A 72,089-nucleotide genomic window follows, 5' to 3' on the forward strand; every position below is an offset into this window, starting at 1 on the left:
TAATAATTATATTTATGTGTGTGAGAGAGGAAGAGAATTTAAATTGCTATTTGTTGATATCTGATACTCAACGTCAACGCGTTAGATATTAGAGTTTGAAAACTTGAAAGAATGGTGTTGGATTTATTAATGAAATCCATCATTTTCTTTAATTATATATTCTTTGCATAAAGAATATAATGGATATATATATATATATATATATTTTTTTTTTTTTTTTTTTGTTCGTCCCTGAAGTATCCACTGCCAATAGTAGTGACTAATCTCCTCGTTATGTTTGAAGTACTTTAAAAGGTGGGATAACTGAAGATAGAATAATAACTTTTCTCATCGTTTACAATTATTAGAAGGGGATTATTAAATATTTTTTTGGACAAAAAATAGAGACCTAAACTTAATCCAAGTTAGTATCTATCTATCCATGTACTCTTGCAAAATTGTATGCATTGACTTAACTATTGGAGTCTTTTAATAAATACTGTATCTTTTAAGTTCGAGTCAACTAACTTTAAAGCTATTGAATGATCCTATGTCCATTAATGACCACCTTACTATGATTGTAATTGAAAACTCTTTTTGACAAAATGATTTTAATTAATTTTTATGCCATGTAGTACTATTCCTATTGTTTTAGCCTTTTAGGCTTTTTTTTTCCCCAAATACTTTTAATTATCATAACAAGTCTATTATTGTGGCGAGTCCAAGTCCACCCCAAATTGTCCACAAAGGCCACATAATCTTACAGTATTTATGTCAAATTTAGAATTGGAGTACGTGCTGCTCGTCCTTTTAAACGTAGAGTTCAAGCTCACTCTTGAATCAAAACCCGAGCAAGAATAATATATAACTTGTATGCTTTTATTCTATGTTTCAATGATAAAACGAGAAATATATGAATTATTTGAATGAGTAGAAATAATATAGAGAAATATATAAGTGAAGAAAAATCTCTACTTGTTTAGATAAATAAATAAATAATTGTGTAATTCTTTTTTCATATATAATACTAATAAATTTAAATTTAAAAAATAATTAAAGTTTTTACTATAATGTTTAACCTATGTATTATCCATTAAAGTTTCAATTCCCATCATGTTAAATAAACAGCAGACACATTGACAAAAAATAAAAATGAAAATGCAATAGAAGTGGAATTATATTATATATGATTAAAGAAAGAAAAACCTAATACTTAAAAAAAAAAAAAAGAATCGTTCACCTAAAAAAAAGAAAGAAAGAAAAACCTTGCCCCAAAAGCCTTGTCCTTGTCAATAGAAAAACAAGAACCATTCACTTAAAAAAAATAAAAATTATTGACAACATTTGAAAAATGTTATTTAATTATATATAAATATTGTTAATTTATTTTATAATATATTATTAAATATTGTATATAGTTCATGTTGTTAAAGATTTTTGCATAATTAGACAATATTTTTTTAAAATATTATCAAAGTGGTACTTTTGTATTAATAATATTATTAAATTTTAATTTTTATAAATTAATAATTAGTTTTAATATAGATGTCTATATCACTTATACTTTATTGCTCTCAATCTCTTACAAGTTTTTTAAGGTTGAAGATATTCTTAGTTAATCATCACTAAATTTATATAAAATATCAAAGTTCATTTATCTTAAATATTATCAAAGTGGTACTCGATGTGAGACTTTAATTATGGGAAACAATTGAAGATGAAAGAATAATACTCTTTATGACATTTTTTTTACTAGATATATATAAGACTTTGATTTCAGAAATAATTAGAAAGAATAATGTTGGGATAAAAAATGCTACTTACCTATAACAACATTTTTCAAAAATAAATGTTACAAAATAATCTATGACATTTTTTTTATTCAATATGAAAATTTGATTTTGAAAACAATTAGAAAGAATAATATTGATATAAAAATAACTAAATTATATTTTTTGGTTTTTTATTTTATTTTTTAGATTCATTTTAGTCCATCATCCATTAAAATGTTCATTTTGGTTATTTATCTTGTATATTTGGATTAATTTAGTCATTTTAAAATAATAATAGTTTTAAATTCAACTATATAAAAAAAAATTATAAAAATCAATTGAAGTTTGAACCCATAAGAATTATAATATAATGAAAATTCTATGAAAAATATGTCTAACAAACAACTAGAAAAATAATATAAAATCATAGTTTTTGAATTTTTAGTTTCTTTGTGGACTTATTTTCACTATGATTATTGTAAGACCCGCAGTGCACAATATGTTCTTCTTCTTCCCTTTTCCTCACTATTTTCATTTTCTCCTCACTTTCTATTCTCTTGTTCCAAATTACTAAGCTTCCTTGTTGTGTTGTTGTTGTTGCTGAAGATGTTGAGTAGAGGTGTGGGTTGCTAGTTGGAAGCATGGATCTTCCTCTTCTTCATCTTTCTCTTCCCCCGAAGCTCAGATTCTTCTTCTACGAGGTAAGGGATGCTAGTGAGTTTGCATGTGGTAATTTTGAGGATTGTTGAGTTGCATGTTGTGTTGCGTGCTGAAAATTGATGATTTCTTGTGCTAGATCTTCTTGTATTGGTATTTTTACATGAATTGGGTATGCTTGCATGTCTGGTTTTGGTGAAAATGGTGAAGAACCTAAGTGTTTCTGTCATTAACGGCTAAGCCCTTTGGGGGCCGCGTGCAAGGGGAGCATTCCCAGGAGGCAAAGGACTGAACCGTTGGGAACGATTGAGCACTTGGTGAAACGACTGAGCCCTTTGAAAGGGTTGAGCTTTTTGGGGGCCGCGTGCCAGGGGAGAATTCTTGGAGGCAAAGTGTTGAGCCCTTTGGAGGCGCTGAGCGCTTTTGTGCTTTCATTATTTGACTTTGGAGTCTTCAAGAAAGTTGTAGCCTTGGATCTTAGCTTTCCAATGGCGTTGGAATCAGCCAAAAATAAGGTCTAGAACTCCATATATGACTGTTTTAGTAAACAAGGGTCAAGCTGTCAGCATTAGTTATAGCTGTTGCGGTTTTTTTTATATATAATTTTTAGAAAAGTAGGTGACGGAATTAAGACTTGATGTCTTCATAAGAGTTGTAGGAAATCTTCTTATCTTTCATATGAGATAATTATGAGCATGTTAGGAGTAGTATAACTCCTGATACGCTGTTTTATGTGAAGGTTTCCATTTCACAAGGAGTGATTTGGTTAAGTTGATAGTTGTTTTGGGTGTTTAAATTATTTATGTTGTTATATTGAGTAATTTGGCATGATTTATGAGTTTTAAATATGTAATAGGAGATGTATTATGTGACAAAAATGTTGTGTATTGTTATATATGATAAAATGTTGAAAAATGATGAGTGTTGTAGTATGATGAAAAAACATAGTTGTGAGTTGAGAGTTGTATGTTGATCCCTAGTTGTGTAGTTGTGTATAGATGTTATATGAGTTGAATGAACTATTGTGTTGTTAAAATAATGTTGATGAGTTGCTGTGTTGATAAACTATGTTGTTAAAGTTGTGAGTTGACTATGTTGTTCAATTTGAAAGTTGATTGAGATGATGGGTTGAAAACTGTGTGATCGTGCTATGATGATGAGTTGTTGATCATTAGGACTAGAGGAGATGTTTTCGAAGTTACTCATCACATTGTGTGGATTGAGATAGTTATGGTGCTCTACGAGCCCAATTTGTTAAAAAAATCCTTCTTGGGAAGTTGTCCCTTGGAGTGGATGATGTGTTGTTCTCTTCTAGGACTTAGTTGATCCCGTGTGTGAGCAAGGTCGAGGCACACATGTATAAAGTGACCACGGTATAAGGGTCAAGTCGAGCTATACCGATTACAAGCAGCCAATTCGAGTAAAGTACGAAATCAGGAACTTAGTTTCTAACCGAGTATCGAAGGGTTGTAGTATTTGGAGGATAGTTAGTAGGCTAATCTCATAAGTGGCTTAGTTAAGTTAGCTAATGTCGTGGTGGGCTTAAACCCAGCTGCCTTATCCGGACATAGTACTATACTTTCTTATTTAAGTGGCAAAGTCTGAGAAATCATTATCGTGTTGTGGATTTTTATTCAAATTTGTTGTTTACCTAGCAAGCCCAAAAAGGTTGTGTTGTCGGTTTGGTAGGACCTAGCCACTTAGACTACTCAACTATGTTGTAGGAGATCTTCGAGTTGTAATGCGTGATGACACATAAGTTGTTAATGAGTTGATTTTTTGTTGATGTAAGTTGTATATATGTTGTTGTGTTGTGAAGCTGTGGTTGAGTTGTGTGTTGTTATGTGTTGTATGTTGAACCTGTTGAGGATGATGACAATGTTATCGTGTTGTAAGTTGCTTATATATATTTAATTCTTTTCACTAGCTTACCCTTGCATGTTTCCATGTGGTGTGAACTGTGATGATCATACTATGTATGAGAGTAGGACAAGGATAGGTTGTTGTGAGCTGTTTGGAGGCCACTTGGTGGTAGGAGTTGGAGTAGAAGATCTTTTTGTGTAGGCTACCTTGGAGTAGCATTTTGTTAGCATTGTATACATTGATTTGGCCTGTTGAGCGTTTATGGTTGGATAGATATACATATTTTCTTATATATATATATATGCTCTTGATATACTATTTGGTATCTAGCTATTTAAAGTGGTTTCAGTTGTTGTTCCGTAGTGTGACGATCTAAGCAGTTCTTTACATTTATAATACTTTTTTTATTTGAAATTTAATTATGTTCAACAATTTTCAAATAAATAAATCTAATGTGATTAATTTCAAGTCTTGAATTAGTCAAAAAATAATATAAAATCATATCTCAAAATTAAAAATAATCATTGTTTTAAAAGAATCAAATTAGTTCAAATTTAAGAAATAATAAATCATAATGAACATTTTAAAAGATAAATATTAAAATTAATCTAACAAATAAGATAAAAAAAATAAAAAAAATAATTTAATTTAAAAAATATTATTTTATCAATAATAACAATTTTTTAAAAAATATATAAAATAACTCATTTATTTGATCTATAGTAATATATTTTAATATATTATAAATAGATAAATATTGTTAAAATAGTAAAATGTAGTAATAATTTTATGATAGACCAATATTATATTATACTAGAATATTGAGGAACGAGCATAAATATAGACAATGACTAGATAGTTTGTATTATAATTTGCGAAAAATCCTTAGTACTAAGGACAACATTGGATTAGCATGTGGACACATGAGGTCTTCAAAGACAATATAAAAATGTTAAAGTTGTCTTCCAAGGTTAGGATATTATACTATAAAGTATAAACTCAAAGATCAAGTACTTCCATTTCTGGAAGATTGATCCCGTGTGGGCCAAATCAATAACGTTATTTTTAACTATATATCTTCACCCAAGACACTCTACCATAGACACAATGTAAACAACTCTCCATTATTTATTTTAATGTGTTTGGGGGAAAGAAAAACACTAATTTAAATGCTCAAAATAGAAGCATGTTTGTCCATTTTTTTTAATATTAATATAAAATATTTATTATTAAAAATAATAATTAATTTTTGTTGGAGATCGTAAAAATGCATAACATAAATATTAACCCTTGTTATTTGAGATTTTTCAAATCCAATAAAAAACTTTTAATACAAAAAAATTATTATATTTATCTAAGTCAATCATCTGATAAAGTTATCAATTATAATTCTACTTATAAAGTACATCAAAAGTTTACACACGTGTCTAAACATTTTACCAATAAAATTTTTATATGTTCTATAAATTTTTTTAATTATGCGAGTTTAATAATATTATTTAATAGCAAGGGATTCTTATAAATATTATTGACATGACCCTTTCAACCATCGTCGCAATTGTTGACCTCTGAACAACAATAAGTCAACAATTTAAATAAAAAATGTCATTTTGATAGCACCTTTAGTGGGGTCAAAACATGTTAATTACTTCCTTTTTCTTTTAATTTTTTTAAATATTATTTGAAAATTGCAGGGAAGAAGAGCACCGTTAATTAATCAACCCCTCTCTCTCCATGATTGTTTTTTGTTTTGTGTGATGTCATTTTTTTTTTTAAATTTTGCAACACATGAATTTACCATGCAAGTACTTGTATAATTATTTCTTTTCTCACTTAGTCACGTTCTTTATTCTATTTCCTTTATAAAGTAGACATAAGAATTTTGCCTAACAAACATTCTATCAAGTGATTGCACCTTCTCGTGTGTACTTTCTTTTTTAGATTAAATTTTATATAAAGCAAATTGCTTACATTCTCATGTATAATGATTGGGAATCAATTAAAGGAAGAAATGAGGACATAAAATGCTTAGCGAATAACCAAGAGGGACGTTAAAATAATATTTCTAGATTATCTTTAGATACAGATCAATAAAATATTTTAAAAATAAAATAAAATAATCCTTTTATAAACTAAAAATTAAATAATGCACAAATTAATATATAAAAGTTTTATTATATAATTTTCTAAAATTATAATTAGTTTATACATAAATTATTTTTAGTATTTTCTTAAAAAATTAATTTTAATTTATAAAAAGTTTATTTTTATCCAAATAAAATCTAGATTTGTATTTTTTGGATCACAAAAAGTTAAGAAAAAATATTAAAAAATAAAGATAATTAACTATATATAAATATTATAATGACTACATTGTCTCTTTATTTTTTTTTAATAATTTTTAATTTTAATTTTCTATTTTTAATCATGTAATTTTAATCTTATGATTTTATAAAACATGTAATTTTAGTTTTTTATCGAAAATTTATTCGTTAATCATTAAAATTGTAATATTATAATCTAATTATAAAAAAAGTGATATAAAAATTAATATTGAAAAATATTTAACTAAATACTTAAATTTTATTTTTAATTTATATTTTTATCTCATGATAAAACAAGATGAAAGTAAAATACTATGTCATTTATTTGATACCAAATTATGTTAAATAATATAATTTTTACAATCAATATATAAATATTTGACAAAATTTAAGATAGGATAAAATTATAAAATTAAAATTAGAGATTAATATAAAAATACAGAAAATTAATTTAATACAAATTATAATGTGTTAGAAATAATGAAATGGTAGCATATAATATATATTTTGATGACATTGGACAGTGAATGCTACGCAAAGTCAGCCATCTTTGTGAGTGAGAGAGTGCGAAACCCGTTTTAAGTCAGTTCGTCTGTCACAACTTGTTTGTCAGTTTCCTCTCTCTTACACGCGCTTTTATATATCTGCTCTCACTTCCTTTTTCTCTGCACCAAACCAGACCTCATTTTAATGATAAAAATAAAATCATCAATTTTATTTGAAGTATTATTGAGACAACATTAACAATATTTTTCTAATACTTTTTTTTTATATCTTTGTTATTTATTAAAATTTATTAAAAATTATAAATTTTGTATATTATTTATTAAAATATATATTTAAACACTCTCTGAACTTATATATAAATAAAAAAATGTTAAAAAAAATTTAGATTGAAATATGAGTAAATTTCAAGCCAATCTTATATAATGTTTATAATCTAAAAATACCTCTATGATAATAAATGTGAGTCTTATCTTTTATGAATGTGAGTAAGGATATTTTAAAAAAAGTAGTATATATTTTATGAGAAACTGTGAAAATTAAATGTATTTAATGAATTTTTTAATATGTATGAAATTAATTATGTTTGCTTATATATAATTTTAGAGGGAGTAATTCTTTTATGAAATTATAAATGTTATTCACACACTCCTTCCAATTTTGAATATAAGTAAAAAATAATATTTACATTAACTAAGAAAAATTGTTTACATTATTTAACTTTGCTAATTCGTTCTAAAAAATAACTTATTTTCTTATCTTAAACTATCCTTTATTGAAACTTGATATGAAATAAAAAAAAAAAAAGTTATTGAAAATATAATATCAATTAAATAAAAGAATATTTTAGAGAAGATGTAACGACCTGTTATGATCCTTATATTTAGTGGAATCACACTACTATAAGTAGAAAAAAAAGAAATATTAAATGTGACAACTCATACATACAGGATATATAAAATACAATAATAACTAAGTTTTCTAAATACAAATTATAACACTATATATATGTACAGTCATCCAAAATAATATTTCCTAGTGGCGGTCAAGCACAACAACAGTTATCCCAGTAGGTAACTCTAATACTAGGACAAAACTTCTCGTTTGGCAGGGACTTCAACTCCAAGCTAGCCCTGATCTACTCTCATACAAAGTATGATCATTGAAGTCCATCCACATGGAAACAAAAGGGTAAGCTAGAGTTCAATAAACCATACAAGTATAGAACAATAATCTATACTACACATTCATCCAATCATGTTCATAGAGCCACACCATACACTCTATCCAAATCTACTCATGCATAAAATGCAACACACCAATCATGAAGTTAAACACCATACACTTCATCACAACAACATTCATGCAATTAAGCAACACATGAAAGATATCAAATGCATATCTATCATCTAATGCGTCATCACGCATACACCTAGGAGATCTCCCTAACAGCAGAGCAGTATAAGTGACATCCCAATGCTACTGAAACCACCCCAACCGTTTTCACGCCCAATGCGCTCACTCGGTCACAACTAAACAGGATATAAATCCTCACTCGGGTTTACTCGGATGATGTCACTTACACAATTAGAAGTTCGGTTCCACCGTCAGGTATAGCACAGCTGGGTATAAACTTACCAGGACCTTGGCATGCATTACCAAGTCACTTGTGGGGTTTGCCCACCAACTATTCGCAAGGAACCACACACCTTCCCCAGTACTTGGTTAAGGGAATAACTCTCAACCTCACACTCCATTCCAACACTAGCTAAGGACTTAGAGGAGACTCACTCAAACCAGTGGCCTACTTGAGCACCACTCTCATAATCAGTGGCCTATCCAAGCACCACTCTCAAGAGACTCTATGTGAGCTCTTCTAGTTCGAAAATATTTCCCTCTCCTCAAGTCCTAGGCTAGACACATGCCATAAGGCTTCACATGCAATAATGCATCATACATCATACATGGTCAATCCACCATCATTATCAATAATCATACTCATGCCATAAGGCATCACATGCAATAATGCATTATACATCATACATGGTCAATCCACCATCATGATCAATATCATACTCATATGAACATATACACATGTCATGTCATATTCAAACATTCATACATATCATTACCAAGCATACATGTAACATATGAATCATTCACCACTATACATCATAATCATACATATATGAACCAACTATACATTATAGTATCAAACAACTTTTTAATCAACATGATAACAACTTAACACATCAAAACAACATGTATCTCCCTTCGACAACTGTCAAAGAAAACAACATCTAAAGATTTATACTCATCCAAATAAGCCCAAACCCATCTCAAAAGAAATATAAGGGGATTTCCTACAACTCTTATTAAGACACCAAGTCCTAATTCCATCATCTACTTTGTCAAAACTTACAAAAACTGCAACAACTATAACTAATGTTGACAACTTGGCCCCTGTTCACTAAAACAACCATATCTAAAGTTCTAAATCTCCTTTTTAGGTGATTCCAACGCCATTGGAATTCTAAGATCCAAGGCTACAACTTTCATGAAGACCATAAAGTCAAATTCTGAAAGCACACTCACGCCCGGCGCAACCAGCTCTTGCTCGGCGTGAATTCATCCAGAAATTACTTTTGATGAATACAAGCCCGATGCCAAATGATATGCGCCTGGCGTAAATTCATACAGTAGCCCCAAAACTTCAAAAATTTCATCCAAAACCTGAAAATTAGGAAATCTAGCCACATGCAATGCATAAAACATAGCTCATAAGCTTCATATAACTCAAAAACAACCTCAGATTCAACATGCACCCACCCAATGCATCAAAATCACCAAAAACTCCATTTTTCCCAAACCCCGAAAATGAGCAATTTCTCCGATCCAACCATGGATTCTCAACATTCATGCATCAATTGAGTTTCTAAACTCACATGCAACCAAACAACAAACATTCTAGCTTCTCTCACCTGAAAATTGGCTCAAAATGACCAAGAACTGAGAAGAAGTAGAATTCCCTTTCAAAGCTCAACCTGGAAACATCAATCCACCCAAAACAAGCTTCCTAGTCTGAATTTCAAGAAAAGACAAAAGACATTAGTGATCTAGAGGAGAAGAAGAATCATACAGATAAATTTGGGAGAGAAATGAGCTCACAAACCTATAGTCCTTCTCTCTAAAACCTCTCTCTAAGTTCCCTATTTTCTTCTCCTCAACTGCATGCATGTGGCTTATTTATAAAAGTCTGGAGTGGCCAGAACGGCCCATTTCAGATTTGGAACAGCCCGTTCTGCACTCATTCGTCATGTGTAAAATTCACATCCAGAACGGTCCGTTCTCAAACTAGAACGGTTCGTTTTGGGGTTGCATTTTAACTCATAATGGTCATGTTTGGAATATCCCGTTCCCAAAGTGGAACGACCCATTCTAGGTTTGAATTTTACTCATAACAGCTTGTGTTGGAATGACTCGTTTCAATCTAGAGTTTATAAGCAATTTTAGTAGTTTAGAACAGTCCGTTCCAGTTTGGAAACGCCCCGTTCCAGTCTACTAATTACGTTACAAGAGAAGGAGATTAATTAAAATTTACTTTTATTTAAAACTAACAAATAAAAATGTTTTTGTTTATAAAATGCTCTTTAACTTTTTGTAATACATTTTTATTATTAGATAAATATATATTATTAAAAATTATAAAATTATGATCAAAATTTATTAATAAAAAATGTCAATCAATAAATTTGTAATTTTTAATAAATATTAATTGATAATAGACTGTTAGAAATATATTACCTTGATTTCAATCCTATTCATATTTTACTATTTTATTTTTGTTCTAAAACTATTTATATTTTACCATTTTCTTTTTATTCTGATACTATATATCGATGTTTCTCAAATATTTAGTCTCTTTGATTATTAATTCTCACTTATATTTTTATTTAAAAAAACTAGTTTTAATATGTATGGGAAATATTAATTTACAACCTAAAAAGTACTATAGAATATAATACACTACATTTATATCATATACTCCTACTAAATAAGGATATTTATTAAATATGTATTTACCGAACTATGTTACACTTCAATACCTTTTAATTTATATACACCAACCTATCCTTAAATATTAATAATTTTGAAATGAAACAAATTAATGAGTTTATCAGTAACATTTTTCATTTAATTAATTCATTATTTATAATTAACTCATCTTACCAAAATAATTCAATAATTAATTTTAAGTTTTTTTTAATAAATATTTTCAATGATTTAGAGGCAAGTTGAATTTAGCACCTAAGTACTTGTCTAGGAATATTCGTCAAACTGCGCGTGGACAACCTCACTTAATAATCCTAGTGGTTCACCATATTTAACTCAAATCTATTCATTCTTTGATTATTATTATTTTTTATATGACTGATTGTATTATTTTAATACTTTTATAAAACTTGTATATAAGTGAGATATTGAAATTGACCTTTGAATTAAGATGATAATTTTAGTATAGCCTTGAAAAATATTAATTTCAATGTTCAAATTTTGATCATGTAGACAAAATTTACTAAATACTATATAGTTTACTGTTGTGGGTGTGTTTGATAGTGTGAAAAAAAAGAAAACAAAAGGAAATAAATTAATTAATAGTATATTAACATATATTTAACTTTTAAATATTTTTATAAAAAAATAATAAATCATGTATTAATTATTTTCTCTTAAAAAAAGTATTAAGAAAGGTAAAAAATTAATAATAAAAAATAACACAAAATACTACTCATTATTCAGTGTTATCCAATGGAACTGAAAAGAGAAAAGTGCTTTTCTGTTCAAGTTTTGTTTGTTTGTGAAATGCAGGGAGTACGGGACATAGCTAGCTAGCTCTACACCGTAGCATAATTCATCATCATTCATGATTCATCACTCGAACCAAACCCAACTAGGAGAGAGAGAAATCTGAGACCCTCACGCACCCCAAGAAAGAAAATATATGCAATCCGATAAGGACTTGTGCAGCTGACACACACCAAGAGAGAGAGACAGCACTGTTCATTGCTCATGTTTTGTTTTTCCTTTTTTTCCTCATTCTCAGTTAATGTTGTTGCTCTTCTCTCTTTGCACTCACTCTCTCTCTCTTCTATGCTCTTCTGTCACCCACCCCGCTTTAATTCCCCACAAAACCGTTGAACGTTTTTCAACTCTCACTACCTTCATAAGCTACCTCCATCACCAATTCACATACCCTTTTGTGTTTCCATTCTCTCTCCTCACATGTTAGTGTTTTTCTTTCTCTCTCCATGGCTTTTAGTAAAATTCATCATGCATTTGTAGCATTATCATTCTTTTATCTTTCCGGTGTGAAATCTGTTCTAGGCTTCACAAAGGTTGTCACTTTCTATGTGGCCTTTTTGAGCTGTTTTGTTCTGGGGTGACATTTTGTGATCTTCACTTGAATTTTAAACTGGATTTAATGTTTTTATGAAGAAGATTTTAAACAGTAGCTGTAGCTAAAATTTTGTTGTGCTTTTTTTTTTTTTTTTTTCATCTGTGTGTTCTTTCTATGGGGTCACAGTTGCAGTTGCAGTGCGGTCACCCTGTGACCAAATTGTTTTAAAACTTTAATTTTGACTAAAGGTGGATAAATAATAGTTAAAAGATTTAATTTTGAGTTTTTCCTGACTAGGTTTTGGAATCTAAGGGTGGGGTTATATACATGGTTTGGTTTATGGTTCGGGGGTTACCATGAAATTTGCTTAGTGTTTAAGGTTTTATCATGGGTTGGTGAGAGTGGACCTGATACAGTTCACCTGGTCTTTATCTTCAATGTGAAGCCTTTTTGTTGTTTCTATATAGTTTGGTAAGCTGTAAACTAGCTTCTCTTTTTGTCTTCTCTTTAATTGGTCTGCTACAATGTTTTCCTTGTTTGTGTGAACTACCTTCTACCTAGCCTTACCATTTCTTTTATTGATCTATGTTTCTACTTTTTGGTTGTCTTATGAATGTCTTGTACCTTTAATTGAAACTAGTGTCCCTTTCTCTTCTTTCATATGTATGTTATAATAGGATGTTAATACTTAGTAACTTCATCTGCAGGAACTGAAGCCTATGGTTTCTGATTTGAAAGACATATTGTTACTAATAGGATAATTTAAGCACTCTTTGACAAACTTATCACAATAACTGCACATTTGATCTCATAGTTTTCTAATTTGTGCATGCATTTTTTTTTCACACAAAATTTGTCATTATTAACTGTATATGGTAACAGCTAAGTGGTGTTGAATATTGGGATCAGCACGGGAAGGAACTTGAAGTAAATGCATGGATCGAGGGGACCAAATGACATTACCTGGTTCTGCATCATACTATATGCAGAGAGGAATACCTGGTGCTGGAACTCAGCCTGAACTTCACAATTCACCTAATATTCGTCCTTTGTCTAATCCCAATCTACCATTTCAATCGAGCATTGGGGGTGGTGGTACCATTGGATCCACATTGCCATTAGAGTCTTCAGGAATTTCATCTCCATGTGTCAATGTGAGTGCTCCTTCTGGGACTATGACTGGGGAAACTGTCAAAAGGAAGAGAGGAAGGCCTAGAAAATATGGGCCTGATGGTGCTGTGTCGTTGGCGTTGACTCCAACTCCAGCTAGTCATCCTGGAACCTTGTCACAAGGCCAGAAACGGGGCAGAGGCCGCCCGCCTGGCTCTGGAAAGAAACAACAGTTGGCTTCTCTTGGTAAATTCTCTTTCTCAGCTTTTATTTTGTTGTGTGTTTGACAGAAGTAAAGTAGTTATCATTTCAAGTTTAGATGTTGCTGGTTTTGTAAATCATTGTCCTAGTGATATTTGTTCATTCTAATATCAAAATAAACTCAATTAACAATGACTTTGGTGTTCAAAATAAACTTTTGATCTACTCAAGATGAACAGAAATCTGCTTATAATTAATTGGACTGCTATAATTTTAATAAATTTTTATAATCAGTATAGCATTATAACTTTCCCCAACTGCTGTAGAATTACTCTGTTCATTTCTAAGCAATTGTTAATTTGGGGATTTGCATTAAATTGTTTGTTCTTTAGAAAACTAAGAAAGCTATAATAATAATTATTATTTTTAATTCTATTATTGTCTTTTGGCACCTAAACTAAATTTAATGAGTATTGACGGGGTGAAAGGAATTTTTAGTCAATATGTCAATATATTTTCTTTAAATTAATTAGGGGTCTGGGTTGACCTGTGAGCTCACTCAATCCTAATCTTTAAAACTGGATTTGTGTTGGTATTTGGGGGTAAAATTGGGTAGAAATTCCCCTAACCTTATTTATTCACATTAGGTCTTGGTTTGATACATTTCAAATTTAATTGCAAACCTGGCCCTGCTTTTCCTCTCTCTCTTTTTAATTTAACTATTATTGTCTTTTTTTCTTTTTATGTATGTTAAAATTTAAATATTTATGTTATTTGATGATCCTACTCGATTGGCTTGGTTCAGTTTAGGATGAGAATATATAATTTTGTAAACCTGATTCATGTCTCCCCCCTTCAAGCAATGATATTTAATTTAATGACTTTCTTAATTGAACCTGGAGTGGTAATTATTTTAAAGGCTTAATTGCATTTTTGATCCCTCAAGTATTGCAATTGTGCAATTTTGATCTTCAAGGTTTTAATTGAGTAATTTTAGTCCCTAAAGAATTACAATTGTGCAATTTTGGTCCTTTAATTTTTAATTGAACACTTTTAGTCCCTCAAATATCATAATTGTGCAATTTTAGTCCTTCAAATATCATCATTATGAAATTTTAGTCTCTCTCATTACAAATTTAATAATTTTAATATATAAATTAAAAGTTACTAACAGTAACTTTTATATTGGTTTGATATATATTTATATTTTTGTAAAAGGATATTAATATATACTGTTATATTTATCAAATTATTAATTTATCTATAAATATACTAATAATATTATTGATATTAATTTATCAGTAATATTATAAAACTAATAATATATAAATTTTATTTATTTAGTAATAATAATAAATATATATTATTTGATACATTAACGAAAATTATAATATACGTTAACTTGAATAGATAAATAATTATATTTTTTTTAAATATTGTATATATATATATTAAAATTATTAATTTTGTAATGGGAGAGACTAAAATTGCACAATTATGATATTTGAGGGACTAAAATTGCACAATCATGATATTTGAGGGACTAAAATTGTTCAATTAAAAATTAAAGGACCAAAATTGCACAATTGCAATTCTTTAGGGACTAAAGTTACCCAATTAAAATCTTGAGGATCAAAATTGCACAATTGCAATACTTGAGGGATCAAAAATGCAATTAAGTCTATTTTAAAATGAAGAAACTTTCTCATAAAATAGGAGCCAAGAATTGTCTGATTCATTAATATTAATAATAATAACAATAATTATAAGAGTTAATCACCTATACACTGCCAGTGTAAAGTTTTTTTATACTGGCAACCAATCATATCTCTTAATAGTATCATGTCATTTGTTCATTTAATCAAATAAAAATAAAATAAAATAATTTAAAAGATATGATTGGTTGCCAGTGTAAAAAATTTACATTGACAGTGTATGAATGATTAACTCTAATTATAATAACCAATATTAGGAAAATATATTTTTCAGTATTGACTAATTATCAGTTTCTAAGCAAGTATATATTTGTAATTAATGGAGCAGTATTCAATTGGGTATTACAATATTATTACACAACCAATACTGAATTGAACGCTACAATATGTAGTAAGTTGAGCATAGGAGACAACATTAATAGAAAATAAAGTTGTAGACTTGTAATTGCTAAAAAAAGGGATGGTGCAAATTTGCATGTTAGATAATAGTTTCATGGTATTTCACCAAAACTACATTTGTGAAGTAATGCAGGTCTTAGCATGAATGTATATGATTTAAGACTTAACAAAAATAGACTAAACAAATGATCAACACAAATTTTGAGTTATGTCAATATGATTTAAGATTTAACATAAATAGACGATCCATAAAATTAAAAAGGGAAACTTAATACACTAATTAGACAAACTATATATTAGACTGAACAAATGGTCCCGTCAATCTGAATACAAATTTTGATTCACTTTCAACATTTAATTGATACAAACTGAAAATAAGGTAAAAATAACATACCTTCTTAAAATTTCTTAGCTTCGATGTTATACATTTTAACCAAACCAATAGTTCTTAGCCTTAATGTTAAAATTTCTTTCATCTATTTAATTTATATATTTATAAATAAATTAAATTCATGAATTTGTTATTATCTTTTTCATGCTTCATGAATGTTTAAAAACAATTAATGTATGAATAAACATGACCAACAAGGATGAATATTTTTTCCATGAAAGTAAACAAAAATTTATACTTAACTCATTCATGAGAATGAACTTTTTGAATTATAGTAAATAGGAAAATTTACTCTTAAAATTCACAGGAATGAACAATTTACCTGAAATTACATTAAAATCTAAATTATAATGGTGATTTTTTACTTCTCTATTATATAATTTTAATATAAATGTATTTTTTTTCTTACTTCCTCTTATTTGACTTATTTAAATGATTGAATAATTGTTTTTATCTAACAAAAGTATGAATAAAATATAACCAACAAGGATGAATATTTTTCATGAAAGTAAGCACAAAAATTTAGACTTAATTCATACATGGGAATGAACTTTATTCATGAAAGCAAGTAGGAAAATTTACACTTAAAATTATTGAGCTGCTATGTACAAAGACACATTAAGTGAAGAGATATTAACATGCTTAGAGTGTGTTTTTATGAAAGCAGTAAATGTCAAAACAACACATTTTAATATGCACAATATATCAGCTTTATTGTTATATAAATAAGTTGTGTGACCTGTGCGTTCCAAGGATACATATACTAGTTGGTAGAAAATGGGACATGTTATGGTATTTCATCAAAACAACATTTGTGAAGTAATGCAGGTCTTAGCATGAGTGTTATTGTGCTTACAAAATACATAAATACAGGCAAATTGTAATGTTAAAATCTCAACTCCCAAGTTTCTGAGAAATGGACAGGCTTAGAGGAGCCTTAAATGCCAATGGATTGTGGGATAAATTGCTCTTAGGTTAATATTATGCCGCTAGTGGCAAGAATGGCTGGATTTTGATGCTAAGGAAACTAATTAAAGACAAATAATTTGGAGATATAAAATAAAATGGTAAATCTTTGTTGTACAAGATGGATAAATTTTTTGTAAAATTGTGATTTATAAAAGAGTATCTGTTGTTGTACAGTATTGATTATATTAATTTTGTTCAATCATATATTACCTTTTATCTTGATGTTTTTAGTGGTGATTGCCAGGTGAATTGATGTCTGGCTCAGCTGGGATGGGTTTCACTCCTCATATCATCACCATTGCAGTTGGAGAAGTATGCCAAATTTTTTTAAAGAATTTTTTTCAATTTTTCTATTTTTATTCCATATATGTTGAGAAGTCTATCTTCAGAACATTTTGGGTGCATTTGGTTTGCTTTTTGCTTTCATTTTCAGTAATATTTTAAAAAATGCTACCTTAATAGGGGGAAAGAAATAGGAAACAAATCTAAACTAGATGTCATTTTTTTAATTGGTGAAAACATATAAACTAAAACAAGAAGAGAACAAATCAAACTCCTGCTTAGTATCTCTGTTCTCTTATTTTAAATGAAGATCTATATAAAAACATCAATTGATTTGTTCTGGCTAACAATATCTTTGGGCTGAGAAAGAAAGTACTACATTGATTTGGTTTCTTGATAAAACTACTAGTGTTAATGTCCCAATAATAAATAAATAAACTGGTGTTATTAATTTATAAATAGACGTTGACATTGTATATATTATTTTATCTTTTAAAGTAAAATGTTAAAAGCAGTAAAGCCCAAACCAAGTATTATGACAATATTGATGCCTATGATAGTAATGAAGATAATAACGTGGTAATGCATGAAATTGTGAACTTCATCTTTTGTCTGTCATTTATTTATTATTATGTTATTGAAGCTTATATATATATATATATATATATATATATATATATATATATATATATAGATATATTTTGTGGAACCATCAAAGCATGTGATATGATACTTTCCCTAAAAATAAAAATGATTTCATTTGAGACATGTTGTGCTCAAAGAACTCTATGTTTCTTTTAATGATTCTCCCAGTTGTATTTGTATTGATGAAACACACTTTTGAAAATTGTGCCCTTTTCCTTCTCTGTAGGACATTGCAACGAAAATCATGTCATTTTCTCAGCAGGGACCTAGGGCTATATGTATTATGTCAGCCAATGGTGCTGTCTCTACTGTGACACTTCGCCAATCTTCAACATCAGGTGGCTCTGTCACATATGAGGTTTGTTACTTTCTTATGGGTGTACATTGATGTTCAGATAGGCTTGTAGTGCATAAACAATTCATATTTCTACTTGCCTAACACATTCACTTAATCAAATGACAATACTTTTGGAAAAAACCATGATTGATTAATTACAAAGATTCTTTTGATATTTTGGGAGAATGGCTTAACTTAAGAATTCTATTCATATGGAAGTTAAAAATAACATTGTTTCTGGAAATTAAGACTGTTCTGGTTGCTTTAAGCTTGTTTGATGTCTCCATAGCATGTACACAGCTCTTTTAAAACGGCAGAGGCCCACACTATAGAAACAAGATTACTGCACAAATATGTGCTATTCATAAATGCATTCCTTTGTATGTATCTGGTATCTTACATTTATGAATAACTACGCTGGCCATGTTACTTGAATGCAATATAATCTAGTAATCTGCTGAAAAGTAAAAAAGCACTGATTACTAACTGCATGTTCTTGGGATTCACTAAAAAGAAAAGCTGCATGTTCTTGGCTATTCTAGTTTCACATTTTGAATTAGAAGTATCTACTATAGCCAGCCTTCCTTGTTCCTAGCCGTAGTACTAGTTTTGTGGTTTCTTGAACTTGAAGTACTTCATTTTACTCAACTTTTCTTAAATTTATAACCATCCCAAGTGGTTCAAAATCAGTATGCTTTCTTATGTTTCTTTTTCCCAGCCTTTTTAACTTGTTACAGTTATTTATTTTGGTTAATGTATAATTATTGATGGACTTTGGCCTCAATAGGGGCGTTTTGAGATATTGTGCCTGTCAGGCTCTTACTTGGTTGCTGATAGTGGTGGCCCTCGCAATCGAACTGGTGGATTGACTGTTTCCCTTGCAAGTCCTGATGGCCGTGTCATTGGTGGAGGAGTTGGTGGAGTTCTTATTGCTGCAAGTCCTGTTCAGGTAACTAAATTTGTATTGGTGCCTGGATATTATATGTGGAAGGTCATGGTTCACGCATCAAAATTGGAGACTTGTTAAATTTTGATGTTTTATTACTGTAGGTGATACTTGGGAGCTTTATATGGGGCGGATCGAAGACCAAAATCAAGAAAAAAGATGGTCCAGAAGTTGTGGAAGCTGCTATAGAGTCAGATCATCAGACAGTTCATAATCCAGTTGCAGTGAACAGCATTTCCCCAAATCAAAATCTTACTCCGCCCACATCTCTAAGTCCTTGGCCTGCATCGCGATCATTGGATATGCGCAATTCCCATATTGACATTGACTTAATGCGTGGGTGACAATTTATTTAGTAGTGAGTATATATCTCAGATTCATGGTCACTCATCTAATTTACCTGTAGTAGTAATTACAGCATGGGAAGTACCGACAGCAGAGTAGAAGCCAGCTGACTTTTGGAATTTGATATAATTCCTTCTATCCACCCATTATTGACTTTAGGGTTGTACTCCTATTTTTGTAGCTGTGAGGAATTTTAATTTGAAGATTTCATGTTCTTGGTTAAATACAGACTGTTGTTTATATCCTATTTGAAAGAAATTGACATTTAGCTAGATGTTTTGTGTTTTAGGGGCACAGATTATGATATAATCTAGTGTGATTTTTATCATTGAACTGTTGTCTCCTGAAATGCAATGACAAAGGGTGCATCAAGATTCTCTTTTCTTTTGAGAATGCATAATAGGAAGTGTTGCATGTGTCAATCGCGGTGTTATGGTTTGATTGCACTGATTATCATTTTGCTCAATTCTAGTGTATGCGATTCTTGTTGCTCAATGGTTAGTTACCCTGTTCTTTTCCAATGTACATTCTCTCTTCATGCCTCACCCTTTCCCTAAATTATTTTTCTATACACCTCATTGATAATCGTGCCCCTCGTGAATGATCATTTGAATGGCTTCTAACACCAATAATCTAGGCTCCAACCTCCTTTTGAAAAAAAAAAAGACAAAAGTTTTTGGAACTGATCTTTTGTTAGAATAGAAGTTTTACTTCGGAAATACTATAATAAAAGTTTGTACTAAAGTTTGATGCGAATATTACGTGAAACTTCAATTTTCATTGGAAAAAAAATGCCATAAACACTGAGGATTTGTACCAAAGTTTTGACCTTTGAAAAAATTGGTAGTTATGGAATCTTTGGGATATATTGCCTTACTTGATCCTTGTTGGTAACTTAGATGACTGTTATTGATTTGGTCTCTAATGTCCTATGAAACAAAAAGTCAACAGTTTAATAAGTTGTTACCTTCAATAACAACTTGCTTCCATAGGGAAAAAAAGAGCATGTCATGTGCATTTCATATAGACTCGCATGACGTAACAGTTTTCTTAAATATGCAGGAAACGTGCAAAACCATTATTATCAATGCATTTTTTTTTGAAACAAATTAAGACATGTAAAAGGAAAGAGGGTTAAAAAAAAAGGTTTCCTTCATTTATATACCTATTCTATTATCTCCCTTGATTGGCTCTGTTGTACTAGATGACGTTGTACAATTGTTACCGTTGTTTTATCGTTTTTTGTTTTGGTTTCTAGTAATGTCGTGTTTGCCCAAAATTTTGAATTTACACACTAGATTGCAGTTCAGTTGCTTTCCGTCCAAAATGCATGAATCATGCAACGCATTTTGTGTGAAACAAAATTCTAGAAAGTGACAGTTGCAACATCCAACACCACTTTTTAAGTGTTCATTTCGATACTAGTATCAACCATCAACATCACTGGTGGTCACAACTCAAAAGTTGTTAAAATTTAATTATGATTCTGAAAACTTGCAATTTTTGAGGTTAAGTTAATGACCATTTGGCTCGTGTTGTTTTACTCGCAATTTAATTTTGTCACAATGTGGTTGTTTTGTTCGTAGATTTCCACAAGCTGAGGTCATGCTCAATAATGCAGTCTTTACAAGTGTTCTAGAATATTGGATTTTCACAGATCGAAATCAACCTCAAAGATAATACTCTAAGTGTTTCATGAGAGTCGAAGTAGATGTTGATTTCAAGTGTCTATGAATCCATCTTTCAAATGAAGTGAACTTAATGAAACTTACTTGTAGGGTTCCTTGTTGGAAGAGCAGTAGTAGTCCCCTTTATGTTGCTTCGATAATATGCATGTCTCAGTGTAGGCATAACATTTGAGTAATTTATAATATTGAAATAAGAAAAAAAAATCACATCTTAAGAGAAACTTGACATATATTTACTCTTATGTGTAAACATTTATATTGAAAACATGGTTTTTTAAAATTATTCAAAAATCATTGGAATCTTCTAAATTATTTTATCACGATCTTAAATTTAAAGATTTTTTTTTGGGTGAAATTCTAAATTTTAATATTGATATAATATTTACTACGGTTGATATAATATTTAAGCATGATAACTAAATTGTACATGTCCGACTCAATTTGATGGGAAAAATACAAATTCTCATTGCTGTACCTGTACTGCTAATTTTTTTTATATGTTTTTAACAACAATATATATCCTTCCAACCGAAGAAGTCATTGCTACATCTTTGTCTTCTAAAAGGTGGAGAATTATGTAGACTATTGTTCCATCTCTTCACATTGAGTGCTTCAAATCAATCATGAAGCAATACAACAGACTTAATGTATTCTTGGCCTTATGCAGAACACAAAATATAATAGGATTATGATTTTATTTCAGATTCTATGCAGATTTATCGTTGGCCAAACGTTGACAAAGCCAAGGTTTATTTGACACTATTTTGATATGAAAGAAACAACTTCCAACATTCTTCATGGATATACGTAATGTTGAATTTCTGTCTTGAAATATTTTAGTGATCACATTAGTTCTTATACTCTTAATCTTCCATTATTTAATAATTTTGTTGAGTTACAAATTTTTCTTAAAGAATATGACTCCTTAATTATGGAATTTCCCGGCAAGTGTCCTAATAAGCTTAAGTTACTGAAATTAATATAACATCAGTGGACGAACAATGATGCAAGACCTATCATTTTTACCTAAACCAACCATAGTTAGAAATAGCCTTAACTAGTACTTCGGTTAACAATTGGTAGATATAGAAAAAAAGAACACTAGAAAAAAATATAACTACTTTAAATTTGAATGCATGATACACTAGAAAAAAGAACACAAGCAGAACAGGTAGAGAGTAGAAGGCATGTACTAGTATTGTAGCATTACATTAAGCATCAGACCAAGTAATTTGTAATCCACCCCATTGACTTTGAGGCACACCTAAGGCTTTCCAGACAGCTTTGGAGGCATCAACGATGTTGTTGGAACAAGGAGGTTGATAATCATGGTCTTGATCACATCCCATGGTGGAGTCACACTCATCCACCACCATGGCCAGCACACTCTTCCCATTTGCAGTGATGGTGATGTTGTGGAGACACCTACTCATGTTGTTGAACCATCCAGTGGAGAGTGCAACTACTGGTGTGTCATCAGAATGGTACTGGTTGTCACATGCTGAAGGGCCACCTCCATCTCCACCCTTTTCAAAACTATTGAGTGTGAGTTGAGCCTTGGTGTGGCTTGACACTGCTGGAGAACATTTGTATGTTGTGTACATCTTGCCTTGTACACAACAATCTGAATCATTCTCTTGGTTGCATTCTCCTGGAGGAGGCTTCTTTCCTATGATTCTGCCACTTGGACGACACTGTTGTGCTTCAGAACACAAACAATTTGTTGAAAGCAAAATCAGCACCAGAACAAGGGATGCTATTGAAGTAGAAACCTTCATTTTGTATATGTTCTCTTTTTCTATGTTGTTTTGCTAGGAATACTTGATGAAAAGGTGGCGTTTAGATGGAAATTTATAGGTGTAAGATGTAACGTTCTTTCTCCATCTTGTCTTTTAATTGTTTTATATATTATTTTAAAAAGAGGAGTTTTATTGCTACTACCACTGCTAGCATCCAATGCTAGCTTCCATGCCTCAATACTAAAATGAATTGAGGCAACAAAAAACATATATTATATTTATTTATTTTCATTATTGGATATCCCTGTACGTGCCGTAAAGTAAATTTCCAATCGAGTTTTAGGCTTCTACTATGGCATGAAATATCCTTTGTAATTGTTGTCAGTAGTAATATTTGAAAGTTGAAGCTAAAGGCCTCTGTTTTGTCTATTGTCTTTCCATTATAATATGATATGCCATTCATTTGATTATTTAATTAATATTTTGGTTACATTTCCGCTACCTTATAATTTAGTTTAAATTTTTTCATACTCAATTATTAAAGTTGATTATGTGCTAGTGAACTTTACGTCCGGGTTGGAGGGCCGTGACTTTAATTTAAACAAAAATTTAAGGTAAAATAATTGCAATAAATTATGCAATTTTAATAATATTACAAGTATAACAAAGTTTTTTATTCAATGATTATAAAACTTATCTTGAGATATGTGAAGTCCATCTAATGTTAAGTCACGTACTGTTAGTAAATATTAATCTCTAATTGTCTGTTCAAGAAAAATTATATGTATTAAATGACTGTTTTTCTTTAATTTTATAATCGTATATATGATTGATTACTAAATAGTTATGTTGTGGCAACTATTTTTAGTTTAATTTAATTATTGAATTGTAAAATTTACCTTGTCATTCTTGTAACCAATGACAACAACAAGCATATAATTTTCCGGTTTTATTTATTTATTTATTATTTTTTTAATCTCAGTCTTTAATGCCTATCTACTTTGATTATTTTAAAATAAGCTTTAAATACTTTTTTTCTTTTAATAATTTCATTTATTTTATTTTAGTCTCTTTAAATTATAGGATTTTTTAGTTCTTATATATACTTTATTATTATTATTATTATTATTATTATTATTATTATTATTATTTAAATATCTTTTGGGTTCTTATAATTTTATTCAGTTATTTTTAAATTTTGTTTTATTCACTTTTTTTCCTTTTATTTCTAATAGTTTAAAATATCCCTTCTTAGTTTCTATACATATCTTTTTTATTCTTTTGTCTTCATCATTTATTTTACTCATTAATGCCTAATATATAGTGTGTGATTAATTACTTCAAAGTAGCATCTTTGAAGTTGAATTTTTTTTATTTGTTAAAATTACTTTATCAAAAATTTTATTGTCTAATTAAAATGAATTTGTACTTAGTTTCAAACCCGAGACGGGATGATCATTATTAAGTTTTGGTTGTTTTTTTCTGCATCGAGGGACATTACTGAAGGCAAAGGTGCTAATAATTTGAGTCTATAGAAAGTTTGGATTGTGATTAAGATGAGTACGAGCCATTTTTCTTTGTTACTTATTGCACATGTAGAGGGAGGTGAGACTTTATAATTAAAGATTTAGAAATTTCTAGGAAAAATTACTAAGGTGTTCTCATAATATGGTAATGCAATTTAGATTTCTAGCTAATTTATTTTAGGTTTAATTGTAGTTGTATTTTAATTTTTGTTACATTTATCCATTTGGATTCTTGGTGCAAGATGTATGGAGTTGCAGGGAATTTCAGATAAGTGGATGAGACAACATCTGAACATACCTTTTTGAGTATTCACCAAGTACGGTGAGTACTTTTTGATACACTCAAGTACTTTTTGTGTATATATTGAGATTGTTCCCAAAGGATTGTTTAGTCATGTATAGTGTTGCAATCCCCAAGCTTCTCTCAATCATATATTGTTTTCTTGTTGTGAGATAAATTAGAGCAATATTCTTTTATCCATTCTATAAAAAGAAATAAGCTCTATCCTAAGAGAGTTGACGATTTAATTTTATATATACATATCTTCTTAATGAAGAGTAAGAGTTATAATACTACAAGAAATATTATATATCAACTACAAAAAATTTATTATAAATATAATATATGTAGATATAAATCTATTTAATATATATATACTTACAAATGATTTTAGTATTGGTTTTAAATGGAATTTGATAATATATATATTATCTGTCATTATAACCTTATATTCTCACATTCTTTAATAATATATTAACACATTGTATTTATAGTGTAAATAAAAGTATTTTTTAGTAACAAATATTATATGATTACAGGGTATGTCACTAGAACAATTTTTTTTAGTGTAAGAGCAAAATGTGAGATATTGGAAAAGATGCATGAGTTTATTCCATAAAAGAACTAAGTGTATTTTTAGACAACTTTTATATATAATTTTGATAAATTCTAAATACAAGTAAATCCAATCCAAAAAAAAAAAGTGTAAAAAAAACAGAATGAAATTTATTGAGTAAAAGCTCAAGCCATTACGTACATTTGTATCTAATAATAGAACTGGGGAAATCAGAAAACTGTGTGGAAATAAAAACAATAAGAACTCCTAAAACTAGAACACGAAATTATTGCTCTTAGAAAACAATAGTTTGGTCTCTTAACCAATTATTTAGCCATATATATAACAGGTGAAATAGGAACAATTGATAGGTCGTGCACCCTTACTCCTTCAGTAATGTTATAGCGACATCTCTGACCATCATCCAAGATATTAATTTCAAGAACTTGAAGCTTAGGACACTTGGCAGGAAATTCCATAATAAAGGGATCATCTTTTTTGACAAAAAGTTGTAACTCAACCAAATTATTAAATAATGGAAGATCAAAATTAGAAGGATTAACATCCCTAGAATATTTCAAAGAGAGAAATTTAACAGGATAAATTCCTTTGAGAAGGTTGGAAACAGCCTGCTGCATCATATCTTTATGCACTGTCACATAAACCTTGGTTTTATCAGGTTTTAACAAACCACAATTCTGCATAGAGTCTGACATAAAATCATAATCATAATGCATGACGAAATCATAAAGCCAAGTTTGTTGGTCGAGTCGGAAATATCGATAGTTATGCACAACCGTCAACTGTTCAACATAATCCGTAGTCCAATTAATCTCCATGTAGATCAGTTCAATAGATGGAGAACCAGAGATAATCTTGCTAGCATTGCTCTTGGGGAAACGTTCGTGAACTTTTAAAAGCAGAATCTTGAGATTAGGGAGATAAACAGAAGAAGGAATGGTGATTTCAAAGGGACCCTTAATCTTCATGTTGACAATTGTGGTGCATGTGAACAAGGCATCCACGTTGATTTCGCTTATATGGCTCCTGCATAAGGAGATATTCACTCGTTCAACTTTTCTTATTGCGACTTCTAAAATCCATTGTTCCACATAATGCGAGCAACAATCATGATCGCTATCGCAATTGAGACGAAAGCTTGTGATGTTATGCATTCTGCGTAGAGCCAAGAACACCTTGAGACTCTTGTAGTGTTCCATGATTGGTTTGGCACACCCAATGTGAAGAGATGGAACCATGGTCCATAAAAATCTCCATCTTTTAGACAACAGTGATGTAGCAATGGCTTCCTTGGTCGAAAGGAAGGAAAGGATGAGACACAGATGGTCGTCCGGTAACGCCTCAATCGTCATCGTCACTCACCAGATCAAGTGTAGGGTTTGTGTGCAATTAGTTGTACATGAATTAAGAATCTGTTTGTGAAGATTATTTATTTATTTATTTTTATCGTTAGGAAATACTATTTATCTGTGTGTAGAAGATAAATAGTAGAAAGTGATGACTTTGAATTTGAATTTCGTTAAAAGATAAAAACCTATAAACTCTCACCAGATAGTATTTGATATATAAAAAGTAGATTTAAAATTTATATAAATAAATATTTTAAATATATATATATATATATAATAGTTTAAATTTATAATAAATAACTTATATTGTGGTGTAGGATATTATTTTAAATTTATTTTAAAATTTATAAATCAACATCTTATATATTAAATATGAATATTTATTTTGTGTGAAAATATTTGAAGTTTTTTTTTTGACAATTGTTACCGTTTAGGGTTTAGACTTTGCCTTTGTATTCAGTTAGCATATTTCTGAATAATTGGTCAAGAGACCAAGTTTTTAGAGATATTATTGAGGAGTTTTATGTGAAGTTTTCTGTTTTAAGAGCAATAATTTTAGGAGTTTCGGTGTTATATCCGGTTATATTTCCTACATTGTCCTTCTATTTTTTGCCTGGCAATATATAACATTTCTATTATTTTTCTGTCTTATTCCTTTGCATATAGCAACAGTCATATATTTTCAGAATGTTCTTAATTAATGCTTTTGTTTTCACCTAGTAATTTATATTTGATTTAGATTGGATTTTACATGTAATTAGAATTTATCTAAAATATATATACAACTTGTCCAATAAAGTGTGTGGTCCATTCTTTGATCACAACAAAAGTACAATTCTATATAGAGATTTCTACATCGATTCACTAATAATCAATATAAAACTTGAACCGGTGGCAGTTTTGTAATAAAATGTGAAAGTTTTACATTAATAAACATTATAACCGACTTAAAATATGAAAGTAAGGCTATACTACATTAATGTTAATTATAACTGATATACTATTGTTATCTATTATTTTTCACTCAGTCTCTTCTTCGATATTTTCCTAGGACACACTGCATTCTCTTTGCACTCTCTCTCATGTCTTCTCTGGCAAACTTGTGCGCACTATATTTTCTTCCCCTTACCCTTTCATCACTTCTTCCCTTTCGTATTTCCATTCTTCATTGGTAGGTTTACTCTTGCCTTGCTCAAGCTATATTGGTTTTGTCTCACTCTCTCTCAAGTTCTATTAAAAATCAATATAGAAATGAAACTTTTTATATCAATTTTTAAATTGATCTTAATTGTCTTACATTTTTTTATGCCATTTTAATCTACATCATTTCTAAAATTGATATAAAATGTTTTAAAAATTTGATGTAAAATATGTCTTTTATAGTAGCACTACTACTTTTTTGTTCTTTAGTAACATTTTTTTTACATTTATTAAAATGTTACTATATATTAAATAAATAGTTTATTTTGTTAATTTTTTTTAAAAATGTTAATATAGATAAATTAATATTTTTTATTTCAATATTATTATTTTTAATTAATTTTAAAATCAAAGTCCTATGTCGAGCAAAAAAATGTTAGATAGCTTATTTTGCAACATTTTTTTTTAAAAATGTTACTACATATAAGTAACATTTTTTTTTATCTCAATATTATCTTTTTTAATTGCTTATAAAATTAAAGTTACATCGAGTTAAAAATATATATTTTTCTCATATCTAATTATCATCCATAATTAAAGTTCCATATCACATAAATGAATGATTCATAAAAAATATATATAATCATATAGTTATACTTAAGATAAATGAACTTTGATATTTGATATATATATATATATATATATATATATATATATATATATAATTAGTGGTGACTAATTAATAATTTATTCAACCTTCTCTTCAAGAATTCCTAGGAGTTTAGGAGTCATGATACAATATCTAAATTAAAACTAATTATCATTTTTTAAATTAACAAAAACTTAACAACATCATTAAAATGTTACAAAAATGTCACTTTAAATATTTGATAACATGTTGCAAAAGCTAAATAGCAACATTTGTACACAATTAGGTAACATTTTTTTTTAAATATTACTAAAAGTTATTTGTGTTGTAGTGTATGGAAGGAATAATATTCTAGAACTCTTAGATTGCTCGGTGATGTTTTAATTTTTTTTAAATTTCATGATTTTTTAATATTTCATATCAATTTTCTTTTTAATATTCCAACATATGTGCCCACTCAATATCATTAAATAATTGACCTTTCGAAAACTGTTAAAATAATGCGTATTGAAAACTCATTATAATCACAACAATAGTACTAATAGTGCTCACAAATGCAAATGATGATTATGTTTGCAAGTTTTATACTTTTCATCACAGTACGGAAGATAGCCATGAGGATGCTACAATTTATATATTGCTGATGGAACATTATGATTTTGGATTATTTGCTGAATATATCATGTTCAAGAGAAATATAATTTTGTTGCTTATCTGTCACAAAGGTATGTGTTCCTACTTGAAACAGTCCTGATCTTCTTGGTGACTAATCCTCCAAGTTTGATACATTGATTAAGTCCTTGCTTCAGGTGGAGGGAGAGGGTACCTGCAAAGTCACCCTGATGCTCAAGTGAGTATTTGGTATAGAGCAATAAATGCTTCAATATTAAATAAACATCATACCTTTTCTTGTCCCATCAAGGTGTATTTATAGTGATGTATTTGGGCCTGATGGGCCTTTTTCCTCGGAGAATGGGTAATTAGAGTCTCTAAGTCCTAATTTAACCTTAATGTTGGTTTAACGTTGTTATGTATGATTTAATTCTTCTTTAAACAACATGTGGTCCTGTTTTCGAGGTGCCGAATACCCCCCGGCTGACCTCTTAGCTAAAGGGGTATTCGACCTGGCTTTCGACTGAATCCCCTCTGAGTTAGCTGAGGCGCTTCGGCCCTCCTCATATGTGATTCTTCCTTGGCCCACACAATACCCGAATGGGGGTGTTCGGCCTTGGTTGAAGGTTCTCTTTAACCCCCCTCTGCCTGTTCAAGGACCAGATATAGGGGGTTTGCTGTGGTCAAATAGAGTCTTCAGAGGTGGCTTTGACGCCCCTTGACCTGAATAAGGTCCGAATAGGGAGGTTTGCTTTTAGTTTAAACAAGGGCTGAACATGGGGGTTTGGTTTGACTGAATGGGATCTTCAAAGGTGGATTTTCTCTCATGTACACTGCCCCTCAAGCCCGAGGGCGGGAGACAAAGGGGTTTGTCGAAGATCGAAGGGTTTTCTAAACGATTTTTTTTTTTGTAAGTTAGTCAGGCTGCGCGGCGTGCCTCCTTATTTCTAAGTCGGCAGGGTACGAAATCTAAGAGGTCGGATCATTATTCGTTTTTGGGAGTTGTGTCCCCTGGGAACGAATGTGGCCATTCATAAATGTACCGCCCTAGGGATTCATCCCTCATCATTGGCATGGGGGCGTGTCCGTTGGTAGTCCATGCGCATTAATGAGGGGCCTCTTCGTATGCTCTTAGGTTGCCTATATATATGTGGAAGGTGAGTAATATACACATACTACTCGAAGCTTCTATCCCAAACCCTACTTCTCTGATTTCATTGTTCGAGTACTAGTAAGAGGTGTGTGTTCGGTCGAGTCTCTTGGGGTAAGCGATAGGAGTTGAGGAGATTGTGTTATCGTCAGGGTCTTCGTCTGGTGCGAGGGACTCAACTAATTTTCATGAAATCGAGTTGTTGGAGGAATTGTTGAAGAGGTTAGGGATGAGTGATGGTGCCGATTCTTCTAGTGATTCATTCGGATTCGAGTTGTCGGATGCCAAGATAGGTCTTCGGGATTTTAAGCAAAAGTTCCCCCCATGCGAGATTCCAAGGTATGAATGGGTGGATGGCGAGGTAACGACCTATTTCTCGCGTTTTTATGAGAGGGCCGCTGTCGAATGCCTTTTGAGAGGTTGTCGTCTAGCTCGGTGGGATAACCTAGACCTCTATCTAGTCATGCTTCGTCATTGCTGGCCGAAGGCCCTAGAGAGGCCGATATGGTGTTTTTCGCGAAGCGAGAGGACCAAGGAGACTTCTTTTACATGTACAAGTGTTTATTGCACGAGCTCAGCCTGTCTTTGCCGTTTGATGAATTTCAAATGAGCATTTTGCGCGTGCTAAACGTTGGGCCGACTTAATTGCATCCAAATGGTTGGGCGACCGTGCAAGCCCTTCAAATTTTATGTAAATATCATTATATAGAGCTGACTATAGGTTTATTTTTACATTTTTTCTGTATTTTCCCTTCAAATAAAATGGTGAAGTGGCTTTCATTAATAAGGCACGTTGATCGACCTTTGTTCAAGCTGTTTACCACTTCATTTAAAGGTTTTATGGCCTGGTTCCTTAAAGTCATCATAGATCCAGTGGTCGGCTGAAATTAGTTTTATGATAGCGAGGGGACTCTGTTGTTTCCCTTTTACTATACCTAAGTGCCTCACAAATATGACGAGTTCCTGGCTGATATGTTGAATCTGGACAAGACCGTGGTGTTGGAGTACTTGAACACGTCACCCTAAGAGATCCTGGCTCAGTTGTTAGTCCTTTTGTCGAAGTCCGCTCGACCTCATTTTGACTTAGAGGATATGTGTCTTAGTTTCGTTCTTTGAACATTCTCGTTAAGTTGATGTGTGACTATTTGCTTTTTGTAGGTTGGATGGCGTACAAAGGACTTGGGCTCTCATACTGTCAGGCCGTGCGAAATCGGGCCCCTACTGGCACTTTGACCGATGACCATATGAGTGTGGCTATTGACCATGTGCCCGGTGTGGCTGAGTCACATCCCCCTCCTCAAGATGGGGCATTGCCCGATCCCAACGAGAAGAAGAAAAAAGACAAGGGGAAACACAAGGTCGATGCGGGGGCTTCAGATCCCCCTCAACAGAAGCATCGCCCGATGGAGGGTCCCTCAACTGACCTAGCCATCCCCTCAGCCATTGTGGCTAAGGACTTAATGTCGGCAGATATTCGGCCTTTGAGGATGATGTCCTCGGATCTTCTCTCTGATGACAACCATCGAATGCTAGAGTCGGCTACACCTTCGACTCAATGGGTGATGGCATGTGAGTTGCAAGTGCGGGCAATGACTATCCTGCGAAAGCTTGACCTAGAACCAATGGTCGACGCCCACAAGTTACGTAAGTTGCTTGAGGAGACAAGGACGACCTTCCAACACTCGATCGAAGCACACAAAGTGACTTCGAACGAGAGGTTGGAATTAAAGGCCGAAGTGGCATGGCTGAAGGAGTCTATTGGCCAGATGGAAGTCCAAGCTATAGTGGCTGAAGACACCGAAAAGATGAGGGTCCAGGAGGTTGAAGAGGCCTTAGCCTAGGAGGCTAAGCTTAAGGCCAGCGCCAAAACCTCTCTGGCAAACTTTTGGATAGAATGTGAGAAAAAGATCATCGTGGAGCATGAGGCCGACTTTATGCAAGCAATTCGATAGGCTACTCACTTTTGTAGTTTTCCCCCCAATTTCTCTTTTGAGTTAAGCAAAGATTCCCATCGAAGGGTATACATGGACTTTAATGATATGTTGGAAGATGCTGATCCCAACGAGGTGGCCCCCCTCGGCCGGTCGTACCCGAGGATCCGGGCACCACTATACACGAAGACGAAGACACACAAGATGATGATGGTGATGACAATACTGTCACTGGGGAATAAGGTGTCTGGCTAGTTTTCTTTTTGTTATACATCTATTTTGTGTAAGATGTATAGTTTAGGGTATATTCTTGTTTTTATTTTATGGCTCTGTATTCAACCATTATGCATTGTACCCTAGGCCATTAGTGCCCCCTTTTGATTTATTTAATGAAATTTTTATTGAAGTTTGTTTGACCAAATGATTTTTTGCCCTTGTATTTTATTCCTTGGTTTTTGTACTTTGCTAACGATCTCGATCGATGAGTGAATTTTTAGTACGAGAAGGGGAAATCAACTTTGTTTAAGTTGGGTTATTTTCATCTTTGGTTGAGTGGAAGTACTCACAATGTCCGAACACATTTTTGACCGAATCATTGTTCTTGGGGGGGAGAATTGTGTTATTGGGCCAAGTTAGGTCAGGATCTTCCTTGGCCGAATAAGGACATTCGAGATAAAAATGTGATATACTTCATCAACTAAGGTAGGGCTTTCTGTAATATTTTAGTCTTAACCATACCTAAGTTAATTCACATGCTTAGTTTTCATCTTTGACCGATCGTGGATACTTAAGAAGGAATTGGTTTTTTCTAGGCCAGGCATGGGTGCTAGGGGGGATTAGTTGTCTTCCCTTTCCAAGTATATGCCCTCAAGAGTTAATAAGTTTTCTTCCTTGGCCGAGTATGGCTATCCGAGAGGGAATGAATTTTCTTCCTTGGCCAAGTATGGGTACTCGGAAGGGAATAAGTTTTCTTCCTTGGCCGAGTATGAGTATTCAAGAGGGAATAAATTTTCTTCCTTGGTCAAGTATGGGTACTCGGGAGAGAATGAGTTTTCTTCCTTGGCCGAGTATGGGTATTTGGGAGGGAATAAGCTTTTTTCCTTGGTCGAGTATAGGTATTCGGGAGGGAATAGGTTTTGGATGGAACAATTAATAAGATGGTAACTTGTATTGGATTTCATTAATATGGTGCCTCGTTAAAAGCCTTCCCAGTAAAATCTCTTTCATATTTTCTTTTAATAAGAGGATAAAACTTGGGGTATGAAAAGAGTACACCAAAAAAAATTTACATATTAAAGGGGCTCAACTATAATAGTGTTTTAAATGAGATGCATTCCAAGTGCGCGAGATGACTCGTCCTGAGAGTTCTTCAAGTTTATAAGCGCCATTATTCAAATAATGTAGTACTCTGAAGGGTCCGTCCTAGTTGGGTGCAAGTTTTCCTTGAGCCCTGTTCTTTCTAGCTTCCACTGTGACTCTCTAAACCAAATCTCCTGGTTGAAATTCGCGAGGTTTGACTTTAGTCCTAAATCTTCTCGCAAGTCTTGTTCTACAAGATTCCATGTTGATGAGCACCTGATCTTTGGCTTCATCGATCAGATCCAACACCATATTGAGTGCTTCGATGTTGTCTTTTTTGTTGTACTACTGCCTTTTTAGTGAACGTTCTCCTATCTTGATCGCGATCATCATGTCGGTTCCATATGTAAGTCGAAAAGGGGTTTCTTAGATGGAACTCTGCAGAGTGTAGCGATAAGCCCACAATATTTTAGGTAGCTGATCCAACCATGCTCCCTTGGCTTGCCCTAGACGTTTCTTTATTTCTTTCAGATAACCTTGTTTGCTGCCTCCACTTAGCCATTAGTTTGAGGATGTTCTACAGATGTCAACTTGTGTTTGATGTGTAGATCTTCAAAGAACTTATTGAATCGACAATCTGTAAATTGTAGCCCATTATCGGTGATTAAGGCATATGGAATTCCAAAATGAGTGATGATGTTCTTCTAGACAAACTTCTGGGTGTTGGCGGCTGAGATAGTGCCTAATGGTTCAGCTTTGGTCTATTTGGTGAAGTGATCCACTACCACAAGTATGAATTTGACTTGTCCCTTGGCAATTGGGAATGGTCCCAAGATGTCCATACCTGAAACAGAAAAGGACCATGGCATGGTGATGAAGTGTAACTCATCTGCAGGTTGGCGTATTAATGGTCCATGTTGTGGGCACGATAGACATTGTTGGGTGAACTGGACACAATCTATTGTGATGGTGGGCCAATAGTATCTGGCTCGAAGGACCTTAGCTGCCTTGGTTCGTCCTCCTAAGTGAGTTCCACATATCCCTTCGTGGATTTCTCTGAGGATTTATTATGCTTGATTTGGTGCTAGGCATTTTAGGAGCGAAACGGAAACACCTCTTTTGTACAACTCGCTCGATACTATGGTGTATCGTGCAACTCTTTCCTTACTTTTCTTGCTTGGAGTGGGTGTGTGGGTATGTCCCCTAGTGAAAGATAGGTGATGATATCAGTCATCCAATTGTCGTCCCCTTGTTGTATTTGTAAGCATTTTGGCTCCATGATGCTTGGATTATGTATTTCTTGTTGGATTACATAGTGTAACTGATTCGTCTTTTTGTTGCTTGCTAGCTTGGCCAGCCGGTCGGCCCTTGCATTGAGCTCCCTAGGTGTATGGTGCACGTGGACTTCCTCGAAGTTAGTCTTAATCTTTTGGAACTCATGAGAATACTAGAGTAATGTGGGCTCCTTGGGATGAAATGTTCCGATGATTTGTTCAATTACGATCTAGGAGTCATCCATCATATAATTCTGACTACCCCTAACTCTTTTGCTAATTGTAATGCTACGTACCAGTAGTGCCTCGTACTTGGCTTCGTTATTGGAAGCTTTGAAGCTGAATCGCAACGAATGTTCAACCATCACATTACCCGGTCCTTCCAATATGATCCTTGCCCCGCTGCCTTGTTGATTTGATGATCCGTCTACGTGTAAGGTCCAGACAGATGTCTTTGGTGGACTATCCAGGTGGAATTCATTAAGGAAATCAGCCATGCTTTGAGCCTTGATGGGTCCTCTTGCTTCGAAGCGGATGTCGAACTAGGATAGCGCTACCGACCATGCTACCATCTTGCCTGCCAATTCAGGCTTTTGCTATTGGGCAATTGATTCTAACTACGATCTTGTGACTTTGGAAATAATGGCATAGGCATCGACCTGTTTGTACCAAAGCTAGTACTATCTTTTCAAGAAGTTGGTACCGAGTTTCGGCTTCTTGAAAGGCTTGGCTGACAAAGTATACCAGTATTTGTTCCCTCTCTCTTCTTGCACCAAAGCGGCACTGATGGTTTTCTGAAACTGCTATGTAGATGATGAGGTCTAACTAAGGGTCAGGTTTGACCAAGAAGGGTGGAGTGGCAAGCATTGTTTTGAATTGTTGAAACACTGACTCACATTCCTCAATCCACTAGAATTTGTGGGCCTTTTTCAACAGTCATGATCGGTTGAGATTTGTCTAGGAACCTAGCCAATGATGTTATCCTCCCTACTAGCCGTTGGGCCTCTTTTATGTTATGGGGGCTTCTCATGTCGATGAAGGCATGACATTGGGTTGGCTTGTATTCCTCACTTTGAAAGCATGAATCCTAGGAACTTTCCTCTGACAATTTCGAAGGTGCACTTGGTTGGGTTCAAGAACATGTAGTGCATTCTGATCTGACTGAACACCTTTTTGAGATCGTTGGTGTGATCGATGTGGGAGTTAGATTTCACTACCATGTCGTCCACGTATACCTCTAGGCATGTACCAATTTTCTTTTGGAAAATTTTATCCATTAGTCGTTGGTATGTTTCCACGACGTTTTTAAGACCGAATGACATAACCTTGTAGCAAAAATTTGTTGAGTCTATAATGAATGCAGTTTTCCCTTCATTGGTGGGATACATGGGAATCTAGTTGTAGCTTGAGTAAGCATCTAGAAAACTAAGAATATGGTGGCTGGCCGCCCCATCTACCAACGCATCAATATGTGGCATGGAGTATGCATCTTTCAGACATGCTTTGTTTAAATTAGTGTAGTCAGTACACATTCGCCATTTACTGTTGGCTTTTTTCACCAATGACCACGTTGGCTAACCAAGTGGTATATCAAACTTCCCTGATGAAACCAACTTCGAGTAAATTGGTGGTTTCTTATTTTACGGCCCACGCTCGTCCACCCCCTAATAGAAAAGAATGATTTAATCCAAGAAGGGGGTGAATTGGATTCAATGACACTTAAAAATATTTCAGAGTATAAGGATCTTTATTTCACTCAAAACTTTTCTAATATGAATTCTCAATGAAGTTAATTGAATCTTTATCAAATGGGAATGACTCCTATATGAATTCTTGGTTAATCTTTATTGAATCTTGTTTAAGAAACAATTAATATGCAATGCTCATGTTTCAGATTACACCATTTTTAATCATACAAGCATATTAATCAAGACCAGCCTTATCATTCAATTGAAGATGACTCAAGATAAGAGATATGGATGAGAGAAGAATGCAATGTATTTTATCCTGGTTCAGCCACTCCACATGTGACCTACATTCAGTCCTCAATCATAACCTGATCAAGATTTATTCCACTATCTTAATGAAGAAGTTTTACAAGCATACCACACATGCATACACTCCTACATTCAAGATAGACACTTTCTTGCCCCCAAGAAAGAACTTCTTGTAGAAACCCACTACAAGAATTCCTTACCACTTGAGACACCTATACAAGATTTCTTTACACTTTACACAAAGAATTAAAGGAACGAATTCACCTGGAAGCTGAACAAATCAGACTGTGAATTCTTGACACATCTTAATCCTTCTCTTCCAAGAATGTAATGATGATGATGATTTCTCTCAAAACATTTCACAAGATATTTCTCTTCTTGGTTTCACAAAGAAAACACCCCAAGAAGGTCACAAGGACTTCACAAAATTAATTTTTCTCTCTTCTATATTCAGTTTATCTCACTTGTAAAGTTTCAAAGTGTGAAAACTATTTATAAAGTTTTCCAGACCCAAATAATCGATTATTTCTAAGGATAATCGATTATTTTGTTCTTCATAATTTCTGGAAACCACTCAAGAACAGAATAATTGATTATGTTGCAGGATAATCAATTATTTCTTAGATAATCGATTATTACAGCAAGGTTTCCTGAACCTCTTGTTGGAATAATAGATTATTCATAATGATAATCGATTATTTTGAGTATGTTTTCAAAAACTCAATTTCACACTTTTAGAAAACTTTCTACATCTTTCCAAGTCATTTAGATCATCATCATACTCTCTCTTAGTCAATTGAGATTAAGATTTACTCTAGAACAAAGCATACACATGCAAAATAACTTCAACAAGGCAACACAAAACATAAAAACACATAAGCTATCCCTATTACAGTTTATATTCTTTCATATCTTCCTTTCATGACTAGCTTGCCCTTTGTTCTTGGCTTGTATCCTTTGTTATCATCATATCCTTTGTAATCATCAAAACTTCTCAGATCTTCAGAGCTGAGCTTGATTCATCACCCATGAATCTCAACACCCCCATCTTCCTCTTCCTTTGTGCTATAGGTTTGGCCTCCCAAAATGTTGAGAGTTGGTGATAGTGAAAGTTCAAGTCAATGCCTGACATTTCTTCTATGGTCCGGGCGAATAGGTCAACATTGTGGATGAGTACCTTCTTGATGTTTTCGTATTCAGTGGTTGTCAATTGGGAGCATAAGTTTGTGACCTGTTCTTCACCTTTCCCGAGCTAGAAAGGAATAGTCGTCTCAATTGGTTCGACCCTATTATCGTCTTTCGACTGGGGGTCAAGGTCTAAATCCTGACTTCCCCTGCCTCTTCTTGGGGTGCCGATAACATTCACGTTAACTAGATATTGAGGCAATGGTTGTACTTTCAGGCTAGCGAAGTAGCATTAACGAGCTATTTTTTGGTCTACATGTAGTGTGATGATGATTCTTGTTTCTGATGGAAACTTCATGGCCAAGTGTGGAGTTGACACAATGGCCTGTTAATTCACAAAATCATTTTATACATTGATTCAAATTAATGAAACGAAGTGTCAAATAATTTTTAAATTTTCTAAAAAATTTGCAGATTTGATCTATGTATTAAAAACTTTAAATTGAACGATTTGATCGTTGAAATTTGATATAGAACATGAGTTATTGAACGGAGTAAGTCTAGGTAGACTTACTTCCGGAGTAAAAGGATCTCTCCTCACACACATATATATATATATATATATATATATATATATATATATATATATATATATATATATATATATATATATATATATATATTTAAATCATTGTATGTATAAAATACAAATTTGGAAGAGTTGTTCATTTATTTGATATTTGTCAAATTTTCGAATGAGATTAGTTCTCATTTGTGATAAAAAATACTTCTTAATAACATACTAATTTTTTTTAAAGTTTAATTATAATATATATATATATATATACATATATATATATATATATATTAATGCTCATATATAATCTAATATATTAATATTTTCTATTTATTGTATATGTTGATAAAAAAAATTAAAATAATAAAAATTTTAAGATTGTATACGTTGATTTTAAAAGAATCAAAATAGGAAAAATTAGAAGATTTATGTTCTATTTATAATTTTCATTATGAAATATGTTTTAAAATAAATTAGCATCTAAAAATTTATATCACATATTAAAAACATGTTTATATCATAAATAATTTTTATAAAATTTAATATATTTATTTTTATATTTTTATTATTGTTAAATTATTATAAAGTATGTGATGGAAATCTAATCCCCAAGGATCCCTTTAGAAGAGGTAAGACTAAGAAGGGTGAAAGTTGATCTAAGGAGGCTCACACTTGAAGGCCATTGAGCCTTTAACTAGGTCCATGGTTAGGAGGCTAGAGGGGGCTTCTACAGAGGAGGTGCTTCTTAGACCTATTCTCAATATGAGTATTGAGTATGATTTCTCTTTTTAGTCTCATAGTCTCTATTGTACATACATTGTATAGTTTGATTTCTTGTACCTTGTATATAGTAGATACTTGTATAGATGTATTTTGCCTTTCTATTTGTGAGACACTTTATTTCCTTTTATTAGCTATTGTATATTGTTTCTAGGGTAGGTTACTTGGGCACTTTGACTCCATTTAACCTAATCTAGAAATACACTCTTTTCTTATTTTTTTAGTTGTAGGATTAAGAGTGGCATTAGCAAGCTAGAGAGTGTGACTAGCAAGCTAGAGAGTGCTACTAGCAATTAGGTCAGGGTTGGGCCTAGGCAAAATTTTACATATTAGACTCATTTTGCTCCTAATTTTTCATAGATTTGATTTAGCTAGGTTCCATTCACATTGGATGAACCTAACTAAACCAAATCAACATTTTTCAAAACCGGTTCGAGCATAAATGAGAGCTTTGAGCCGCCCACCTTGCCTAGTCCTTCACTTGGCCGAAATTGCCTTCTACCTCTCAAAGCTTGTAGCATAAGCTTCTTCTTACCAAGCAAGTTAAGTGAGAGGCTTGCTCTCCAACCTCCTAAACCGTGGAAGGTTGGCTAAACCTTACCATGGTTCCTAGTGAACCATGGTTAAGGTTAGCTTGCCTTCCAAGCTTCCCTATCCTATATATTTGTTTTTCCTTCATTGTAAAACACTTTTGGATATATTGAGATTTATTTTCTGAAGATTACTCATATTTCTCTCTTCTAAAAGGCCCTAAACCTCTTTGATATTCATCCAATTCTCTTATCCCTTCACTAGAAGAGTGTGGTGTGAATTGAAGAGACTTATCTCTTTATCAAGGAGTGGCGTCTCTTGGGAGAGTTCTCCACCGTGGTGGCTCTAAGGTCTCCTCCTCCATTGGAGACCTTAGCAAAGCTTAAGAAGAATCAAGAAGCCGAAGATTTAGGGAGGAACTTGAAGAGGATTCAACATCAATCCGGATTCTCCACCAAGTTTCCATCAGTATGTCTTTAAGATTGTAATTTTAACTAAACATTTAAAAAAATGTCTATGATAGATAAATATGTTATATTTAGAACATGTATTTTTTAAAAAAGTTATGTTCAAACCTATTAAATTATAATATAACATAGTCTGACATAATTTATTTTCATTCTTAATAGTAATTATAAATATAAAATATTGTAAAAAATAATTATAATATATATTTATACTTTTAAAAGTTATATGTAAAATTTTTAATACTATAAATATATAAATAAGTATTATCCTCACTATCTAAAGTTTCTGGATCAGTCACTGGACTTGTATAGTTCTTAAATCAATTACACACATTTCTTCTTGCCTAAGGCATACACCTAATCAAATGACAATACTGTATGTAGATACCATGATTAATTAGTTACATAGATTTTCTTGTTATTTTGGGAGAATGACTTGGCTTAAGAATTCTATTCTATTCATAGAGAAGTTAAAATTAATGATGTTTATGGAACTCATGACTCTGTTCTGGTTGCTTTAAGCTTATGTTTATGGAATTCATGACTCTGTTCTGGTTGCTTTAAGCTTGTTTTTCTGTCTCACGACAATGTTCACAGATTTGGAAACCCTTAACTTTGTTGGACAAATATTATTGGCCATAAATGCTTCAAACTTGAGAACTGCTTTGATCTCTTTAATCCTTCGTCCATTCCCTCCCTTAAGTCACGAGTTTGCACCTACATGTAAACTCCCTGAATATTTGCGTCTTGTAACAAATCGTTTTATTTGAAAACCAAAGTTTATAAAACAGTGTATATGTGTCTTTATCAGAAACAAAAATGTTCTTAAGATTCTCTAAGAACTAGGAAAAGTAGAATTTTTTTCTTTACGTTATTTTATGGTATAGATTAACCATTCTCTCGACCTATTTAACAATTTATTTGAGCTAAGATTTTGCTAAAAAAGGCGACTCCTTATTTATCAAACTTTCTGCTAAGTGTGCTAAGTTTGAAGTTAATATCAGGATGTCATGTTAGTGGGGCATGGCAGATCCACTTATATAAATTGTTCCTATAAATTCGTAGTTGGAAATGCTACTTTAATTAGACAGTGTTGAATCATAATTTACCTAAACAGAGTCACCAGGCCAAATCTCTAAGAAATATCTGTATCAGTGAGTTTTCAAATCTACAAAGAGCAACAACGAACTTAAAATTGATGAGGTGATTGTTAAATACATTGCACTTGTATTTTTATTTTTGCCTTCCAATTTATCGTTCCATCTTATTAATCTTCTTTATTCCTTGAATATAACAATCATATATTCTAAAACTTAAGTTCTTAAAGCTTTTGTTTGCCCTCAGTTTTTTTTTTTCCTAGTTCTATTCTCAGTGACTCTTTCAATTTGGCTTGAATTTTAAAAATAATTAAAAAATGTATAACAATACTGTTGGGTTGGCTCCCAACTATGTGACCAAAGGCCCGAATTTGGCAAGCCCATTTTTCTCACTAAACCTAAGTGGAGTAGGGATCAATTGGAGGAAGTAGAGAGGTCTGAAACAGAGGAAAGACAGCAGCTAAGAAAGGGAGAGAGAAGAGTGAAATTCTAGTTCGCACTTACACAGATCAGTAAACTTCAAATCAAGATCGCCGTCAATCTGACCGTTGGATCGTCACAAAATTTGGAGGTAACATTTACGACATACTGATCTTCATTCTCACCGTTTAGTTTTTCAATCTGACCTCTGTAGGTGGAGAAATCGTGTGTGAACAGTAACTCGTGTTTGCAAGTTCTTTTCAGCTTCTTGTTCTCTAATTGAAAGCCTTGTTGCTTTGTTGTATTTGCTGGCTGTAGGCACTTGTTTTGTGCAGTATTTTGTGACTCTCTTGTATCCTTATTTGATCATAGTGGAGCTTGTTTACTGACTTGTGCCCGTGGATTTTTACTTCTCACATTGAGAGGGTTTTCCCACGTTAAAATCTGTGGTGTTGTTTGCTTGTGATTATTGTTGTTACTGCTGCCATTTGTTGTAGTTGTTGCTCCTCACAGATTCTCGCTAGTAAGGGAGATTTTATTTCCGCTGCATTATTACTCTTTGTAGAGTTATTATTGTATATTGGTCTGTTTCTCCCATCATATTGGTATCAGAGCTCCAGGTTAAGGGGCTGTTTGGCTTGCGTGAATGATGGAGGCACATACAAAAATAATATCTTTGAATGGAGCAAATTATCACCTATGGAAGGGCAAGATGAAGGATTTGTTATTTGTGAAAAATTTGCATCTTCTTGTTTTTACTTCCAGTAAACCGGAATCCAAGTCGGATGAAGAATGGGATTTTGAACATCAACAGGTATGTGGATTTATCAGACAGTTTGTTGATGATAATGTTTATAATTTTATTTCAAATGAGACACATGCGAGAAGCCTATGGGATAAGCTTGAATCCTTGTATGCTTCCATGTCGGGGACTAATAAATTGTACCTGTTGAAAAATTTTGTGGAGTTGAAGTACAAGGAAGGGACTCCTATTTCAAATCACTTGAGTGAATTTCAAGGACGCTATGATCAGCTAGCAGGAGTGGGTATAAAATTTGATGATGATCTATTGGGGCTATTCCTATTAAACTCTCTACCGGATTCGTGGGAGACATTTCGGGTTTCCATGATCAGTGCTACCCCTGATGGTGATATTTCTTTGCAAATGGCAAAAAGTGGTGCACTTAATGAGGAAATGAGAAGGAGGACACATGATACTTCATCTTATTCATAAGTGCTTGTTACAGAGAACAGGGGGAGAAGTCAGAGGAAAGAACAGAAGAGTGGTAGAGATAAAAGCAGGAGCAAGTCCAGATCCTGGTACAAGAATGTGGAGTGTCACTATTGTCATAAAATAGGGCATATACAAAAGAATTGTTTTCTGTGGAAGAAAGAAAGCAAAGATAAAAAGGGTAAGCAGAGAGAAAGAGATCATAATGATGGTGATTGTGTTACTACAGCTACATGTGGTGACCTTGTTTGTCTTCGTGATTATGACATTGTTAATCTTGTATCCGATGAGAGCATGTGGATAGTTGATAGTGGTGCTACACTGCATGTTACATCCAGGAAGGAGTTCTTCACATCTTATACTCCAGGTGATTTTGGAGTATTGAAGATGGGTAATGATGGGGTGTCTATGGTGATTGGTGTTGGTGATGTTTGCTTGCAAACCAACATGGGAATGCAGTTGTTGCTTAGAGGAGTTAAACATGTTCCAGATGTTCGCTTCAATTTGATTTTTGTGCAGGTACTTGATGATGGTGGATATGATAACCACTTTGGTTCTGGAAAGTGGAAGCTCACCAAAGGTAACTTGATTGTATCTAAAGGGTAGAAAAACTCTAAGCTTTACTGCACAAAAGCTTTGGTTGCTAAAGACAGTGTGAATGCCATGTATATGGAGTCATCTTTGTGACACTAAAGACTTGGTCACATCAGTGAAAAGGGGTTGAACTATTTAGCCATATATAAAGGATATGCTTCCAGGATTGAAGAATGCAGAGTTGGAGAAGTGTTCTCATTGCATGGCTGGTAAACAAACCAGAGTATCCTTCAAGAAGCATCCTCCCTCCAGGAAGTCAGAGTTGCTTGAATTGGTTGATGAAGAAGGTAGGAGAAGTGGAAGTAGTGCTTCTCCTTAGCTTCACCTTTGCTCGGATCTTCTTCAAGGAGATGGAAACCACAATGATGAACACTTGTTGGAGGAAGTATCACGGATGGAAGAGGCTTAAGCCTTGGATGGAAGCATCCAAGCTTAAGGTGCAAGGGAAAGCTCACTTCAAAGAGGAGGAAAACCTAGCTAGGGTTCCTAGAAAGTGAGGTTTCTCTCTTGGTGACTCTTGAACGAAATTTGGCAGAAAATGCTCTCAAATTTCATATATCTCAAAAGTGAATACAAAAGGTGAAAGAATGGCTTAAGTATGCACGGAATTGTGACCCATAGGTGCCTAAACTAAAGCCTCACAAAATGGCGCCTAAAGTTTGAATTCAAATTTGAAATTTGAATTCAAACTTTGGTGCACATGTGTAAGTCCGAAAATTTAGGTACCAAGGTGCATTTAGGTGTGATTTGAGAGTCATTTAGGGTTAATTTGAGTGGCACATGTTCAGCCACGCATGGTGCTAAACATGTGACTCAAATGTAACTTAAACGACTTCCAAATTAAATCTAATTAAACCTAATTAGCATACTTTAGTATTCCTTGTATTTTCCTATTCTAATGACCTAATTACATTGGTCAAACAATTACAATGGAAAGGAAAAATTACAAGAATGAAAATGAGCCCAATATTGGGTACCAAAAGCCCAAAGGCCCATGAAGCCCAAAACTAGGCCCAACTAGCCTAAAACCTAAAATGCTACTCTATGTGATCCAAAATACAAGACCAAAATATATTCAAACTATGCTAACAAAAATATAATAAGAATGTTAATAACAAGATAGGCCCATGTTGAAACTTGGTTTGGGCCTTCCAAGCCCATAGGGCCCATTGGGCCTTGACAGACCCAATCTTCCATGTCTAGCCCACTCCTCTTGGATCTTTGAGTGTGTCACCTCTTGCATTTCCAAGTATGATTCCATCATTGGTGCATTCTGATGTTTGTGGTCCGTTGAAGGTAAAGTCTTTTAGTGGCGCACTTTACTTTGTTACCTTTATTGATGATTGTTCCAGGAAACTATGGGTCTATGCTTTGAAGACAAAAGACCAAGTGCTGGAGAAGTTTAAGGAGTTTCATGCCTTAGTTGAGAGACAATCAGGCAAGAAGCTAAAACGCATTCGTACTGACAATGGTGGTGAGTATTGTGGACCATTTGATGTCTATTATAAACAGCATGGTATTGCACATGAGAAGACTCCTCCTAAAACTCCTCAGCTGAATGGTTTAACGGAGAGGATGAACAGGTCATTGATTGAGAGAGTGAGGTGTATGCTCTCCGAAGCTAAGTTGTCCAAGCATTTCTGGGGTGAGGCACTGTACACGGTGGTACATGTTATCAATCATAGTCCTGCTGTTGCTTTGAATTATGAGGTGCCAGACAAAATTTGGTTTGGTAAGAATGTTAGCTATGATCACTTACATGTCTTCGGTTGTAAGGCATTTGTTCATGTTCCAAAGGATGAAAGATCCAAGTTGGATGCGAAGACCAGGCAATGCATCTTTATTGGTTATGGTCAGGATGAACTTGGCTACAGGTTGTATGATCCTGTTGAGAAAAAGCTTGTTAGAAGTCGTGATGTGCAGTTCATGGAAGATCAAACCATTGAAGACATTGATAAGATGGAGAAGTCTACACCTAAGGAAGATGGTAATGTGGCTGATGTTGATCCAATTCGGTTATCAGCTAATGAATTGGATACTAATGTTCATAATGATGAGCAACATGGTGATATTGATAATCAGCAGGTTGGAGATGGATTAGAGTTTCCAATTGGTGATGCTCAACATGAAGATGATATAGTACATGATGATGATCATGATGATGCACCTGAGCCACCACAAGTTCAACCCAGGAGATCTACCAGACCAAAACAACCTTCTAAGAAGTACACTCCTAATGAGTATGTGATGTTGACTGACGAGGGAGAACTTGAATGTTATGAGGAGGCCATTGAGAGTGAAGAAAAGCAAAAGTGGTTGGATGTTATGCAGGATGAGATGAAATCTCTGCATGATAATCACACTTATGACTTGGTAAAGTTGCCTTAGGGCAAAAGGGCCTTAGAAAACAGGTAGATTTTCAAGGTGAAGTAAGAGAGCAATTCTACATCTCCTAGATACAAAGCCAGATTAGTCGTGAAAGGTTTCAGACAGAGAAATGGTGTTGACTTCAATGAGATTTTCTCACCTGTGGTAAGAATGACGTCCATCAGAACTGTGTTAAGTTTAGCTGCTACTCTTGATCTAGAGGTTGAACAGATGGATGTGAAGACAACTTTCCTTCATGGTGATTTGGAGGAAGAGATTTACATGAAGCAACCTGATGGTTTCCTTATTGAAGGAAAAGAAGACTATGTGTGTAGGCTGCGAAAGAGCCTATATGGTTTGAAGCAGGCTCCAAGGCAGTGGTACAAGAAGTTTGAGTCTGTTATGTGTGAGCAAGGCTACAAGAAAACTACTTCTGACCATTGTGTTTTTGTTAGAAAATTTTCTGATGATGACTTCATTATCCTGTTGTTGTATGTCGATGACATGCTTATTGTTGGGAAAGATGTTTCCAAAATTGACAGGTTGAAGAAGCAATCGGGCGAGTCATTTGCCATGAAAGACATGGGAGCTGATAAGAAGATTCTTGGTATAAGCATCATTCCTGATAGAAAAGATAAGAAGCTTTGGTTATCACATGAGCACTATATTCAGAAGGTGTTGCAGAGATTCCATATGGAAAATGTTAAAGCTGTAAGTACTCCTCTTGCTGCTCATTTTAAACTGAGTGTTAAACAGTGTCCTTCAAATGAAGCTGAGAAGATAAATATGAGCAGAGTTCCTTATGCATCTGCGGTGGGTAGTTTAATGTATGCAATGGTATGTACAAGACCTGATATTGCACATGCTGTTGGTACAGTCAGTAGATTTCTGTCAAATCCATGTAGAGAGCATTGGAATGTTGTAAAATGGATTTTGAGGTATCTTCGTGGTACTAGTGGTTTGAAGCTTTATTTTGGAGGTGATAAACCTACTTTGGTGGGTTACTCAGACTCAGATATGGCTGGAGACATTGATTCCAGAAAGTCCACTTCAGGCTATTTGGTTAAGTTTGCAGGGGGAGTTGTGGCTTAGCAATCAAGATTGCAAAAGTGTGTAGCATTGTCTACTACTGAAGCTGAGTTCATTGCACTTACTGAAGCGTGCAAGGAATTGTTATGGGTGAAGAAATTCTTGCAAGAGCTTGGTTTTGTGCAAGACAAATACCTATTGTATTGTGACAGTCAAAGTGCTATTCATCTTGGTAAAAATCAAACTTTCCATTCTAAATCCAAACATATTGATGTGAGGTATCATTGGATACGAAATGTTTTGGATGCTAAGCTGTTGGAGTTAGCTAAGGTTCATACAAATGATAATGGTGCTGATATGATGACCAAGGCATTGCCAAGAGGAAAGTTTGAAGTTTGTTGTGAGATCGCTGGAATGGCGGTCACCTCCACATAGTTGTGAGGGGGGAGATATGTTGGGTTGGGCTCCCAACTATGTGACCAAAGGCCCAAATTTGGAAAGCCCATTTTTCTCACTAAACCTAAGTAGAGTAGGGATCAATTGGAGGAAGTAGAGAGGTCTGAAACAGAGGAAAGACAGCAGCTAAGAAAGGGAGAGAGAAGAGTGAAATTCTGGTTCGCACTTACACAGATCAGCAAATTCAAATCAAGATCGCCGTCAATCTGACCGTTGGATCGTCACAAAATTTGGAGGTAGCATTTACGACATACTGATCTTCATTCTCACCGTTCAGTTTTTCAATCCGACATCTGTAGGTGGAGAAATCCTGTGTGAACAGTAACTCGTGTTTGCAAGTTCTTTTCAGCTTCTTGTTCTCTAATTGAAAGCCTTGTTGCTTTGTTGTATTTGCTGGCTGTAGGCACTTGTTTTGTGCAGTATTTTGTGACTCTTGTATCCTTATTTGATCATAGTGGAGCTTGTTTACTGGCTTGTGCCCGTGGGTTTTTACTTCTCACATTGAGAAGGTTTTCCCACGTTAAAATCTGTGGTGTTGTTTGCTTGTGATTATTGTTGTTACTGCTGCCATTTGTTGTAGTTGTTGCTCCTCATAGATTCTCGCTAGTAAGGGAGATTGTATTTCCGCTGCGTTATTACTCTTTGTAGAGTTATTATTGTATATTGGTCCATTTCTCCCATCAAATACAATATAAAGGTATATATATATATATGTGACAATACATATAACTACTTTAAATTTGAATGCATGATACACTAGAAAAAAGAACACAACACAGAATAGGTAGATAGTAGAAGGCATGTACTATAGATATTAAGCATCAGACCAAGTAATTTGTAATCCACCCCATTGACTGTGAGGCACACCTAAGGCTTTCCAGACAGCCTTGGAGGCATCAACAATGTTGTTGGAACAAGGAGGTTGATAATCATGGTCTTGATCACATCCCATGGTGGAGTCACACTCGTCCACCACCATGGCCAGCACACTCTTCCCATTTGCAGTGATGGTGATGTTGTGGAGACACCTACTCATGTTGTTGAACCATCCAGTGGAGAGTGCAACTACTGGTGTGTCATCAGAATGGTACTGGTTGTCACATGCTGAAGGGCCACCTCCATCTCCACCCTTTTCAAAACTATTGAGTGTGAGTTGAGCCTTGGTGTGGCTTGACACTGCTGGAGAACATTTGTATGTTGTGTACATCTTGCCTTGTACACAACAATCTGAATCATTCTCTTGGTTGCATTCTCCTGGAGGAGGCTTCTTTCCTATGATTCTGCCACTTGGACGACACTGTTGTGCTTCAGAACACAAACAATTTGTTGAAAGCAAAATCAGCACCAGAACAAGGGATGCTATTGAAGTAGAAACCTTCATTTTGTATATGTTCTCTTTTTCTATGTTGTTTTGCTAGGAATACTTGATGAAAAGGTGGCGTTTAGATGGAAATTTATAGGTGTAAGATGTAACGTTCTTTCTCTATCTTGTCTTTTAATAGTTTTATATATTATTTTAAAAAGAGGAGTTTTATTGCTACTGCCACTGCTAGCATCCAATGCAAGCTTCCATGTCTCAATACTATAATGAATTGAGGCAACAAAAAACACATTTATTTATTTGCATTATTGGAGATCCCTGTAGTGCCGTAAAATTTCCAATCGAGTTTTAGGCTTCTGCTATGGCATGAAATATCCTTTGTAATTGTTGTCAGTAGTAATATTTGAAAGTTGAAGCTAAAGGCCTCTGTTTTGTCTATTGTCTTTCCATTATAATATGATATGCCATTCATTTTTAATATTTTGGTTACATTTCCGCTACCTTATGTTCTTAATAATTTAGTTTAAAATTTTTCATATTTAATTATTAAAGTTGATTATGTACTAGTGAACTTTACGTCCGGGTTGGAGGGCCGTGACTTTAATTTAAATAAAAATTTAAGATAAAATAATTGGAGTAAATTATGCAATTTTAATAATATTTTAGGTATAACCAAGTTTTTTATTCAATGATTATAAAACTTATCTCGAGATATGTGAAGTCCATCTAATGTTAAGTCACGTTCTGTTAGTAAATATTAGTCTCTAATTGTCTGTTCAAAAAAATTATATGTATTAAATGACTATGTTTTTCTTTAATTTTTTAATCGTATGATTGATTATTAAATAGTTATGTTGTGGCAACTATTTTTAGTTTAATTTAATTATTTATTGAATTGTAAAATTTACCATGTCATTCTTGTAATCAATGACAACCAGAAGCATATAATTTTCCATTTTTTTTTATCTCAGTCTTTAATGCTTATCTTCTTTGATTATTTTAAAATAAGCTTTAAATACTATTTTCTTTTAACAATTTCATTTATTTTATTTTCTTTAAATTATAGGAATTTTTAGTTCCTATATATTCTTTTATTATTATTATTATTATTATTATTTAAATATCTTTTGGTTCTTAGTTTCTATACATACTTTTTTCATTTTTCGTCTTCATCGTTTATTTTATTCATTAATGCCTATTATAGTGGGTGACTAATTACTTCAAAGTAACATCTTTGAAGTCAAATTTTTTCAATTTGTTAAAATTATCTTATTACAAATTTTATTGTCTAATTAAAATGAATTTGTACTTAGTTTCAAACCCAAGATTGGACGATAATTACAAAGTTTTGGTTGTTCCTTTCCTGTATCGAGTGACATTGTTGAAGGCAAAGATGCTAACAATTTGACTCTATAGAAAGTTTGGGTTGTGATTAAGATGAACACGAGTCATTTTTCTTTGATGGTTACTTATTGTACATGTAGAGGGAGATGAGACTTTATAATTAAAGATTTGGAAATTTCTAGAAAAATTTACTAAGGTGTTCTCATAATAAGGTAATGCAATTTGGATTTCTAGCTAATTGATTTTATGTTTAATTGTAGTTGTATTTTAATTTTTGTTACATTTGTCCATTTGGATTCTTGCTGCAAGAAGTATGGAGTTATAGGGAACTTTAGATAAGTGGATGAGACAACTTCTGAACATACTTTTTTGAGTTTTAACCAAGTACAATGAGTATTTTTTGATACACAGAAGTACTTTTTGTGTATATATTGAGATTGTTCCTAAAGGATTGGTGTGTCATGTATAGTGTTGCAATCCCTAAACTTCCATCTATTGTATTGAAACTTCTCTCACAATCATATATTGTTTTCTTGTTGTGAGATAAATTGGAGCAATATTCCTTTATCAATTCTATAAAAAGAAATAGGCTCAATCCTAAGAGAGTTGAAGATTTAATTTTTATACATACATATTTTCTTAATAAAGAGTAAGAGTTATATCACTACAAAAAATGTTACATATAGTCACATACAAAAAGATCATTATAGATATAATATATAAATATAAATATAGTTGATATATATTTACAAATAATTGCAGTACGTATTGATTTTAAATAGAATTTGATAACATATATTATGTGTTATTATAACCTATTTCTATATTTTTTAATAATATATTAACATATTATTTTATAATGTAAATAAAAGTGTTTTTTAGTAACAAATATTGTATGATTATAGGGTATGTAACTATAGAACAATTTTTTTTAGTGTAAGAGCAAAATGTGAGATATTGAAAAAGATGCATGAGTTTACTCCATAGAAAAAACTAAATGTTCTTTTAGACAACTTTTATATATACTTTTTGATAAATTCTAAATACAAGCAAATCCAATCCAAATAAAATGTAAAATAACATAATGAAATTTATTGAGTAAAAGCTCAAGCCACTACGTACATTTGAATCTAACAATAGAGCTGGGGAAATCAGAAAACTGTGTGGAAATAAAAACAATAAGAACTCCTAAAACTAGAACACGAAATTATTGCTCTAAGAAAACAATAGCTTGGTCTCTTAACCAATTATTTAGCCATATAACAGGTGAAATAGGAACAATTGATAGGTCGTGCACCCTTACTCCTTCACTAATATTATAGCGACATCTCTGACCATCATCCAAGATATTAATTTCAAGAACTTGAAGCTTAGGACACTTGGCAGGTAATTCCATAATAAAGGGATCATCTTTTGTGACAAAAAGTTGTAACTCAACCAAATTCTCAAATAATGGAAGATCAAAAGTAGAAGGATTAACATCCCTAGAATATTTCAAAGAGAGAAATTCAACAGAATGTATTGTTTTGAGAAGGTAGGAAACAGCCTGCATCATATAGTTATGCACTGTCACGTAAACCTTGGCTTTCTCAGGTTTTAACCAACCACAATTCTGCATTGAGTCTGACATAAAATCATAATCATAATGCATGACTTCGTCATAAAGCCAATTTTGATGGTAGAGTCGGAGATATCGATAGTTACGCACAGCCTTCAACTGTAAAAAATAATCCTTAGTAAAATTATGCTTCATGTAGATCAGTTCAACAGATGGAGAACTAGAGATAATCTTTCTAACATTTTTCATGGCGAAACGTTCGCAAACTTTTAAACGCAGAGTCTTGAGATTAGGGAGATAAACAGAAGAAGGAATGGTGATTTCAAAGGGACCCTTAATCTTCATGTTGACAATTGTGGTGCATGTGAACAAGGCATCCACGTTGATTTTGCTTATATGGCACCTGAATAAGGAGATATTCACTTGTTCAACTTTTCTTATTGCGACTTCTAAAATCCATTGTTCCACATAATGCGAGCAACAATCATGATCGCTATCGCATTTGAGACGAAAGCTTGTGATGGTATGCATTCTGCGTAGAGCCAAGAACACCTTGAGACTCTTGTAGTGTTCCATGATTGGTTTGGCACACCCAATGTGAAGAGATGGAACCATGGTCCATAAAAATCTCCATCTTTTAGACAACAGTGATGTAGCAATGGCTTCCTTGGTCGAAAGGAAGGAAAGGATGAGACACAGATGGTCGTCCGGTAACGCCTCAATCGTCATCGTCACTCACCAGATCAAGTGTAGGGTTTGTGTGCAATTAGTTGTACATGAATTAAGAATCTGTTTGTGAAGATTATTTATTTATTTATTTTTATCGTTAGGAAATACTATTTATCTGTGTGTAGAAGATAAATAGTAGAAAGTGATGACTTTGAATTTGAATTTCGTTAAAAGATAAAAACCTATAAACTCTCACCAGATAGTATTTGATATATAAAAAGTAGATTTAAAATTTATATAAATAAATATTTTAAATATATATATATATATATAATAGTTTAAATTTATAATAAATAACTTATATTGTGGTGTAGGATATTATTTTAAATTTATTTTAAAATTTATAAATCAACATCTTATATATTAAATATGAATATTTATTTTGTGTGAAAATATTTGAAGTTTTTTTTTTGACAATTGTTACCGTTTAGGGTTTAGACTTTGCCTTTGTATTCAGTTAGCATATTTCTGAATAATTGGTCAAGAGACCAAGTTTTTAGAGATATTATTGAGGAGTTTTATGTGAAGTTTTCTGTTTTAAGAGCAATAATTTTAGGAGTTTCGGTGTTATATCCGGTTATATTTCCTACATTGTCCTTCTATTTTTTGCCTGGCAATATATAACATTTCTATTATTTTTCTGTCTTATTCCTTTGCATATAGCAACAGTCATATATTTTCAGAATGTTCTTAATTAATGCTTTTGTTTTCACCTAGTAATTTATATTTGATTTAGATTGAATTTTACATGTAATTAGAATTTATCTAAAATATATATACAACTTGTCCAATAAAGTGTGTGGTCCATTCTTTGATCACAACAAAAGTACAATTCTATATAGAGATTTCTACATCGATTCACTAATAATCAATATAAAACTTGAACCGGTGGCAGTTTTGTAATAAAATGTGAAAGTTTTACATTAATAAACATTATAACCGACTTAAAATATGAAAGTAAGGCTATACTACATTAATGTTAATTATAACTGATATACTATTGTTATCTATTATTTTTCACTCAGTCTCTTCTTCGATATTTTCCTAGGACACACTGCATTCTCTTTGCACTCTCTCTCATGTCTTCTCTGGCAAACTTGTGCGCACTATATTTTCTTCCCCTTACCCTTTCATCACTTCTTCCCTTTCGTATTTCCATTCTTCATTGGTAGGTTTACTCTTGCCTTGCTCAAGCTATATTGGTTTTGTCTCACTCTCTCTCAAGTTCTATTAAAAATCAATATAGAAATGAAACTTTTTATATGAATTTTTAAATTGATCATAATTGTCTTACATTTTTTTATGCCATTTTAATCTACATCATTTCTAAAATTGATATAAAATATTTTAAAAATTTGATGTAAAATATGTCTTTTATAGTAGCACTACTACTTTTTTGTTCTTTAGTAACATTTTTTTTACATTTATTAAAATATTACTATATATTAAATAAATAGTTTATTTTGTTAATTTTTTTTAAAAAATGTTAATATAAATAAAGTAATATTTTTTATTTTAATATTATTATTTTTAATTAATTTTAAAATCAAAGTCCTATGTCGAGCAAAAAAATGTTAGATAGCTTATTTTGCAACATTTTTTTTTAAAAATGTTACTACATATAAGTAACATTTTTTTTATCTCAATATTATCTTTTTTAATTGCTTATAAAATTAAAGTTACATCGAGTTAAAAAAATATATTTATCATCCATAATTAAAGTTCCATATCACATAAATGAATGATTCATAAAAAATATATATAATCATATAGGATAAATGAACTTTGATATTTGATATATATATATATATATATATATATATATAAAATTAGTGGTGACTAATTAATAATTTATTCAACCTTCTCTTCAAGAATTCCTAGGAGTTTAGGAATCATGATTTAAAACTAATTATCATTTTTTAAATTAACAAAAACTTAACAACATCATTAAAATGTTACAAAAATGTCACTTTAAATATTTGATAACATGTTGCAAAAGCTAAATAGCAACATTTGTACACAATTAGGTAACATTTTTTTTAAATATTACTAAAAGTTATTTGTGTTGTAGTGTATGGAAGGAATAATATTCTAGAACTCTTAGATTGCTCGGTGATGTTTTAATTTTTTTTTAATTTCATGACTTTTTAATATTTCATATCAATTTTCTTTTTAATATTCCAACATATGTGCCCACTCAATATCATTAAATAATTGACCTTTCTAAAACTGTTAAAATAATGCGTATTGAAAACTCATTATAATCACAACAATAGTACTAATAGTGCTCACAAATGCAAATGATGATTATGTTTGCAAGTTTTATACTTTTCATCACAGTACGGAAGATAGCCATGAGGATGCTACAATTTATATATTGCTGATGGAACATTATGATTTTGGATTATTTGCTGAATATATCATGTTCAAGAGAAATATAATTTTGTTGCTTATCTGTCACAAAGGTATGTGTTCCTACTTGAAACAGTCCTGATCTTCTTGGTGACTAATCCTCCAAGTTTGATACATTGATTAAGTCCTTGCTTCAGGTGGAGGGAGAGAGTACCTGCAAAGTCACCCTGATGCTCAAGTGAGTATTTGGTATAGAGCAATAAATGCTTCAATATTAAATAAACATCATACCTTTTCTTGTCCCATCAAGGTGTATTTATAGTGATGTATTTGGGCCTGATGGGCCTTTTTCCTCGGGGAATGGGTAATTAGAGTCTCTAAGTCCTAATTTAACCTTAATGTTGGTTTAACGTTGTTATGTATGATTTAATTCTTCTTTAAACAACATGTGGTCCTGTTTTCGAGGTGCCGAATACCCCCCGGCTGACCTCTTAGCTAAAGGGGTATTCGACCTGGCTTTCGACTGAATCCCCTCTGAGTTAGCTGAGGCGCTTCGGCCCTCCTCATATGTGATTCTTCCTTGGCCCACACAATACCCGAATGGGGGTGTTCGGCCTTGGTTGAAGGTTCTCTTTAACCCCCCTCGGCCTGTTCAAGGACCAGATATAGGGGGTTTGCTGTGGTCAAATAGAGTCTTCAGAGGTGGCTTTGACGCCCCTTGACCTGAATAAGGTCCGAATAGGGAGGTTTGCTTTTAGTTTAAACAAGGGCTGAACATGGGGGTTTGGTTTGACTGAATGGGATCTTCAAAGGTGGATTTTCTCTCATGTACACTGCCCCTCAAGCCCGAGGGCGGGAGACAAAGGGGTTTGTCGAAGATCGAAGGGTTTTCTAAACTTGATTTTTTTTTGTAAGTTAGTCAGGCTGCGCGGCGTGCCTCCTTATTTCTAAGTCGGCAGGGTACGAAATCTAAGAGGTCGGATCATTATTCGTTTTTGGGAGTTGTGTCCCCTGGGAACGAATGTGGCCATTCATAAATGTACCGCCCTAGGGATTCATGCCTCATCATTGGCATGGGGGCGTGTCCGTTGGTAGTCCATGCGCATTAATGAGGGGCCTCTTCGTATGCTCTTAGGTTGCCTATATATATGTGGAAGGTGAGTAATATACACATACTACTCGAAGCTTCTATCCCAAACCCTACTTCTCTGATTTCATTGTTCGAGTACTAGTAAGAGGTGTGTGTTCGGTCGAGTCTCTTGGGGTAAGTGATAGGAGTTGAGGAGATTGTGTTATCGTCAGGGTCTTCGTCTGGTGCGAGGGACTCAACTAATTTTCATGAAATCGAGTTGTTGGAGGAATCGTTGAAGAGGTTAGGGATGAGTGATGGTGCCGATTCTTCTAGTGATTCGTTCGGATTCGAGTTGTCGGATGCCAAGATAGGTCTTCGGGATTTTAAGCAAAAGTTCCCCCCATGCGAGATTCCAAGGTATGAATGGGTGGATGACGAGGTAACGACCTATTTCTCGCGTTTTTATGAGAGGGCCGCTGTCGAATGCCTTTTGAGAGGTTGTCGTCTAGCTCGGTGGGATAACCTAGACCTCTATCTAGTCATGCTTTGTCATTGCTGGCCGAAGGCCCTAGAGAGGCCGATATGGTGTTTTTCGCGAAGCGAGAGGACCAAGGAGACTTCTTTTACATGTACAAGTGTTTATTCCACGAGCTCAGCCTGTCTTTGCCGTTTGATGAATTTCAAATGAGCATTTTGCGCGTGCTAAACGTTGGGCCGACTTAATTGCATCCAAATGGTTGGGCGACCGTGCAAGCCCTTCAAATTTTATGTAAATATCATTATATAGAGCTGACTATAGGTTTATTTTTACATTTTTTCTGTATTTTCCCTTCAAATAAAATGGTGAAGTGGCTTTCATTAATAAGGCACGTTGATCGACCTTTGTTCAAACTGTTTACCACTTCATTTAAAGGTTTTATGGCCTGGTTCCTTAAAGTCATCATAGATCCAGTGGTCGGCTGAAATTAGTTTTATGATAGCGAGGGGACTCTGTTGTTTCCCTTTTACTATACCTAAGTGCCTCACAAATATGACGAGTTCCTGGCTGATATGTTGAATCTGGACAAGACCGTGGTGTTGGAGTACTTGAACACGTCACCCTAAGAGATCCTGGCTCAGTTGTTAGTCCTTTTGTCGAAGTCCGCTCGACCTCATTTTGACTTAGAGGATATGTGTCTTAGTTTCGTTCTTTGAACATTCTCGTTAAGTTGATGTGTGACTATTTTCTTTTTGTAGGTTGGATGGCGTAGAAAGGACTTGGGCTCTCATACCGTCAGGCCGTGCGAAATCGGGCCCCTACTGGCTCTTTGACCGATGACCATATGAGTGTGGCTATTGACCAAGTGCCCGGTGTGGCTGAGTCACATCCCCCTCCCCGAGATGGGGCATTGCCCGATCCCAACGAGAAGAAGAAAAAAGACAAGGGGAAACACAAGGTCGATGCGGGGGCTTCAGATCCCCCTCAACAGAAGCATCGCCTGATGGAGGGTCCCTCAACTGACCTAGCCATCCCCTCAGCCATTGTGGCTAAGGACTTAATGTCGGCAGATATTCGGCCTTTGAGGATGATGTCCTCGGATCTTCTCTCTGATCACAACCATCGAATGCTTGAGTCGGCTACACCTTCGACTCAATGGGTGATGGCATGTGAGTTGCAAGTGCGGGCAATGACTATCCTGCGAAAGCTTGACCTAGAACCAATGGTCGACGCCCACAAGTTACATAAGTTGGTTGAGGAGACAAGGACGACCTTCCAACACTCGATCGAAGCACACAAAGTGACTTCGAACGAGAGGTTGGAATTAAAGGCCGAAGTGGCATGGCTGAAGGAGTCTATTGGCCAGATGGAAGTCCAAGCTATAGTGGCTGAAGACACCGAAAAGATGAGGGTCTAGGAGGTTGAAGAGGCCTTAGCCTAGGAGGCTAAGCTTAAGGCCGGCGCCAAAACCTCTCTGGCAAACTTTTGGATAGAATGTTAGAAGAAGATCATCGTGGAGCATGAGGCCGACTTTATGCACGCAATTCGATAGGCTACTCACTTTTGTAGTTTTCCCCCCAATTTCTCTTTTGAGTTAAGCAAAGATTCCCATCGAAGGGTATACATGGACTTTAATGATATGTTGGAAGATGCTGATCCCAACGAGGTGGCCCCCCTCGGCTGGTTGTACCCGAGGATCCGGGCACCACTATACACGAAGACGAAGACACACAAGATGATGATGGTGATGACAATACTGTCACTGGGGAATAAGGTGTCTGGCTAGTTTTCTTTTTGTTATACATCTATTTTGTGTAAGATGTATAGTTTAGGGTATATTCTTGTTTTTATTTTATGGCTCTGTATTCAACCATTATGCATTGTACCCTAGGCCATTAGTGCCCCCTTTTGATTTATTTAATGAAATTTTTATTGAAGTTTGTTTGACCAAATGATTTTTTGCCCTTGTATTTTATTCCTTGGTTTTTGTACTTTGCTAACGATCTCGATCGATGAGTGAATTTTTAGTACGAGAAGGGGAAATCAACTTTGTTTAAGTTGGGTTATTTTCATCTTTGGTTGAGTGGAAGTACTCGCAATGTCCGAACACATTTTTGACCGAATCATTGTTCTTGGGGGGAGAATTGTGTTATTGGGCCAAGTTAGGTCAGGATCTTCCTTGGCCGAATAAGGACATTCGAGATAAAAATGTGATATACTTCATCAACTAAGGTAGGGCTTTCTGTAATATTTTAGTCTTAACCATACCTAAGTTAATTCACATGCTTAGTTTTCATCTTTGACTGATCGTGGATACTTAGGAAGGAATTGGTTTTTTCTAGGCCAGGCATGGGTGCTAGGGGGGATTAGTTGTCTTCCCTTTCCAAGTATATGCCCTCAAGAGTTAATAAGTTTTCTTCCTTGGCCGAGTATGGCTATCCGAGAGGGAATGAATTTTCTTCCTTGGCCAAGTATGGGTACTCGGAAGGGAATAAGTTTTCTTCCTTGGCCGAGTATGAGTATTCAAGAGGGAATAAATTTTCTTCCTTGGTCAAGTATGGGTACTCGGGAGAGAATGAGTTTTCTTCCTTGGCCGAGTATGGGTATTCGGGAGGGAATAAGCTTTTTTCCTTGGTCGAGTATAGGTATTCGGGAGGGAATAGGTTTTGGATGGAACAATTAATAAGATGGTAACTTGTATTGGATTTCATTAATATGGTGCCTCGTTAAAAGCCTTCCCAGTAAAATCTCTTTCATATTTTCTTTTAATAAGAGGATAAAACTTGGGGTATGAAAAGAGTACACCAAAAAAAATTTACATATTAAAGGGGCTCAACTATAATAGTGTTTTAAATGAGATGCATTCCAAGTGCGCGAGATGACTCGTCCTGAGAGTTCTTCAAGTTTATAAGCGCCATTATTCAAATAATGTAGTACTCTGAAGGGTCCGTCCTAGTTGGTTGCAAGTTTTCCTTGAGCCCTGTTCTTTCTAGCTTCCACTGTGACTCTCTAAACCAAATCTCCTGGTTGAAATTCGCGAGGTTTGACTTTAGTCCTAAATCTTCTCGCAAGTCTTGTTCTACAAGATTCCATGTTGATGAGCACCTGATCTTTGGCTTCATCGATCAGATCCAACACCATATTGAGTGCTTCGATGTTGTCTTTTTTGTTGTACTACTGCCTTTTTAGTGAAGGTTCTCCTATCTTGATCGCGATCATCATGTCGGTTCCATATGTAAGTCGAAAAGGGGTTTCTCGGATGGAACTCTGCAGAGTGTAGCGATAAGCCCACAATATTTTAGGTAGCTGATCCAACCATGCTCCCTTGGCTTGCCCTAGACGTTTCTTTATTTCTTTCAGATAACCTTGTTTGCTGCCTCCACTTAGCCATTAGTTTGAGGATGTTCTACAGATGTCAACTTGTGTTTGATGTGTAGATCTTCAAAGAACTTATTGAATCGACAATCTGTAAATTGTAGCCCATTATCGGTGATTAAGGCATATGGAATTCCAAAATGAGTGATGATGTTCTTCTAGACAAACTTCTGGGTGTTGGCGGCTGAGATAGTGCCTAATGGTTCAGCTTTGGTCTATTTGGTGAAGTGATCCACTACCACAAGTATGAATTTGACTTGTCCCTTAACAATTGGGAATGGTCCCAAGATGTCCATACCTGAAACAGAAAAGGACCATGGCATGGTGATGAAGTGTAACTCATCTGCAGGTTGGCGTATTAATGGTCCATGTTGTGGGCACGATAGACATTGTTGGGTGAACTGGACACAATCTATTGTGATGGTGGGCCAATAGTATCTGGCTCGAAGGACCTTAGCTGCCTTGGTTCGTCCTCCTAAGTGAGTTCCACATATCCCTTCGTGGATTTCTCTGAGGATTTATTATGCTTGATTTGGTGCTAGGCATTTTAGGAGCGAAACGGAAACACCTCTTTTGTACAACTCGCTCGATACTATGGTGTATCGTGCAACTCTTTCCTTACTTTTCTTGCTTCGAGTGGGTGTGTGGGTATGTCCCCTAGTGAAAGATAGGTGATGATATCAGTCATCCAATTGTCGTCCCCTTGTTGTATTTGTAAGCATTTTGGCTCCATGATGCTTGGATTATGTATTTCTTGTTGGATTACATAGTGTAACTGATTCGTCTTTTTGTTGCTTGCTAGCTTGGCCAGCCGGTCGGCCCTTGCATTGAGCTCCCTAGGTGTATGGTGCACGTGGACTTCCTCGAAGTTAGTCTTAATCTTTTGGAACTCATGAGAATAGTAGAGTAATGTGGGCTCCTTGGGATGAAATGTTCCGATGATTTGTTCAATTACGATCTAGGAGTCATCCATCATATAATTCTGACTACCCCTAGCTCTTTTGCTAATTGTAATGCTACGTACCAGTAGTGCCTCGTACTTGGCTTCGTTATTGGAAGCTTTGAAGCTGAATCGCAACGAATGTTCAACCATCACATTGCCCGGTCCTTCCAATATGATCCTTGCCCCGCTGCCTTGTTGATTTGATGATCCGTCTACGTGTAAGGTCCAGACAGATGTCTTTGGTGGACTATCCATGTGGAATTCATTAAGGAAATCAGCCATGCTTTGAGCCTTGATGGGTCCTCTTGCTTCGAAGCAGATGTTGAACTAGGATAGCGCTACCGACCATGCTACCATCTTGCCCGCCAATTCAGGCTTTTGCTATTGGGCAATCGATTCTAACTATGATCTTGTGACTTTGGAAATAATGGCATAGGCATCGACCTGTTTGTACCAAAGCTAGTACTATCTTTTCAAGAATTTGGTACCGAGTTTCGGCTTCTTGAAAGGCTTGGCTGACAAAGTATACCAGTATTTGTTCCCTCTCTCTTCTTGCACCAAAGCGGCACTGATGGTTTTCTGAAACTGCTATGTAGATGATGAGGTCTAACTAAGGGTCAGGTTTGACCAAGAAGGGTGGAGTGGCAAGCATTGTTTTGAATTGTTGAAACACTGACTCACATTCCTCAATCCACTAGAATTTGTGGGCCTTTTTCAACAGTCATGATCGGTTGAGATTTGTCTAGGAACCTAGCCAATGATGTTATCCTCCCTACTAGCCGTTGGGCCTCTTTTATGTTATGGAGGCTTCTCATGTCGATGAAGGCATGACATTGGGTTGGCTTGTATTCCTCACTTTGAAAGCATGAATCCTAGGAACTTTCCTCTGACAATTTCGAAGGTGCACTTGGTTGGGTTCAAGAACATGTAGTGCATTCTGATCTGACTGAACACCTTTTTGAGATCGTTGGTGTGATCGATGTGGGAGTTAGATTTCACTACCATGTCGTCCACGTATACCTCTAGGCATGTACCAATTTTCTTTTGGAAAATTTTATCCATTAGTCGTTGGTATGTTTCCACGACGTTTTTAAGACCGAATGACATAACCTTGTAGCAAAAATTTGTTGAGTCTATAATGAATGCAATTTTCCCTTCATTGGTGGGATACATGGGAATCTAGTTGTAGCTTGAGTAAGCATCTAGAAAACTAAGAATATGGTGGCTGGCCGCCCCATCTACCAACGCATCAATATGTGGCATGGAGTATGCATCTTTCAGACATGCTTTGTTTAAATTAGTGTAGTCAATACACATTCGCCATTTACTGTTGGCTTTTTTCACCAATGACCACGTTGGCTAACCAAGTGGTATATCAAACTTCCCTGATGAAACCAACTTCGAGTAAATTGGTGGTTTCTTATTTTACGGCCCGCGCTCGTCCACCCCCTAATAGAAAAGAATGATTTAATCCAAGAAGGGGGTGAATTGGATTCAATGACACTTAAAAATATTTCAGAGTATAAGGATCTTTATTTCACTCAAAACTTTTCTAATATGAATTCTCAATGAAGTTAATTGAATCTTTATCAAATGGGAATGACTCCTATATGAATTCTTGGTTAATCTTTATTGAATCTTGTTTAAGAAACAATTAATATGCAATGCTCATGTTTCAGATTACACCATTTTTAATCATACAAGCATATTAATCAAGACCAGCCTTATCATTCAATTGAAGATGACTCAAGATAAGAGATATGGATGAGAGAAGAATGCAATGTATTTTATCCTGGTTCAGCCACTCCACATGTGACCTACATTCAGTCCTCAATCATAACCTGATCAAGATTTATTCCACTATCTTAATGAAGAAGTTTTACAAGCATACCACACATGCATACACTCCTACATTCAAGATAGACACTTTCTTGCCCCCAAGAAAGAACTTCTTGTAGAAACCCACTACAAGAATTCCTTACCACTTGAGACACCTATACAAGATTTCTTTACACTTTATACAAAGAATTAAAGGAATGAATTCACCTGGAAGCTGAACAAATCAGACTGTGAATTCTTGACACATCTTAATCCTTCTCTTCCAAGAATGTAATGATGATGATGATTTCTCTCAAAACATTTCACAAGATATTTCTCTTCTTAGTTTCACAAAGAAAACACCCCAAGAAGGTCACAAGGACTTCACAAAATTAATTTTTCTCTCTTCTATATTCAGTTTATCTCACTTGTAAAGTTTCAAAGTGTGAAAACTATTTATAAAGTTTTCCAGACCCAAATAATCGATTATTTCTAAGGATAATCGATTATTTTGTTCTTCATAATTTCTGGAAACCACTCAAGAACAGAATAATTGATTATGTTGCAGGATAATCAATTATTTCTTAGATAATCGATTATTACAGCAAGGTTTCCTGAACCTCTTGTTGGAATAATAGATTATTCATAATGATAATCGATTATTTTGAGTATGTTTTCAAAAACTCAATTTCACACTTTTAGAAAACTTTCTACATCTTTCCAAGTCATTTAGATCATCATCATACTCTCTCTTAGTCAATTGAGATTAAGATTTACTCTAGAACAAAGCATACACATGCAAAATAACTTCAACAAGGCAACACAAAACATAAAAACACATAAGCTATCCCTATTACAGTTTATATTCTTTCATATCTTCCTTTCATGACTAGCTTGCCCTTTGTTCTTGGCTTGTATCCTTTGTTATCATCATATCCTTTGTAATCATCAAAACTTCTCAGATCTTCAGAGCTGAGCTTGATTCATCACCCATGAATCTCAACACCCCCATCTTCCTCTTCCTTTGTGCTATAGGTTTGGCCTCCCAAAATGTTGAGAGTTGGTGATAGTGAAAGTTCAAGTCAATGCCTGACATGTCTTCTACGGTCCGGGCGAATAGGTCAACATTGTGGATGAGTACCTTCTTGATGCTTTCGTATTCAGTGGCTGTCAATTGGGAGCATAAGTTTGTGACCTGTTCTTCACCTTTCCCGAGCTAGAAAGGAATAGTCGTCTCAATTGGTTCGACCCTATTATCGTCTTTCGACTGGGGGTCAAGGTCTAAATCCTGACTTCCCCTGCCTCTTCTTGGGGTGCCGATAACATTCACGTTAACTAGATATTGAGGCAATGGTTGTACTTTCAGGCTAGCGAAGTAGCATTAACGAGCTATTTTTTGGTCTACATGTAGTGTGATGATGATTCTTGTTTCTGATGGAAACTTCATGGCCAAGTGTGGAGTTGACACAATGGCCTGTTAATTCACAAAATCATTTTATACATTGATTCAAATTAATGAAACGAAGTGTCAAATAATTTTTAAATTTTCTAAAAAATTTGCAGATTTGATCTATGTATTAAAAACTTTAAATTGAACTATTTGATCGTTGAAATTTGATATAGAACATGAGTTATTGAACGGAGTAAGTCTAGGTAGACTTACTTCCGGAGTAAAAGGATCTCTCCTCATATATATATATATATATATATATATATATATATATATATTTAAATCATTGTATGTATAAAATACAAATTTGGAAGAGTTGTTCATTTATTTGATATTTGTCAAATTTTCGAATGAGATTAGTTCTCATTTGTGATAAAAAATACTTCTTAATAACATACTAATTTTTTTTAAAGTTTAATTATAATATATATATATATACATATATATATATATTAATGCTCATATATAATCTAATATATTAATATTTTCTATTTATTGTATATGTTGATAAAAAAAATTAAAATAATAAAAATTTTAAGATTGTATACGTTGATTTTAAAAGAATCAAAATAGGAAAAATTAGAAGATTTATGTTCTATTTATAATTTTCATTATGAAATATGTTTTAAAATAAATTAGCATCTAAAAATTTATATCACATATTAAAAACATGTTTATATCATAAATAATTTTTATAAAATTTAATATATTTATTTTTATATTTTTATTATTGTTAAATTATTATAAAGTATGTGATGGAAATCTAATCCCCAAGGATCCCTTTAGAAGAGGTAAGACTAAGAAGGGTGAAAGTTGATCTAAGGAGGCTCACACTTGAAGGCCATTGAGCCTTTAACTAGGTCCATGGTTAGGAGGCTAGAGGGGGCTTCTACAGAGGAGGTGCTTCTTAGACCTATTCTCAATATGAGTATTGAGTATGATTTCTCTTTTTAGTCTCATAGTCTCTATTGTACATACATTGTATAGTTTGATTTCTTGTACCTTGTATATAGTAGATACTTGTATAGATGTATTTTGCCTTTCTATTTGTGAGACACTTTATTTCCTTTTATTAGCTATTGTATATTGTTTCTAGGGTAGGTTACTTGGGCACTTTGACTCCATTTAACCTAATCTAGAAATACACTCTTTTCTTATTTTTTTAGTTGTAGGATTAAGAGTGGCATTAGCAAGCTAGAGAGTGTGACTAGCAAGCTAGAGAGTGCTACTAGCAATTAGGTCAGGGTTGGGCCTAGGCAAAATTTTACATATTAGACTCATTTTGCTCCTAATTTTTCATAGATTTGATTTAGCTAGGTTCCATTCACATTGGATGAACCTAACTAAACCAAATCAACATTTTTCAAAACCGGTTCGAGCATAAATGAGAGCTTTGAGCCGCCCACCTTGCCTAGTCCTTCACTTGGCCGAAATTTCCTTCTACCTCTCAAAGCTTGTAGCATAAGCTTCTTCTTACCAAGCAAGCTAAGTGAGAGGCTTGCTCTCCAACCTCCTAAACCGTGGAAGGTTGGCTAAACCTTACCATGGTTCCTAGTGAACCATGGTTAAGGTTAGCTTGCCTTCCAAGCTTCCCTATCCTATATATTTGTTTTTCCTTCATTGTAAAACACTTTTGGATATATTGAGATTTATTTTCTGAAGATTACTCATATTTCTCTCTTCTAAAAGGCCCTAAACCTCTTTGATATTCATCCAATTCTCTTATCCCTTCACTAGAAGAGTGTGGTGAGAATTGAAGAGACTTATCTCTTCATCAAGGAGTGGCGTCTCTTGGGAGAGTTCTCCACCAAACCGTGGTGGCTCTAAGGTCTCCTCCTCCATTAGAGACCTTAGCAAAACTTAAGAAGAATCAAGGAGCCGAAGATCTAGGGAGGAACTTGAAGAGGATTCAACATCAATCCGGATTCTCCACCAAGTTTCCATCAGTATGTCTTTAAGATTGTAATTTTAACTAAACATTTAAAAAAATGTCTATGATAGATAAATATGTTATATTTAGAACATGTATTTTTTAAAAAAGTTATGTTCAAACCTATTAAATTATAATATAACATAGTCTGACATAATTTATTTTCATTCTTAATAGTAATTATAAATATAAAATATTGTAAAAAATAATTATAATATATATTTATACTTTTAAAAGTTATATGTAAAATTTTTAATACTATAAATATATAAATAAGTATTATCCTCACTATCTAAAGTTTCTGGATCCGTCACTGGACTTGTATAGTTCTTAAATCAATTACACACATTTTTTCTTGCCTAAGGCATACACCTAATCAAATGACAATACTGTATGTAGATACCATGATTAATTAGTTACATAGATTTTCTTGTTATTTTGGGAGAATGACTTGGCTTAAGAATTCTATTCTATTCATAAAGAAGTTAAAATTAATGATGTTTATGGAACTCATGACTCTGTTCTGGTTGCTTTAAGCTTATGTTTATGGAATTCATGACTCTGTTCTGGTTGCTTTAAGCTTGTTTTTCTGTCTCACGACAATGTTCACAGATTTGGAAACCCTTAACTTTGTTGGACAAATATTATTGGCCATAAATGCTTCAAACTTGAGAACTGCTTTGATCTCTTTAATCCTTCGTCCATTCCCTCCCTTAAGTCACGAGTTTGCACCTACATGTAAACTCCCTGAATATTTGCGTCTTGTAACAAATCGTTTTATTTGAAAACCAAAGTTTATAAAACAGTGTATATGTGTCTTTATCAGAAACAAAAATGTTCTTAAGATTCTCTAAGAACTAGGAAAAGTAGAATTTTTTTCTTTACGTTATTTTATGGTATAGATTAACCATTCTCTCGACCTATTTAACAATTTATTTGAGCTAAGATTTTGCTAAAAAAGGCGACTCCTTATTTATCAAACTTTCTGCTAAGTGTGCTAAGTTTGAAGTTAATATCAGGATGTCATGCTAGTGGGGCATGGCAGATCCACTTATATAAATTGTTCCTATAAATTCGTAGTTGGAAATGCTACTTTAATTAGACAGTGTTGAATCATAATTTACCTAAACAGAGTCACCAGGTCAAATCTCTAAGAAATATCTGTATCAGTGAGTTTTCAAATCTACAAAGAGCAACAACGAACTTAAAATTGATGAGGTGATTGTTAAATACATTGCACTTGTATTTTTATTTTTGCCTTCCAATTTATCGTTCCATCTTATTAATCTTCTTTATTCCTTGCATATAACAATCATATATTCTAAAACTTAAGTTCTTAAAGCTTTTGTTTGCCCTCAGTTTTTTTTTTTCCTAGTTCTATTGTCAGCGACTCTTTCAATTTGGCTTGAATTTTAAAAATAATTAAAAAATGTATAACAATACTGTTGGGTTGGCTCCCAACTATGTGACCAAAGGCCCGAATTTGGCAAGCCCATTTTTCTCACTAAACCTAAGTGGAGTAGGGATCAATTGGAGGAAGTAGAGAGGTCTGAAACAGAGGAAAGACAGCAGCTAAGAAAGGGAGAGAGAAGAGTGAAATTATGGTTCGCACTTACACAGATCAGTAAACTTCAAATCAAGATCGCCGTCAATCTGACCGTTGGATCGTCACAAAATTTGGAGGTAACATTTACGACATACTGATCTTCATTCTCACCGTTCAGTTTTTCAATCTGACATCTGTAGGTGGAGAAATCGTGTGTGAACAGTAACTCGTGTTTGCAAGTTCTTTTCAGCTTCTTGTTCTCTAATTGAAAGCCTTGTTGCTTTGTTGTATTTGCTGGCTGTAGGCACTTGTTTTGTGCAGTATTTTGTGACTCTCTTGTATCCTTATTTGATCATAGTGGAGCTTGTTTACTGACTTGTGCCCGTGGATTTTTACTTCTCACATTGAGAGGGTTTTCCCACGTTAAAATCTGTGGTGTTGTTTGCTTGTGATTATTGTTGTTACTGCTACCATTTGTTGTAGTTGTTGCTCCTCACAGATTCTCGCTAGTAAGGGAGATTTTATTTCCGCTGCATTATTACTCTTTGTAGAGTTATTATTGTATATTGGTCTGTTTCTCCCATCATATTGGTATCAGAGCTCCAGGTTAAGGGGCTGTTTGGCTTGCGTGAATGATGGAGGCACATACAAAAATAATATCTTTGAATGGAGCAAATTATCACCTATGGAAGGGCAAGATGAAGGATTTGTTATTTGTGAAAAATTTGCATCTTCTTGTTTTTACTTCCAGTAAACCGGAATCCAAGTCGGATGAAGAATCGGATTTTGAACATCAACAGGTATGTGGATTTATCAGACAGTTTGTTGATGATAATGTTTATAATTTTATTTCAAATGAGACACATGCGAGAAGCCTATGGGATAAGCTTGAGTCCTTGTATGCTTCCATGTCGGGGACTAATAAATTGTACCTGCTGAAAAATTTTGTGGAGTTGAAGTACAAGGAAGGGACTCCTATTTCAAATCACTTGAGTGAATTTCAAGGACGCTATGATCAGCTAGCAGGAGTGGGTATAAAATTTGATGATGATCTATTGGGGCTATTCCTATTAAACTCTCTACCGGATTCGTGGGAGACATTTCAGGTTTCCATGATCAGTGCTACCCCTGATGGTGATATTTCTTTGCAAATGGCAAAAAGTGGTGCACTTAATGAGGAAATGAGAAGGAGGACACAGGATACTTCATCTTATTCATAAGTGCTTGTTACAGAGAACAGGGGGAGAAGTCAGAGGAAAGAACAGAAGAGTGGTAGAGATAAAAGCAGGAGCAAGTCCAGATCCTGGTACAAGAATGTGGAGTGTCACTATTGTCATAAAATAGGGCATATACAAAAGAATTGTTTTCTGTGGAAGAAAGAAAGCAAAGATAAAAAGGGTAAGCAGAGAGAAAGAGATCATAATGATGGTGATTGTGTTACTACAACTACATGTGGTGACCTTGTTTGTCTTCGTGATTATGACATTGTTAATCTTGTATCCGATGAGAGCATGTGGATAGTTGATAGTGGTGCTACACTGCATGTTACATCCAGGAAGGAGTTCTTCACATCTTATACTCCAGGTGATTTTGGAGTATTGAAGATGGGTAATGATGGGGTGTCTAAGGTGATTGGTGTTGGTGATGTTTGCTTGCAAACCAACATGGGAATGCAGTTGTTGCTTAGAGGAGTTAAACATGTTCCAGATGTTCGCTTCAATTTGATTTCTGTGCAGGTACTTGATGATGGTGGATATGATAACCACTTTGGTTCTGGAAAGTGGAAGCTCACCAAAGGTAACTTGATTGTAGCTAAAGGGTAGAAAAACTCTAAGCTTTACTGCACAAAAGCTTTGGTTGCTAAAGACAGTGTGAATGCCATGTATATGGAGTCATCTTTGTGGCACTAAAGACTTGGTCACATCAGTGAAAAGGGGCTGAACTATTTAGCCATAAAGGATATGCTTCCAGGATTGAAGAATGCAGAGTTGGAGAAGTGTTCTCATTGCATGGCTGGTAAACAAACCAGAGTATCCTTCAAGAAGCATCCTCCCTCCAGGAAGTCAGAGTTGCTTGAATTGGTTGATGAAGAAGGTAGGAGAAGTGGAAGTAGTGCTTCTCCTTAGCTTCACCTTTGCTCGGATCTTCTTCAAGGAGATGGAAACCACAATGATGAACACTTGTTGGAGGAAGTATCACGGATGGAAGAGGCTTAAGCCTTGGATGGAAGCATCCAAGCTTAAGGTGCAAGGGAAAGCTCACTTCAAAGAGGAGGAAAACCTAGCTAGGGTTCCTAGAAAGTGAGGTTTCTCTCTTGGTGACTCTTGAACGAAATTTGGCAGAAAATGCTCTCAAATTTCATATATCTCAAAAGTGAATACAAAAGGTGAAAGAATGGCTTAAGTATGCACAGAATTGTGACCCATAGGTGCCTAAACTAAAGCCTCACAAAATGGCGCCTAAAGTTTGAATTCAAATTTGAAATTTGAATTCAAACTTTGGTGCACATGTGTAAGTCCGAAAATTTAGGTACCAAGGTGCATTTAGGTGTGATTTGAGAGTCATTTAGGGTTAATTTGAGTGGCACATGTTCAGCCACGCATGGTGCTAAACATGTGACTCAAATGTAACTTAAATGACTTCCAAATTAAACCTAATTTAACCTAATTAGCATACTTTAGTATTCCTTGTATTTTCCTATTCTAATGACCTAATTACATTGGTCAAACAATTACAATGGAAAGGAAAAATTACAAGAATGAAAATGAGCCCAATATTGGGTACCAAAAGCCCAAAGGCCCATGAAGCCCAAAACTAGGCCCAACTAGCCTAAAACCTAAAATGCTACTCTATGTGATCCAAAATACAAGACCAAAATATATTCAAACTATGCTAACAAAAATATAATAAGAATGTTAATAACAAGATAGGCCCATGTTGAAACTTGGTTTGGGCCTTCCAAGCCCATAGGGCCCATTGGGCCTTGACAGGCCCAATCTTCCATGTCTAGCCCACTCCTCTTGGATCTTTGAGTGTGTCACCTCTTGCATTTCCAAGTATGATTCCATCATTGGTGCATTCTGATGTTTGTGGTCCGTTGAAGGTAAAGTCTTTTAGTGGCGCACTTTACTTTGTTACCTTTATTGATGATTGTTCCAGGAAACTTTGGGTCCATGCTTTGAAGACAAAAGACCAAGTGCTGAAGAAGTTTAAGGAGTTTCATGCCTTAGTTGAGAGATAATCAGGCAAGAAGCTGAAACGCATTCGTACTGACAATGGTGGTGAGTATTGTGGACCATTTGATGTCTATTATAAACAGCATGGTATTGCACATGAGAAGACTCCTCCTAAAACTCCTCAGCTGAATGGTTTAGCGGAGAGGATGAACAGGTCATTGATTGAGAGAGTGAGGTGTATGCTCTCCGAAGCTAAGTTGTCCAAGCATTTCTGGGGTGAGGCACTGTACACGGTGGTACATGTTATCAATCATAGTCCTGCTGTTGCTTTGAATTCTGAGGTGCCAGACAAAATTTGGTTTGGTAAGAATGTTAGCTATGATCACTTACATGTCTTCGGTTGTAAGGCATTTGTTCATGTTCCAAAGGATGAAAGATCCAAGTTGGATGCGAAGACCAGGCAATGCATCTTTATTGGTTATGGTCAGGATGAACTTGGCTACAGGTTGTATGATCTTGTTGAGAAAAAGCTTGTTAGAAGTCGTGATGTGCAGTTCATGGAAGATCAAACCATTGAAGACATTGATAAGATGGAGAAGTCTACACCTAAGGAAGATGGTAATGTGGCTGATGTTGATCCAATTCGGTTATCAGCTAATGAATTGGATACTAATGTTCATAATGATGAGCAACATGGTGATATTGATAATCAGCAGGTTGGAGATGGATTAGAGTTTCCAATTGGTGATGCTCAACATGAAGATGATATAGTACATGATGATGATCATGATGATGCACCTGAGCCACCACAAGTTCAACCCAGGAGATCTACCAGGCCAAAACAACCTTCTAAGAAGTACACTCCTAATGAGTATGTGATGTTGACTGACGAGGGAGAACCTGAATGTTATGAGGAGGCCATTGAGAGTGAAGAAAAGCAAAAGTGGTTGGATGTTATGCAGGATGAGATGAAATCTCTGCATGATAATCACACTTATGACTTGGTAAAGTTGCCTAAGGGCAAAAGGGCCTTAGAAAACAGGTAGATTTTCAAGGTGAAGAAAGAGAGCAATTCTACATCTCCTAGATACAAAGCCAGATTAGTCGTGAAAGGTTTCAGACAGAGAAACGGTGTTGACTTCAATGAGATTTTCTCACCTGTGGTAAGAATGACGTCCATCAGAACTGTGTTAAGTTTAGCTGCTACTGTTGATCTAGAGGTTGAACAGATGGATGTGAAGACAACTTTCCTTCATGGTGATTTGGAGGAAGAGA

General features: G+C 34.0%; 4 protein-coding genes and 1 pseudogene across 7 annotated transcripts; 1 reads left to right on the forward strand and 4 right to left on the reverse strand.

Annotated features, from left to right (window-relative positions):
* The first annotated feature begins 11,961 nt into the window (after window positions 1–11,961).
* LOC109795547 (AT-hook motif nuclear-localized protein 11) lies at window positions 11,962–20,259 on the forward strand. 4 transcript variants are annotated; one of them, XM_020355110.3, is made up of 6 exons: window positions 11,962–12,384; window positions 13,407–13,853; window positions 17,527–17,594; window positions 18,436–18,567; window positions 19,334–19,495; window positions 19,597–20,259. In XM_020355110.3, the coding sequence occupies exons 2-6, from the start codon at window positions 13,433–13,435 to the stop codon at window positions 19,834–19,836; spliced, it is 1,023 nt and encodes a 340-aa protein (XP_020210699.2). In that variant the 5' UTR covers window positions 11,962–12,384; window positions 13,407–13,432; the 3' UTR covers window positions 19,837–20,259. The 4 variants fall into 4 exon arrangements, with proteins under 4 accessions (XP_020210699.2, XP_020210677.2, XP_020210691.2 ...); XM_020355088.3 differs by having other exon boundaries at window positions 11,964–12,384; window positions 13,380–13,853; XM_020355102.3 differs by lacking the exon at window positions 11,962–12,384 and adding an exon at window positions 12,473–12,495 and having other exon boundaries at window positions 13,380–13,853.
* A 2,406-nt stretch (window positions 20,260–22,665) lies between these two features.
* LOC145955450 (kiwellin-1-like) lies at window positions 22,666–25,668 on the reverse strand. The gene has a single exon (XM_083070206.1). It carries the CDS (start codon window positions 23,301–23,303, stop codon window positions 22,737–22,739), a length of 567 nt encoding a protein of 188 aa, XP_082926332.1. The 5' UTR covers window positions 23,304–25,668; the 3' UTR covers window positions 22,666–22,736.
* Window positions 25,669–25,776: 108 nt separating this feature from the next.
* On the reverse strand, window positions 25,777–27,635 carry LOC109802528 (F-box protein At4g09920). Its single transcript, XM_020363933.2, has one exon. The coding sequence runs from the start codon at window positions 26,997–26,999 to the stop codon at window positions 25,953–25,955; it is 1,047 nt and encodes a 348-aa protein (XP_020219522.2). The 5' UTR covers window positions 27,000–27,635; the 3' UTR covers window positions 25,777–25,952.
* A 20,901-nt stretch (window positions 27,636–48,536) lies between these two features.
* On the reverse strand, window positions 48,537–49,124 carry LOC145955452 (kiwellin-1 pseudogene; annotated as a pseudogene).
* A 2,295-nt stretch (window positions 49,125–51,419) lies between these two features.
* On the reverse strand, window positions 51,420–54,414 carry LOC145955449 (FBD-associated F-box protein At5g38590-like). Its single transcript, XM_083070205.1, has one exon. It carries the CDS (start codon window positions 52,672–52,674, stop codon window positions 51,595–51,597), a length of 1,080 nt encoding a protein of 359 aa, XP_082926331.1. The 5' UTR covers window positions 52,675–54,414; the 3' UTR covers window positions 51,420–51,594.
* Between the last annotated feature and the right edge of the window lie 17,675 nt (window positions 54,415–72,089).

Source organism: Cajanus cajan, chromosome 3, assembly GCF_000230855.2.
Source record: "Cajanus cajan strain Asha chromosome 3, NIPB_CcT2T_4, whole genome shotgun sequence".
NCBI classification, from domain to species: Eukaryota; Viridiplantae; Streptophyta; class Magnoliopsida; order Fabales; family Fabaceae; genus Cajanus; species Cajanus cajan.

Coding starts and splice junctions, on each gene's coding strand:
- LOC109802528 (XM_020363933.2), bottom strand. CDS start 26,999: ATGACGATTGAGGCGTTACCGGACGACCATCTGTGTCTCATCCTTTCC.
- LOC145955449 (XM_083070205.1), bottom strand. CDS start 52,674: ATGACGATTGAGGCGTTACCGGACGACCATCTGTGTCTCATCCTTTCC.
- LOC109795547 (XM_020355110.3), top strand. CDS start 13,433: ATGGATCGAGGGGACCAAATGACATTACCTGGTTCTGCATCATACTAT. Junction 13,854..17,526: donor ACAACAGTTGGCTTCTCTTG/GTAAATTCTCTT, acceptor GGTGATTGCCAG/GTGAATTGATGTCTGGCTCA. Junction 18,568..19,333: donor GTGGCTCTGTCACATATGAG/GTTTGTTACTTT, acceptor TGGCCTCAATAG/GGGCGTTTTGAGATATTGTG.
- LOC145955450 (XM_083070206.1), bottom strand. CDS start 23,303: ATGAAGGTTTCTACTTCAATAGCATCCCTTGTTCTGGTGCTGATTTTG.